A 52,737-nucleotide genomic window follows, 5' to 3' on the forward strand; every position below is an offset into this window, starting at 1 on the left:
GCCTACACACATGGCAGACTCCAAACAATACTCCTAGCAACCAAGACTTCAGTAACCAAGGACCCCGACCTGAACCAAGCTGCATGCTCACCCTGCTCTGAGCACTGGAGTGTGTTCTTCCTTCTCTCAACCACCATCGAACTTAGATTCTACTCAGTCTTGCTCTGCTTATGTCTAGGTATGAAGGCAGGGGGCCAACCGAACCTCGACTGGCTTCTGGATTCACTTTGTCCCTAAGTCAACTCCTGGGGAAAATCCTCTGTTTATCATCTTATGCAACGGGTGTGCATCAAACTGTAATCAGATGCATTATGGAAAGGGACACACCAAGAAAAATGATTATTCCACACAGTCGATCGAAACAGAGACTCGCTCCACCTACGCCCCATTAACCAAGCTTTCCCTTCTTTTGGACCTCACACACGATAACCCTGGGAAAATATTCAGGCCTTTAAATGTTACCACTGTCGGCCTTGACAGTGCAGTGCTGACCCGTGCTATGATTGTGCTTTGAATAAACTTTCCCGGCTACTTTTGCAAGCCTATGTGTAGACTCATTTCAGTTCTTTAATTATGAGGCCAAGAACCTGGAAACAGTTCTGATTCTGACCATTAATAGCAACTCTAAGGATCATACAAAACACTTTATAATTTCCTATTCACACCTTCTTTGCCTCACAACGCGGGCAATCATAACTGGTAATTGGTCCCTAATTTTGACCATCTGGATACTAAGTTGTATATTTCTAATCCTTTTCTTTTTCGAAGGCTTGCCGAAGATAAGTTGCTAAGAGGAGCCATATGTCACCTCTTTGACCCTGTCTAATCCCTTTGGAAACTGGGAAGCAGAAGTGCCCACCTGTGGCACTTGCCATTTTATACGGTGAAATAAAATCACAGTGCCTCTACATCACCGGCATGATGTCACTGAGTAGAAAAGGTGAGAGATGCTTGGTGCATGGTGAGCATGTTGTTCAAGTTGGTCCCAGTACCACACTAGCTTGTTATTGCCTTTTTCCTATTGTCAAATTACTAAAGGAACTATGGGGTATAGGAGCGAGGGCATCCAAATGCCTTGATCGTACTCATTGAGAGCAGATAGGGTGTGAGGTCGTAGGGAACTCAGTTACTTTACTTTACACCTGATGATCACTGACACAAGCATTTCGTGTGTTTGTCTCCTACACATGTTCTCACACTGGCAAGGGCATGGGGGGGGGGGTCCTGCTATACTGTGTCTTCCTAACCTTCCTACTTGAAACTTGAACTTGTAACAGAACGGTGTTGAGAGGTGGGGCCACTGGAAGAAAATTGTTCTGAGGGGTAGCTCTAGGCAAACCAGGAAACAGCAGCAGCGTGCTCTTGAGATCCCAACTTCCTGAACTGTAAGAAATGAACTCCCATTGTTTGTAAGTTCACACACACACACACACACACACACACACACTTACGGTAATTTGTTACAGGAGCTGGCCTGGCTAGTTTTTTGTCCACTTGATACAAGCTAGAGTTATTTGGGGAGAAGAACCTCTAACTGAAAACAACACCTCCACCAGAATGACCTGTAGGCAAATTTTTATCTTGTTTAATGATTGGTGTAACCTACCGTGGGTGGTGCCATCCTTGGTCAGCTGGTCCTTGGAGGTATAAGAAAGGTAGCTAAACATGAGCAACACTCCTCCATGGCCTCAGTCTCATTCCCAGCCTCCAGATCCCTGGCCTGAGTCTTGCCTTGGCTGCCCCCCGCTGATGAACCCAATAAGCCTTTTCTCTCCCAAGATGCTTTTGGTCATTGGGTTTTATCATAGCGACAGAGAGCAAACTAAGACAGTAGCGAGACATACTAAGAATGATGCCTCTAAGCTAAGTAACCTTAAACTACTCCATTGTTAGTTGTTTCAAAAAGTGAACTTTGTAAACAAGCTACATTTTGGTGCTGTTTCATTTTTCACAATTTTTTTAAGGATTTCATCCGTGAGTACTCTATATTATCATGTCTCCCCACCCTCTCCCCCACTTAACTCCTTCCATGCCCCCAACTCCCTCTTAAAATCATGATCTAAACTTTATTGTTTTATGTGTATGTGTGCATATATGTACCTGCTGAGTCCGTTTAGTGTTGCTCGTACGTATATGTGTTTAGAGCTGAACAATTGGGATTGAGTAAGCTACTGGGAACCCGCCCCTGTGGAAGACTGATTCTCCCCGCTTCCACAGTCATTGATTAGCTATAGAAATTTACCTGGGAGTAGGGACTTGTGAGATTTCCCCCATCAACCAGTCCTGTCATCATGTGCATCTTGTTTAGAAGACCTTATTGTTGACTTCATAAGTGCAGCGCCCTTGTCACATGTAGAGGATGCTGTCTCACAGCAGATGACCTGCACGCCTAGCTCTTTCGATTTTTACACCCCCTCTGAGGTGTTCCTTGAGCCTTAGGTACAGGAGTTGAGTTGAAGATGTATCGGCTGGGGATGGGCACCCCATAGGTGGCTGTTCTCTGCAGTTTTGACCAGTTAATTATTCTTGGCATGGTTTCTATTGGCTACAAAAAGACAGTTGCTAATTCTTGAATCACTCATCCTTGATGATTCTGTTTCAGTATTTCTAAATCACCTTTCCAGAATCAAGATGAAAATCACCCTTTTTAAAGGCACATTTTGCCTTAAACATATTCACGCCTCCAGTTTCTCTCCTCAGCCTCATTATAAAGACTTAGTGAATGAACTTTCCAAGTACTCTGGAGGTCTTTCCCTCTTATTCAAGACTACTGGTGCCTTGTTTTAGTGGTTGCTTTGGCAGGGGGGTGGGTGGGGGTGTGTGTTACTGTATTAAGGACTGGCCCCAGAGGACACTGGCTCCACATGACCTCCGCGGCTGCTGGGCCTCCACAGGCCTTGTTTTCATTGGTGGATCACAAAGGGCGGGGCTGCTCATGCGCCCCTGCCTATTCGCGCTGAGAAGAGCGGAGTATAGGGCTTACAGCTTCAACTACAAACAAGGAGCTAGCTAAACAGAGATTTAAAAAAAAAAAAAAAAAAAACAGAATCTCTAAACGGCGTAGCCACTCCCATAAGAATCGAGTCGGTTGGCCTTACATTATTTCATTTCCTTTATTTGGTCTGGACTGGAAGGGAAGTCCTGGTTGTTAGTCGGCAGCTTGGTCAGTCCATATGTCTTTCCAGCCCTGAGTTTACACCGTCTGCGCATCCATATTCCCGCGACAACCAAGAAGATCAGAGACAGGGGTGCCAGTGCAATGCCCCAGGAGAATGTGGAAGAGACTGCAGAAGGAAGAGAGAGCGTTGAGAGGGGACATCTCTTGCCACAGAACAAAGCAGCGCAGGTAGACAGGGAAGAAAAAAAAAATCAGTGTTTGTTTTCATTGATAAATACGCAGTGGTTTCTGGAAAGTTTGTCTCGTACAAATCTATTTGAGGATGGCATCTGTGACAGATGTCACAGATGTGTCAGACAACGAGCAAGGTGGGCAAAATCTGATTAAAGGACATCACAAAGTAAGGAGCAGAAGCCATGGGGCTGTACTCGCTGTGGGCAGGGCATGTAAGACGGCACCTGCCTTTGTCTCTGTCAGCTGTTGGTGAGGTGCCAGGGCACAGGCTGTGCCTTGCCCATGGTCACGGGTCTCATGGGGATTGAATCGGAAATAAAGACAAAGAAAAGAAACTTTTGGGTAAGGACCTTGGATGACAAGGTTATTTCTTGGATCCAGCTATTATGTATTTGATTCCTAGACATCTCTGTTGTGTAAATACAAGAAGAGATTGTGAGTACAACAGTAGAAAGTCTGAGACCAGAGTTATTAGATATCATGTTGATGAGGCCAGACTTGCACTTTCTTTTTTCTAAGATAGGGTCTGGCCACGTAGCCCAGGAAGACCTCAAACTTGATTCCCCCTTGCTTCAGTTCAAGGACTAGGGTATGTAAACTTCCACACATGTGTGTGTGCATGTGTGTCCGTGTGTGTGCACACATGTGTATGTGTATAAGTGCAGTGGTTGTAGGGTGTGTGGGAGTTTAAGCAGGTAAGTATGCATGCGAATAGATGTGTGTCTGTGTGATGGGGGTTTAGGGTCAGTGAAGGTTTGTGTGCATGTGTGTGTGTGTGTGTGTGTGTGTGTGTGTGTGTATGTGCGCGCGCGCACGCACGCATGCGCGCGCTAGACTGGTAGCCAGTGGAAGCCCAGGAGTTCTCCTGTCTCTTCCCAGCGTTATGATTATGGCTACCATTGCCGTCTCTTTACATGGACGCCCGAACCCGAACTCAGGTCCACTTTACCTGTTGAACTTCTCCCCTACATCAGACTACAGATTGTAAGCTAGCATTTGCCATGCTCTGTGCAGGAGCTAAGGGACTCTCAAGCTGGTTCTATGGAATAGTCTCATCATCTTACATGGATGAGGACTATAGAGTGGTAACAAGTTGCATAACCTTCCAATCCTAATGTGCCCTTGGGAAGCAAACACCGGCTTAGTGTGGGACAGACACACAAAGCCAGAGCCCGGTGAGCACACATGTGAAAGGACTCCAGGGCACAGACCACACAAAGTCCAGGTCCCAGATGGAGAAACTGTTTTGTGAGACTCTGATTTCCAAATCTACGCAGTTCCCACCTCACCAGAATCCTCCCAGCTTGACTGGCACTGAGATGACCTCAGACACCACCCCAGGCACACAAGCTTTAGTTGTAAAACTTCAATCAGGAAAAGCCAGGGCTCCTAATTTAAAATACATCCATGGCTGCCTTCCTGGCTATGTGAACAGATATGGACCAAAGGCATTTCGCTGACGGCTACAGCCCTGCTCTAGAGGCTGCATTCAGAGTCCTCCTAGGACCACTGTGGCCTGCAGGTTATCGAATCAGGCCCCATCAACAGAAACTACATTAACTGCATCTCACTTTCCTGCTCAACATTCAAACAACAATGATTTCCTTATGGCTTGGGTTTTTTTTCTTTGTGAAATGTCCTTGTCCACCAACCACATTTATTTCCGTTGTTTGAGGGTTTTGACCTTGCAGGTGCCTGCTGCCCTGAAAGCCTGGTCATCACAAAGCAGGACAGAGATAAAGAGTGATGCATCACCTTCTAGAGACCAGATGGGGTCAACAAATCCTGGTGCTCCAAGGCGGAGCTGCAAGAAGACACAGGGCATTCAGTTCACTGCTGATTTTTATGTATTTGCTAAAAATAATCCCAAATTGGTTTTTTAAAAATCTAAGTATAATTTCCCAGTGCCAACTGTCCACCCTGTTAACAATTCTTTTTAAAAGTAGAGTTTGGGGCCAGTGACATGGGCCTGTACAAACTTGGGGACCAGACTGCAGGCCCCCAGCACCTACATGTGCAAGGTGGGTGTGGCAGCATGCTTATAGTCCCAGCACCCAGGGCATGAAACAGGGAGCCCTGGAGCCAGCTGGGTAGTCTAGACTAGTCTAACCAGTGATCTCTGGGTTAGAGCGAGAGACCCTGCCTACGTGAACAAAGCGGGAGTGACTGAAGAAGACTCACTCGGTCTCTGGCCTTCACACACACACACTCTCTCTCTCATGCATACACTTGCACTCACACAACTCTCACACACACACATACATTCACACACACACACTCTCACACACACTCACACTCTCTCACACACACACATACTCACACACACTCACACAACTCTCACACACATGTACATTCACACACTCCCTCACACACACACACTCACACACACACACACACACACACACACACACAATCTGAGGCTTCCTTTCAGTGCCCCACAAAGAAACATCTAGACACTGTGTAGTTCAGCATCCATAAAGCATTCGACAAGTTGGTTTTCCTTTTAGTGTCCTCCGGATACATACCTTCCTTGACTGTGGTGTGGTGCGACTGAAAACTCCGTGGATTCGTGGCAACACATTTAAAATCTGTATTCAGATCCTCCCTTGTGACCGGATCAAAGATCAGTGGCACTTCCACGTAGTTCTCATCATTCTCTGAGTATTGGCTGGGTGAGAAAACATTCGACTGAGCGTGATGGATGGATGTAGTGCATGATGGATGTGGGCAGAGCATGAGGGATGTGGGTAGAGCATGATATAGGTATGCAGAGCATGACATAGGTATGCAGAGCATGATGGATGGATGCAGAGCATGACATAGGTATGCAGAACATGATGGATGGATGTAGAGCATGATGGATGGATGCAGAGCATGATGGATGGATGCAGAGCATGATGGATGGATGCAGAGCATGACATAGGTATGCAGAGCATGATGGATGGATGCAGAGCATGATGGATGGATGCAGAGCATGAGGGATGGATGCAGAGCATGACATAGGTATGCAGAGCATGATGGATGGATGTAGAGCATGACATATGTATGCAGAGCATGATGGATGGATGCAGAGCATGAGGGATGGATTCAGAGCATGATGGATGGATACAGAGCATGACATATGTATGCAGAGCATGATGGATGGATGCAGAGCATGAGGGATGTATGCAGAGCATGACATAGGTATGCAGAGCATGATGGATGGATGTAGAGCATGACATATGTATGCAGAGCATGATGGATGGATGCAGAGCATGACATATGTATGCAGAGCATGAGGGATGTATGCAGAGCATGACATAGGTATGCAGAGCATGATGCATGGATGTAGAGCATGACATATGTATGCAGAGCATGAGGGATGGATGCAGTGTGTGATGTGTATATGTAGAGCATGGTGTATGGATGTGTAGCATGATGTATAGGTGTAGAGCATGACGGGTGGATGTAGGTCGTGCTGTGCCTATACAGACAATGATGTATGTGTCTATAGTAGACTTGTCTCTTATAGGATAGCAAGGAAGACAGTCTCAAATTAGAACTGCCTGTTGTGTTAAACTGACCGCCATTTCTGTAAAGTTCAGATAAGCTGCCACTGAGGTCAATTCTCATCTGAGAGACTTTCTAGCCTGTTTGGAGGACCATGTGTCCCTGAAGACAGTGCCCTTTGTAACAGGACATTTGTCGCAATGAAAGCACATATTCCCCTCTCGGTTTAGATGGAAAACTTCATTTTGGAGTGAACAAAAATACTTTCAACAATCAAGTAGGAACAGAAAAATCTAGTTTGGGAAATTTGACTTTCTCACCAGTCAGTTATTTCATGGTGATGCAGAGGGAGTTTCCAGGGCCTGGACTCTCAAGGGTGTCCTCCCCAGTGGAGAGACACGCGCAGGTCAGAGCATCGGACAGCCCACGGAAGGCCCTCATCAGGGTGCCTCCCATTTGCAACTTAAGCAGAAGCCAAGGCACCTCACTACTATCCGTTCATGGCAATGAAGGTGTCTCGGAACACACTCACTGGGACTATTAAGTGAGCAGCCTGAGTCCAGCGACACTGGACATTTATTGTGACTAAGTCTTTGGCAACAAGGAACTGAAAGCGACAGATTATGCAACCACGTCATGGTCATCCGCTAGATGTGCCCACAAAGAACACTTTTGTTCATCTTCCCCAAAATGCCAAAGACTGATACGCCCAGGCTAATTCAAAGTACCAAGCAACAACATTAAAAAGTACTTGAAACTTTGAACCCTCTGTCTCCTTTTCTTTCAACTTTCAGAGTGTAAAAATTGATGTAAGAGAGATAGATGCTTATGCCTCTCTCTCTCTCTCTCTCTCTCTCTCTCTCTCTCTCTCTCGCTCCCATCTCCTCTCCTCCCTCTCTCTCTCTTCCTTCTTCTCTCCTCCACTCGCTCCCTCCCTCTCTCGCCCTCTCATCGCCTCTCGCTCCTCCGCCTCCTCCTCCGCCTCCTCTTCTTCTGTTCTTCTCTTTCTCTCTATCTCTCTCTCTCTCCTCTCTCGCTCCGCTCGCTCTCTCCCTCTCTCTCCCTCCATCTCTCTCCCTCCCTCTCTACCCTCTCTCCCTCTCTCTTTCCTCCTCCTCCTACCTCCTCCGCGCTCCTCCTCCTCCTTCTCTTCTACTTCTTGCTTCTTATATTTTCGCTCTACTCTCGCTCCTGCCTCGCTCTCTCTCTCTCTCTCTCTCTCTCTCTCTCTCTCTCTCTCTCCTTTCTCTTTCAGAGACATATCAGACCACAGTTCTAGTACAGATACCGTGTCAAGGTTTTATAATGTTTATGAAACTTATGAAAAATTTTAAGAGGAATGCGTGCGATAGAGTGGTAAGTGGAAACGTTCCAACTCTGAAATATTTAAAGAGTCAACTAGTACACTGCAACTCACACAAGTCTAGAGAACATTTGGTTCTCGAGATAATGTTAAGCAAATTTCCATTTTTAAAGCTTTAAATCCCCAACAGTTTGTAAGTTCTTAAAAAGTTACTTTTACTACAATGTATGTGTGTCATATTAACAGGCCCTGAAGGTAACATCACGTCCAGAAGCAAGTAAGCCCCAGCAGGAAACCCTCGCCCACTTACTGGTGTAGCCCCTCAGTCACACGGCCTCTTGGGTAGGCCGTTGAGATAAAAGTACTGTTAGCCATCCACCACACGATGGTGTTGGAAGGTGTCCCAGTTCCCAGAAACACCTTGCATGGGACTATCAGTCTTGACCCTGGGTATAGGAAGACATAACACAGCAACCATCAGAACCCAGCAGGGAAAGGGGGCTCCTTACCTCGCACCCTGCAGAAAGCTCTCAGCACAGGGCCTTGCTTGTCTTCTCAAGCACCCCTCAGAAGTCAATCGCTTCCTTACAAGGGAATTTAGTTCCCTCAAGTGGTCTACTCAGGTACTTGTTTTCCAAATGTCTCCAGCACGTCCACTGGGCTATGCAGCGGGCAAAAGTCCCAAAGCACATGGTCCTGAATAGCTTCACCAAGGCCACTGAGTACCTATAGAGCATTCGATGCTCAGGGCTGTTTTCTTCCCCAAATAGTGCTAACAACAAAACATTTTGTAGTGTGTGAGTCTTTCTTTGGGCCCACTGCTGGCCTCAGCTCTACTCTTTCCCAATGGTCTCCAGATAAACTTTAACATTTAAACCCAACACCAAACAGACGTATTAATAATGTTTTGTTTTCAAATGAATTCTGAAGCCAGAGCTTGATAAATGAACATCAAAACTATAAAACTGTATTATTAAAAAAAAAAAAAACCAAGCACATAAGAGGGTATGTGTACATCAGCTTTCCAGGCAAACTTGACCCCAAGTGCCAGTGTCTGAAGTGCACTATGTCCCCATGACTCCCCAGTGGCTTCTTGTGGTTAATAATAGAAATAAAACCTTGCTATAGAGTTGGGCTTGGCAGGGGATGGGCTCCCACTGGGCAGAGTAAATGCTCAATAGATGGGCAGCCCTTCTCTATCATACTTCAGAAAGTGTCTGGTGCAGTTCACTCATGGGCCTTCACCCACTAGGGACCATTCAACAGTTTGTTGGTCAGGACATCCTGTATCTGCATGGGCTAGAGATGGAAACCCCTTTTCATCAAACCATTGAATGGATATGCCAGCCACTCTAGTAACATGGAATTGTCTACAGTCCCTGCTGGCTTTGTTTGACAAATAGTCTTCCAGGGATCCCGAGCAGCTGCTAAATACTGAGACCATGGGTTAACATAAATGTACAAAAGATGCCTGCTCCGTGGGCTCTTTCCAACAGTTAATAACTCTTACCAAATTACTCACCCCATTGCATTTAGGTTTTTGTAGGTATAACTTTCAGAAAATAAAGTATCATTGCTCTCAAATAATGGCAATGCTAACAATACTGGGCAAAGACAAAGGTCCCTGCAATGGTGTGCCAGCAAGTACATAGTGTGGTTCTTGGGCTCCAGTCAGGCACTGGGCACCCCAAGGCATGGGGCGGTCAGCAGACACAGGTCCCCAAACCCCTGATGCCTTCAGGCACCACCACTGTCACGTGGGCAGCACAGTCCTTCCTGGTCCTCACCCAGGGATGCTGGTATTGTCTCCAGGGGAGAGATGATGACTGGGATGGACTCTGTGGTTGTTCCTGAGGAGGTTGAAAGGAAAAGAGATTGCATTAGGGCTTCCAGCACACAATCAGATCTCCTTGTTCAGCTAATTAAGTGACCCTGCCCCACGTGACCAGGCATTGTGGGAATCAGCCTTTGTCTGGCAAAGGAAACGGGCTCTCCGTGAAACTGAGCATCTTAAGCCAATGCTTTTCCCGGCAGAAACATTACTGGAAGAGGCCACAGTTACATTCCTCTGGCAGACGGTCTTTGTTATCTGCTCTGTGGTGAACAATTAGCTTGTCCTCTCCCAGGCTTCCTGAATGCGCTCTGATGATATCCACAGGATGGGTTTTGCCTGAAGGTTTTGCCCTCCTCGGATATTAAAAATCCACTCCTTCAAGAGCAGGCACAGGGATTGCAAAGTCAGTCGCCTGTGTATAAGATCTATCCCTCCCTGGGTCCTAAATACAGTGACACTGCTCTGGTCATGGAGGTCTTATTAACTAAGGTGGTAAGCTCCTTAGGGGAGGCTAGCATGGACCTCCAAGGCATTTGAACTGGCATGAAGACACTGGGCACCTGAAGTGGACCAAAAAGGGCAGCTGGGGTGTGAGTGAAGGGTTGGGAGCATCCCTCAACTGGCCTCACGGTGCTTGTTTCTGCTACTAAAAAGCACTTAAATTACCACAAGAAATAAAGACCTGATGAGATGTTGGTGTAGCTTAAGGAACCACCTATAACAGGGCTGGGACAGTCGAGGGGAAAGGCAAGTGTCAAGGATAAGATACTACAGCGGTTCTCCATCAGGAGAGTGCACCTGTATGGTCTTGGGGGTGGGGGGTGGAAAACACAGATTTCAACGCCTCAACTCCCACGCTCCAATTCAGCGGATCTGCATAGGACCTTAGTTAGACTCTCCTGTGAGGGGGCACTGCTCAGAATCTGGGGGCAGGGGATATACTCAGATTCTCCGTGTGAGTAGCACTTGGATTCTCCCTGTGAGATGTACTCAGGACCACCATCCAAGAACCACTCTCTCTCCCCAGTTTCACAACTGAGCTCAATGTGCAAGTCTACCGCCCCCTAGTGTTTCTACGCAGCATCACACAAACAAGGAGTGAAGACCATTCTCAGGCATCACCCTGAAAGGAGCCAGGAGTTATGACTGGGTTCTCACTGGATAGGATAACAAGTATGAGCCAGAGGCTTTGCTTCGTGGGAATGAGGTTATTCCTTGTGATGAACCTCTGGGTCCTGTGAGATACGTTACTTTGCCTTCCCAGAACAGTCTTTTAAGCCCAGTGTTCCCACCGCTCTCGGAGCTTGCGATTTAAAGGCTCCAATTGTGCCTGGTCCTCAGTGTAAAGGCATACTGAGGGTAGAGTCTGGGGCTCACATAGTTCATTCTCCTTTCACCTAGCCTCCTCTCCAGCACACAGGAGCTCGGGGTGGACACTGCACAACTGCTAAATGTCGATCAGCCCCTCCTACCATGGTCTTGTCACATCTAATTGTCCTGGTTATCGGCTGAGCATCACTTTTCCAGGCTTTCAAAATCTAAAATACTCTGAACTCTGAAACTTGTTGAGCACCAACACAATGCTGTGCGTGGAAAATTCCATACAGTAAAACTTTGTTTCAATGCACAGAATTAATTAAAATACTTCTATACCACCCTGGTGACATTGACCTGCCATATCCACATGGAAAGGCTACAATAGGCTCTCTGGTTAGAAGCCGACCTGTAGTCCCTGGACCACAAAGCCATTCTAAGTATAGCTTGAGAGCTTTCTCAAAAAAGAAAGAGAAAGAAAGAAAAAGAAAATTAGAGAAAACACCACATCAAACCATCTTTGGGCTGTATGAGATCTATACATATAAATATATATGTAACAAACTAGCTGTATATATAAACTTGTGACTATCCCCAATATACTCAGCTTGCTGGTGAAAATATGCCAACAAACTTTCAGGCAGCTGTGCTCAACCTCTGTGGTAGGCAAGTAGACATACAACCAGGCAGACAACAACCAGGGCACTTTGTACAGGCCATGCCAAGGCATCGTGCTCTGGTCAAAACTCAAAACAGTAAGACAGTGGTCCTCAACCTTCCTAAGACTGCAACCCTTTAACACAGTTTCTCGTGTTGTGGTGACACACCCCACAACCAGAAAATTATTTCATTGCTCACTTCATGACCATAATATATATATATATATATATATATATATCAGGGTAAGAATATCCCAGCCACCTCTGAGTGTTTGCTTCTTCTGTTCCCCAGGAGGACACCTTGGTTTGACCTCCTCTAGTGGTGAGTTTTAGCCTTGCCACTTTCAAAACACCTACTTTGGTTCCTTGTCTGCCCAAGGATTAATCCTCCTTCCCTCAGAACTGCCAGAATGCTCTTCTCAAGGAACCATTGAACAGTTGAAATGCACATTTATTGTCTTCCTTCCTGAATTTGCCGTCATGTTGCTCCTGGAGCCCGGCGAGGCAGGTGCCTCCATTTAGGTACTCACTTTTGACCCGGAGCTCAATACTCCTGGTGACGTTGTACTCCTTGCCTTTGTGGGTAAACGTCACAACGCATCTGTAGTAGCCGGCATCCTCCATGGATGTGTTGGCTATCAGTAAGCGAGTGGGGTCTCCTGCGCTTAGAAACTTCTGGTTGCCTTTGTCCAAGAGGATAGAGCCCTTGAGGGGAAATGGATCTTAAAGTTACATTCTAGAACAGCATAGCTCTCAAACACTCAGGGTCTTATCATTGGTGTCAATCAACATGGACTCTACAACCCAAGAATTGCCCTGGTGTATGCTCACTTGGACTATTTTGGTTTGGGGGCGCACTTTTAAATTCATTCTTAAGATCTTATCATATTGCCCACACTGACCATAACTTTTTTTTTTTTTTTTTTTTAGTGTAGCCTTGGCTCTTCTGGACTCACTTTGTAGACCAGGCTGGCCTCGAACTCACAGAGATCCACCTGCTGAATTAAAGATGTGCACCACCACGCCCAGCGACCTTAACTCTTGATTCTCTTGCCTTAGTCTCTTGCATTCTAGGCTGACATGGATGTGTCTCTACGTCCGCTTTAGGAAAAGGAATCCGTGAACATCTTGCCTATTTTTTTAAAGATTAACTTATTTTAAACCATTAAAGTACAAATATATTTAAAGTCTAACTGCCTACCTACCGACTAGGAGCGATAGCAAGAAAAATCACCATGAAACAGACATGAAGACATGAAAAACAAGGAAGAGAACAAGTTGCAAGAATTTCTTTAACTTACTACAAGACAGGAACTTTTGTACTCCTATGGACATGGAGTTACATAGCTTCTCTGCAGAACAGAGGCCTTGGAGGTGAGGCCTCCAGCAAAATGGGAGAAGTAGCAAGGATAAGAAAATCCTGAGTGGGGCTGAAGAGATGGCTCAGTGGTTAAGGGCGCCGTCTGCTCTTCCAGAGGTCCTGAGTTCAATTCCCAGCAACCACGTGGTGGCTCACAGCCATCTATAATGTAATCTGATGCCCTTTTCTGCAGATAAAGCACTCATATGCAATTAATAAAATAAATAAATTTTTTTTAAAAAAGAAAATACTGAGCACCCCATGGCCTCAAGTATATTGCTTTCTACATTATGATAGCCTGTGCATGGTATTATGTACCTGGGAAGCTGAGACAGGGGAGTTATGAGTTTGAAGCCAGACTGTGCTACATAGAGAAACGCTTTTGAAAGGATGGGGTGCTGAGAAAGAATGGGAGAGGTGGGAGGAGTAAAACGTGGTCAACGCTAAAGACTGTCAGCAATCAGATACAACCCTGAGTGACGTCATAATCTCACAGCGGGTGGGAGCACACGCAGATCCGAGACAGCAGTTTGTCTTCAAAATATGCTTAATTAAAGGGGGAGATTTCACAGCTCTTAGCTTGAGTAGGCAAATATGAACACGCTACCACAGTTGTTCTACAAACTGAGACTTTGGGTCCATTTCTCCTGTTGCTTTTATCTGTAAAGGGAGAGATGAGCAGTCCCCCCCCAACCCCCCCCCCGCCTTGTTAGACTGTTTGCTGAGGTTAGAGAAGAGCTTCAGCAGAACAGTGGAGGACCACTGTCATTCACGCCTTCGCGCTGGCCCCAGGCACTAAGCATCGTGTGGACACAAGAACTGTGACAGGTGCTTTGTGCGCAGTACTCCATTGCTAACTGTCAGACCAACTAACTGCAGGCAGCCGGAACTGCCAATTCCATTTCACAGCAGAAAGAGGTTCAAGAAGGGAAGTGATTGGTCCTAACTAAAAGAAGGAAGAAGGTTTCTAACCCAGCCAGACACACGGTTTCCAGACCTATGTTCTATCCTCTGCAGGTGACGACACCTTGCATCTGTCCTCTGCACGCTTGTTCTACACCAAGAGAAGGCCCTCCCCAGCTCACCAGGCTTGAACACAAGCACAAACTGCTTTCAGAAAAGCATTTTAAATTTCCCAGTATTGCATCGCATTGCTATGATGTATATAAATGTGTGTGTGTGTGTGTGTGTGTGTGTGTGTGTGTGTATTTTGCCATTTTAATCCCAGTCAACTGGTAAACCTATTTATTAAAGGGCTAATTCTTATCAATGATTACATGAATACTAGACTTCTCGGCATCTCTCTACAGTCTGTATCAGAAGTTGGCAAGTTCTTTGAGATAAGGACTAGATAGGACATATTTTTTTAATTTATGAATTTTTTTATTAATTTATACTTGTTACATCTCAATGGTTATCCCATCCCTTGTATCCTCCCATTCTTCCCTCCCTCCCATTTTCCCCTTATTCCCCTCCCCTATGACTGTTCCTGAGGGGGATTTCCTCCCCCTTTATATGCTCATAGGGTATCAAGTCTCTTCTTGGTAGCCTGCTATCCTTCCTCTGAGTGCCACCAGGTCTCCCCATCCATTTAGTGCCACCATAGTCCTCATGGTCTCTGTCACAACTATGCAGATGCAAACACAGACAATCTGTAAACTGATGGCATGGCTCTGTCCCCACACAAATGTGCCTATGGACCTTGGAGTCTAAGCCTTTAGTCAATGGTCACATGCGCTGAAGTGTTCTAATTTTTTCAAGCATTTAAAAACAGGGAACTCTGCATACTTGATGAGTTACACAGAGGCAAGTGACAGCTCTATATGACTCTAGGCTGTAATTTGTGGCCTATGCTCCACCTAACAATGCCAATGACATCACAAAGAACCCATAAAACACTTGCTATTTACTTAAGAAGACAAAGTGGAAACTGTAACTGTTTACCCCATAACCACATTGTGCTTTACCAGAGACTTTTTAAAAGCATGTATATAAAGAAATGAACAGAGTTTTTTGTTTGTTTGTTTGTTTTCTTGCTTAATTTTAAGCAAGTGACACTCAAAAGCTCTTCAGCAGCCATTTGCTCTGGAATCATCTCCTGTTCTTTCTATGTGACCCTGTCCCAAACCACAGAAGGACCAAATGATAACACTAACCACTACCATTTTCATTTATACTAATATCTCTGAATGTGTAATTACATGTGAAATTCATGTCTACATGAATATATTGTCTCCAAACAGGTTTTGTGTATGAGTCATGCAGCCAGCAAGACATGTTTCAGCGGCACGCGTGTTTGAGGCCAACATGTTTCAGCAGCACGCGTGTTTGAGGCCAACATGTTTCAGCGGCACGCGTGTTTGAGGCCAACATGTTTCAGCGGCACGCGTGTTTGAGGCCAACATGTTTCAGCGGCACGCGTGTTTGAGGCCAACATGTTTCAGCGGCACGCGTGTTTGAGGCCAACATGTTTCAGCGGCACGCGTGTTTGAGGCCAACATGTTTCAGCGGCACGCGTGTTTGAGGCCAACATGTTTCAGCGGCACGCGTGTTTGAGGCGTACCTTGTACCACTGTATCTTTCCATCACTTTTGCTGGGGATGAACTCTCTCAGGTCAGGGCACACTAGCCACCCAGTGGCTGAGACAGCCAAGATTTGCAAGTAGGAGACGAGTGGCAGAGTAGCTTCAGTATCCTCAAAAACCTTGAGTTCCACGGACATTTGCTCACAGTGGGATGCATTTCTAATTGTTTATTAAGAAAGAGGAAAGAGGCAATGAATGGAAAACAAAAACTCAGAACAGCTTCCCAACCCCGTTAAATCCTGTCTGTGTTGCCTTCATGATTGTCGCTTAGCTCCTGTTTTTTAAGTTCTTGGGTACCAAGGCATCACATCTAACCACTCTCTAGAAGCTGTATGTTCTGTGCATTTCATGAAGGACCCCCACAAAAGCTTCATCCGGGACCCAGGACACTAAGAACATCCTCAAGTCTCCTCCTAAGGGATTTGACATTTGAGAGCCCTGAACCCAGGAACCAGGGAACTATAGCCAAAGAGTTCACAAGAATCACTGCGTCCTTAAAGAAAAATGTCCTTTTCTTCTCTTAGGAATGCTTTACCAACTGGTTTCCAGTTTCAGGAAACTGCTGAGAACTTCGTGTTTAGAGTCTAAAAGACAAAACCACACGGCAGGGGGTGAAGGAAAAGAATTAAGTGGGAAAGATGTCTTTAATTGTTTGTTGGCCCACCCATAAGTCTAATAAGTGGTTCTATCAGCTTTTAGAATTGAGAAGAGGACAGAGGCTAAAAATATTGCTGGAAATGTGTGGAGAAGTGGATGAAGGAATAGAAGAGATTAATAAAAAATTAATATTTAAAATAGAAAAACAAGCGATTGGAAAGTAGTAGAGCATGCACTGAGCACAGATAAGGCTCTGCATTTAATCTGCAGCATCCAAAAAATGAAACAAAATAAAATAGAAAAAATATAACTATATCAGCTAAGGCCCTAAGATGAGTAGCTACCTAGAACAAATAACAAGTTCAACTGAGACTATGAGGATCAATTGCAACTATGATATAAAAGTTACTTTTACAAAAAATAAAAACAAAACAAACAAACAAACAAAAAACCTCTAACAATATACATCCAAAAAAGCAACAAAATACAAAAAGAAGTTTGATAATCACTTAACTGGCTGAAAGCTCTGAAAATAAATTAAAAACAAAAAACCAAGAAAAATAAAATTATATGAGAAATTTATGCACAAAGAAAATTAATTTTTTTAAAGTGAGTAATCACACTTGGGATTTGCAGGACATTGAGAAATCAAGCTGGATCTGTGCTGGAAGCTCCTTCCCCACTGGCTAGCTTTCATAGTATTGAAGGATTCTATGCAAACTGCTGGGGCAGAATTAGACTAGGATGCCCCGAGCTGCAGCTTCCTGCCCAGCAGGGTATACCCACTGATGTACTAATGGCATGGCTCTTATGGAGGTAACCAACTGCTCGCTGGTTGGATCTGAGACTTCCTCCACAGGAAGAAACTCATGCTTGCTTCTGTAAACCTGCTCTCCAAGGCTAGAAAGGTCATAGGCCCTAAGGGAAAACTTACTACTATTGTTTTGTTAAATGGGTATGGTGTCAAGCTACCTTGTAAATATTTACATTTAAACCCACAGCCTTTATCAGAGGAGCCGCCATTTTCAGGGATTAGCAATACAGAGACTCTATGCTGTTACAAGCGTACAAGCGTAAAGAGTAAGTGACTCTGGAGTGCTCGGCCTAAACAGGGCAATCATATCACCCACTCGAAGACTCAGAAAGCACTGCAGAAGAGGAGGTGGAAACAGTGCAAGACCCAGAGATTGAGGAGAAAGCCAGGAAATGGCATCTTGTGGACATGATATGGCCACTGTATTCATGGACACAGGGGGGCTGTGGTCCCTTATACAAGACGGGACTTCAGGTACTTAGTGCACAGGGAGGAGCCCCAAGGCCCGCTCCTCACTGAAGGACTGCAGGCAGTTACTGGGTGCCAGGGGAGGAGAGTGTCATCTTTTCAGTTACTTGGCCACTGATAAGTTACCCGTGCTCTAGTAAATAACAGCAAATATGTAGGAAATTGTCAAATCAATAATCACATTACAAATTGAAGGGACCTCATGGTAGCTAGCTGCAGCGAACTGCTCTTCAGTTGAGTAATACATGCACCGGTAGTAAAGACAACTAAAGTAAATTAAATACAAAGTTAAGTGGCCTTCCAAGTCTCTGTAACTACTAAGAGACAAAAATCAAAGTCTCTTTGAAATCCTAGAAACTAGAAGTCTCCAGAAACCAAGCTTGCCAGACACACGGAGAGCCCCAAGCTTGTTCACAATATTGACCTGGCAATTCCCCTTGGACAACACATTGAGATTTAGGGGCTGTTTGTCCTGGCAGGATTATCTTGACTACTCTGAGGGACAGAAAGGTCATGTGAGTTCCCAATGGCAAGAGATAAACATGTGAGGGCGGGAAGTCTCATGCCCTGGAACCATGAATGCCAAAGTGTGTCCTAGAGGTTGCTGGAGATTTCCACTCTGATAGAAGGAAGCCAAGTATTACACAGTTGGAAGAGAAGGGAAGGCAAACACCCTCCAGGCAGAGGACACTTGAACACACTGAGGTGCCACTGCCCCCTCTACCTCACAGCTCCCTTTTTTCCCTGCAAAAATTGGGGCATTGGCTACATTTCTTATTCTAGCATAAAAACTAGCTGCAAGGCCAGCGTGTGTCTGCTTACCTCTCCCTGACATCTGAACCTCTTGGCAGTAGCCCTGCAGGTGTTCCATGCTCATGTCAGCGTAGACCTTGACTCTCCCTACACCAGACCCTTCCCATGTTCTTGTTAGTCCACCCAACCCTCCCAGCAAACCTCCCAACACATCAGGATACAAAGGAGAAGGGTAAAATTCCCATAAATGTCTTTCAGACTCCAAGATCAGGGTTTTTTCTGCTGCTGTTGCTGCTGCTGCTGTTGCTGCTGCTGCTGATGCTGCTACTGCTGCTAGTGGTGGTAGTGGTGGTGGTGATGATTTGGTGGTGGTGGTGGTGGTGATTTGGTGGTGGTGGTGGTGATTTGGTGGTGGTGGTGGTGATTTGGTGGTGGTGGTGGTGATTTGGTGATGGTGGTGGTGGTGTTAGTGATGATGGTGGTGGTGGTGGTGATTTGGTGGTGGTGGTGATGATTTGGTGGTGGTGGTGGTGATTTGGTGGTGGTGATTTGGTGGTGGTGGTGGTGATTTGGTGGTGGTGGTGATGATTTGGTGGTGGTGGTGATGATTTGGTGGTGGTGTGGTGATTTGGTGGTGGTGGTGGTGATTTGGTGGTGGTGGTGGTGATTTGGTGGTGGTGGTGATGATTTGGTGGTGGTGGTGATGATTTGGTGGTGGTGTGGTGATTTGGTGGTGGTGGTGGTGGTGATTTGGTGGTGGTGGTGGTGGTGGTGTTAGTGATGATGGTGGTGGTGGTGATGATGGTGATGATGATGGTGATGGTGATGGTAGTGGTGGTGGTGATAATGGTGGTGTGGAAGTCCTTAATTTCCTTGAGCTGTTCACTTAAAGTAAACATGGTAGGACCTATGTTATATGTGTTTTACATCAATTTTTTTTTTCAAAATCAGCAGGACATAACGTAGGGAGGACTGGTCTAGATTCATGCTGTACCTCTCTTCCTTCCCCCGAAGAACTTTCTGTGCATATTCATTGCCCTCATCCGTGCAGTAAGCATTGGGTTAATCTATTTCTAAAATCTCATCCGGGTCTAAAAGTCCACTGGGGATTTTCCATCTCTGTCTTGTTTCGCTACAGTGTGGAATAACCAGTGAAGAGCAAATTCAAGTCTCTGTCCCTCTGGGGCTCATGTTCTGATGGTTGACATGTATTACATACATGCACACAGAACAGATGTGTGTAGTGGGAGAAATGTTATCAAGAAAAGTAACATCAGGGTAGGAGCAAGGACCGCATGCTAGGTAGCTAACATGGCTAGGGCAGTTCTCTCCAGCGGGATGACACTTGAGGAGAGACCAAATACACCACAGAAGGGAGGGGGCTATCTAAACATCCAGGTGAGGAGCTGTCCTGGTTTGTGTTCTATCACTGAGAAGCACTACGACTAACAGCCACTTGGAGGAGAAAGGGTCTGTTGCAGCTTCCGGCTTCCAGTCCATCATGAAGGACTCAGGGCAGGAACTCAGAGGCAGAAACTGAGGCAGAGGCTGTGGAGAAGCAGTGCTTAAGGACCTGCTCACATATTTGAGTGCTTGGTCAGTAGGAAGTGGTACTGCTGTGAGAGTGATTAGCAATCTGACCTTGTTGGAGTAGCTGCTGACTTGTTGGGGAAAAGGGGATGGACTTTGGAGTCCCCAAAGCCTAAACCAGTCCTGGTGTCTCTCTCTTCCTGGTGCCTGCAGATCTGCGTGTAGACCTCTGAGCTCCTTCCCCAGCACCATGTCTGCCTGTGTGCCACCCTGCTTCCCGCCACGGTGACAATAGACTAAACCTCTGATACTGTAAGGCAGCCCGATTAAATGTTATCTGCTTTAAGAGGAGCTGACATGGTCATGGTGTCTCTTTGTAGCAATAGAACACTGACTACGACTTTGGGCTAGGTCCTTCTACATAAATCATCAATTTAAAATATTCCACATATTTGCCTACAAGTCAGTCTAAGGGAGACAGCTCCTCAACTCAGTTTTCCTCTTCCAAAGGGAAGCTAGCTTATGTCAACTTAACAGAAACACACATGTGCACGTACACACACACACACATACACACATATGTATACACACACACACTAACTAGCACAGGAGCTTTGCAGAGACACCCAGGAAGACACTCTGTGAATTGTCATTGCGCACTTTCTGAAATACAAGTGACACTTAGAGCCCATTATACCTTGGAGCCACGCCGCCCCAGTCCCAGAGGGCTTACCTGAGTGTGCAAAGGTAGGTGCCAGAGTCCTGTGGCACTGCTGGCACAACCCAGAGCACGTCATCCTCCATCCACATCCTCGGCTCATCTCCTGGGATCAGCTGAGAAGAGTCCAGTTTACTCCAGGTCAGAAGTGGGGTGTGGGGACTGGTAGAGGCATCTGAGTGAGGTACCAGGGGACACTTCAGAACCACAGGCTCGCCTTCCAGCCTGAATTCAGACTTGAAATCTCTGCCACGAAATCTGCAGTTGTCTCCAGGCACTGCCGGTCAGAGATAGTAGACATTAGGTCCCAAACCTGCTCACATCACAAACCCACAAGTCCCCAGACTGAGGCCAGTCCTAACCCAAGGATACACAGCACATCTAAGTAGGATTCAGCCAAGTGACCTGCACCAGGGTCCCGTGAGCAGTACCCTCTGTTACTTTAGACTTCCCAAATGATAACCTGGGCCCCATCAATTTCAACTCCTGTCCTGTGAAGGCAATTAAATCAGGTTCACAATGTGATTAAAAAACAAAGATTTTGGGGTTGGAAATTCTTCAGCATCTATACCAGAAGGCTCACAAGCATCTGTAACTCTAGCTACAGGGGATCTAACACTCTCTTCTGGCTCTCCAGGGTACCTCCACACACGCACACACACACACACACACACACACACACACACACATATACACACATATACATACACACATACACATGCATGCACCAAACAAAGACAGACAATAGCAAAATTTTAAATCTTTTCTTAAAGATTTAAAAATATAGTCATGTTTTTCATTTGTTAATATTAAAAGTTGAACTATGTAAGTACAGACAAAGGGGGGTTGGTTGTGACAGACTACATGTTTTCAAATCAAAGGTGTGTTGGCTCAAGAAACTCCATTTTATGATCCTAAGCATCCATCTTAGTACCCACTAGCCATGTGTCTCTGAGTCCAGTCCTTGGGAGATAAGTTTCCAGTAACCCTGACTCCGTGACCCCCACCTGGAAATGTCCAGCCCTGGCCACCTACTTGTTAGGATGTAATTGACTGCTTGTTGGCTTCTGTAACCTTCTCATGCAGACATGCAAGGACTATTTTGAAATTACTTTGACCACCCAGTCCTGACAGAGCAGAAAAAACTCTTGGCTGGCTTGTGCAAATACTCTGTGGTTTTTCACCTTTAAAAACCCTTCCCTCACCCAGCTCAAGCAGCAGTCTCTAATTTGCCTCAGAGAGTGTTGTCCTGCTAACAGCGACAACAGATTTAAGGAATTACAATCCGGATTGAGTCTATGGTCTTTTCCAGGCATCTCAAATTCCAAAACAAGTGTATAAGGCCAAATAAGTGTTCTCCACTCTCTTCCTGCTAGGAAAACACACATCCAGGCTTCAGCAAACGGCCGCCGTGGGTGGGGTGGGGAGTATCTGTTGTCACTTGCCAAGCAGTGAATACGTGTAGTCTGCTGTTTGTTAGCAGAATCCCACAAGAGAACTGTTTCCCCGGGAAAAACTGGGTCCGGCCCTTTCCCCGCTGACATGGTTGCTTCTTACCTGTGTGTTTCTCTGACATAAGGGGAGATTCCGAAGCGCTTTTTGTGAATTCCGTCGGTGGAGTGGTGAAGGCAGAAACCCCAGTTACTAACACACACAAGATGAGCATTGTCCGCACCAACTTCCAGAGGGCACAGGACTCGGGGAGCCTGCAAGAAGAGAAAGGGTTGGAAGGCATCTGCCGTGAGAAGATGGTCCTGGGATGGGGTGCGGAGGGTGGGAGACAGAACAGTGGGAAGATGGTCCTGGGGTGGGATGCGATGGGTGGGAGACAGAACAGTGTCTTGTAACTACAGAACAGAAATGTTTGGTCTATATATTTGCAAATAAGAAAATTCAACCCCTTTGTATTTGTCTCCATGTGGCTGTATTTATGACTAGCAAGAACCGCCCCCACACTCCAGGCACCTCCCACAGACCTGTCTGGAAGGCAAGTGTGAGGTCCTAAGTGTCTCTCAGAAACGCACCTCAGTAGCCCCTGCCCCTCTGCCTGGGCCACCCTGTACCTTCTCATCCTGGCCTGTGACACACACCACTCTCTAAGTGAGAAATTCCTCTCCCCAGCATAAGCCTGCACCACTTTCTGAACCCACCCCTTCCTCCACAGTCTCCTCTCCGGCCCTGTGGTCCTTCATTGAACACATATAAGCGCTATGCAGACGAGTGCTCGCTTCATTGAATTCCTGAAGAAATCAACAAATCACTAGAAGCCAAAAGATCCTCCGATTTCACTTGCCAGGGAGCTTCTCCTGGTCCCACTTAAGCAGATTAAATGATGATGGATGAAAACAATAACAAAAACAACAAAAAACCGAACTCTTTTCGTTTTTACCCATCAGCACTTTCTGTTACCTGTTTGCCTGCTGGGGGTGGGACCACAACTCACAGGAAGCAAGTGCACCTCCTCGGCCTCGGGTTCTTCGGCTCAGTTCAAGGTAGAAACAAAGCAAGCAACCCCATACAGTGAGGCTACCATAGGGATTTTGCCCAGGCATAAGGGATGGGAGCCTAGGATCCCCGGCCAAGCTGAAGGGGCGAGAAGGGAAGCCTACACATCCAGAGATGCTCGCTTTGGACACCCGGGACTGCTCAGACCCGAAGTCCCTCTGTGAGGGCAAATGGCTTAAATAGCACGGTCCTGCAAAGCCTGTTTCTCATTAGAGATAGAAAGAGGGTTGGGAAATCAACACTTTGTTCATCCATCTCGTCCCACCCTCCACCCTCAAGATTATTATCTTCCTCAACTTTGACAGGTCACAAGCAACATTATCTGTTTCTGCCTGCTAAGACTAGAGGCATAGAAATCTCTCCTTAACTGCTCTAGTGATGTGTGTGGGGTCTTGGGTCCTTTCCTGAGGGTATATGTTTAGGAGACTCTATATGTTAGAAGCTGATAGCTCACAATGCTCTTGGAGCACAGAATTGTCCTCTGAATCTTAAGAAATGGCGCGTATCTCTGTTTGTAGCCCTTTCTTATGCAATATTCTTAGCACTTTGGCCAAAACATTGCCAAAAAGGTGAATGTAAAAGCAACTTTTTTGCCTGAAATAATTGTCATTTCCAAGGCTAACTGCCTCTGTCTGCTAACCTAAGCCTTGTCCTGGAAGCTTCTTGCCTCCGTACAATCTAATCTAGGCCTAGAATGTTTTAGCCTCTGAGACTCCTTGCTGAATAAACATACCCTTTCTTGTTCTGTCCGAGCTCTGGGCTGACCGGTTCAACTCAGCTGTTCTGACTCAAATCCTCTCCTAGCTGATTGATCCAATCTGGCTTCTCTCTCACCTGGAATTGCTCTGCTTGGCTTCAAACTAACGCAGCAGTCTGCTCTGATCTCCTGTCTTCTTCTAATTTTTGGTTCATTGAGCAGTCACCTGAATTCTCTCTCTGCATCCATCCTGTATCCCTATTACGGTACCAGGAAAACTGCCTCTCCTTGCTCTCTCTCTTTCTCTCTCTCCCTCTCTCATTTTCTCCCTCCCTCTCTCTCTCTCATTCTCTCTCTTTCCCTCTCTCTCTCTCTCTCTCTCTCTCTCTCTCTCTCTCTCTCTCTCTCTCTCTCCCCGTTGCCCATTAAGTAGCCTCCCTTCCACCCGCTCCCCTTCCTGCAGCCCTGTGGGAGTTGGATATATCCTAATCTGTCAAATCCTCTCTGATTCATTACCTTTTCTTCCATTCAATTAGAGATCACTTTCTTTTTTATTTTATTAATTTATTCAGATTACAACTCAATTGTTATCCCATCACTTGTATCCTCCTATTCCTCTCTCCCGCTTTCCCCCTATTCCCTCCCATAGGTCCATGACCGAGGGGGACCTCCTCCCCCACTATGTGGTCATAGACTATCAAGTCTCATCGTGGTAGCCTGCTTATTCTTTCTTTGAGTGCCATCAGGCCTCCCCACCAAGAGTGGTCAAATATGGTCAGCTATTTAGACTGATCTGGGCAGGAACCTGTCTGCAGGCCACAGTGGTCTGGGCCTGGACAATTGAGCAGATAAAGCCACAGTCTCCATGGCCCGGCAGGGATTCTCACACTTGTGGGAGAAGCTGGACTGCCCTGAGGGGTTGGGAAGAGGGTCTGAATTGTGGCCACAACTCAGTGCGACTGAACCACCAAAGGTGCGCAGTCTAGACTGGTCCGCTATCTAGACATCACTTTCAAACATGGGTGCTTCCTTCTACAAACTATCTTTACCTTCATTTGGGATTAAAAGCATGTGCCACCATGCCTGGGCCTAAGCTTTTCTTTACCTGATACTTGCCCTGTACCAGGCTGACCTTGAACTCAGATCCGCTTGCCACTGTCTCCTGGATTAAAGGCATGTTTGTATTCCAGCCAGATCACACAGACCTAGAAGGTCTTTGGATGTGAACTCTTGCCAGAGCAGCCGTATTCTGAATGAAATTCCATCTACAGAGGGAGGCTGTCCCTACCCCAGGGAAGCACAGTAGCTATCCCACCATGATAGAGCACACAGGACTGTGGCTCTGAGGAGATTAAAATTTTAGATAAATATTGGGTCCCAGGATCTGAGAGGGTACTCTCCTTGATCTTCCTTTATAGATAAGGGCAGGGTCTAAGGACTCCGTGCCCAAGAAATCTTACTCGCAGCACCAGAGCCAAGCTTTGTTTTCATAGACTGTCTGCTAGAAATAGATATAAGTTCAGAATGGAACCATCAAAGACAGACAGATAACGAAGGCTTTCTGGCTCCCCGGGAACCTATCTGTTCTCTCTAAAGAGAAACAGAAACAGGTGTGAACTGGGAGGAAAATAAAACTCCTTACTTTAGGCCACCCACTTATATCCATCACTGTGCACTTGCGGCCCAGAGGCTGAATCATCTAATAAAACTGTTTCCCTGTTGCCAGTCAGTCAGCGGTTTCCTCATTCAAGATAGTGACTCTGGGAGGGAGATGACAGAGTTGGAAGGGTCCTCAAGCCTCTGCAGGCCTGTGGTAACTTTCCCCATAGGGGACCAGACCCAAGTTTGGGCTTAGAGTGGGATGTTTAATGCATCTTTTCTAAGTTGGTCCTGGTCAAGTACGTGGCAACAGTTTGCAGAGACGATAGCCCTCCACTCCTCACCCTTCAGAGGGCTTCAGAGGGCCTCTAAGCAGGGCTTGGCGTGCGTAATTGACTTCCTCAGCTCCTATTAAGTTAGGAGGCTGTGAGGCCCCAGATTCTGATTACCGTGTGTCCTCTCAGGAAGTCCCCGCTTGGATTCGTGTTTCTCAGCATTGCTGTGCACCAGACTCACCTGGAGGCTTTCAAAAAGTACCTAACACCCTGTGAAATTGCAGAAGATAGGGATCCCCAAATCAGTCATCATTATTTCCCCCAGATGACTCCAACCTTCAGTCAGCATGTGAGGAGATCACAGCGTACACCGTAAGAGACATGCTTAAAGACATGTGAATGGAACTTCTATCTATATGGGGTTTTTTTTTTTTTTCTAAATTCCAACAGAAAAGTGGAGGGAGAGGTGAAAAATACACACCTCTACTTCATCCCCAAATACAGCCTTCTGTACTGGGGGGTGGAAGTGTCTAAAGAGGGGACAAGACTGTGGTGAGGTCCCAGATTGAAGGGAGTCAGCTTGTCTGAGTTTGGAGGTTGTAGGCCTAGGGGCCTTGGAGACTTGCATCCATGTACAGAAACTTTCTCACTATAGAGTTCTGATAGCATTTCATAAAGGCCCAAACTAGGGAGTTTTATTCCCATTTCCCCTCCTTTTCACAGAATAGTATTATATCTGAAAGACCTATTTTCTAAGACTACTTGTTAAAGTCAGAAAACATGCTTGGGACACTTGGCCTTTTCTCAATATCTCTGCCATACATACATACATACACAGACACCATTCTTGTCACTTTGCCTTAAGCCAGACATTACAGCAATGACACATCTAACATTCCCTTTGTGTTTGACCCAACATGATCCAAAGTATAGAGGCGGCTTATACAGCTCATGGACTGTAGGGGCCTTGAGCATCCTAAGTCCTCAGTACCTAGAGGATCCTTAAGTCAATGACCCATAGACACGGAGGGACAAGTGAGTGAATTCTCCAGAAGAGTTCCTCCCCTAAGATTAATCTATCAACTGCTCTTCTAAATCTCCCCCATAGCCCTTCTCATGCCATATCACACAACTGTTGGTTATGCAAGCCAACCATCACCACACCAACGCCGCTCAGCCAACCACCCCCAATGTTGATGGCATAAAGCAATCATTCGCACTTGCTTACAAGTCTTTGTGTCATATAGAGCCTAACTAGGCAAGACCAGGCAGAGCTGAGGACGCCTCCAAGACACAGGCAGAGCCCAAGCCCGCTCTATGTTTCCTCAGCTTCCTTAGAGCAGTAGACACCCTGTCTCTGGAATGACCGAGCAGTGCAGGCAGAAGCGAGTGATGCTATGTTTGGAACAAGCCCTTCTTCCTTGGCCACATTCCTCTGGCATCAGCAAGTCATGGGGTCAAGGAAAGAGTTACACCACCAGAGCTAATGGACGAGTTCGTGTTCCCTGCTGGGCTTCCTCTTCACCTGGTTCTGCATGCGTGGTAACAACTTTCAGGCCAGCAGCTGCACCATGTTTACAGGCCTCTTGGCCCCACAGTGTCCAATCATAGAAAGTACCAGGGAGTGTTTAGTACTGAAATTCTACCTGAGATGTAATCTGAAACACCTCCTTCCCTTGTAAACAACTTAAAGTGGTCCAGGTGTGCATGCACTGTTACCACAGGGAAAGCACTAGGAATATTCCAGTAATCCTCCCTCAAGAGCAGGGAGCCTGGAGTCCAAGAACTCAGACCTGCAGCCTTGGAGCTTACTTGAGGTGATGGAAGAGTGGAGAGTTCTCCTTTAGGATTTATCTGGAAAAGCACTCCTCCCCCACCAAGCTCCTCTTGATTCCACAGGTTTCTCTCACTGGCATAGTCCTCAAACACAAATGTGTCTTAAATCTCACTTTCATCCTGTCCTCAGATTCGGTAACACAAAACCCACACGGACATTAGGCAAATGGATTCATCTTCTTTAGCCACTCCTCCGCGTATCACGCCCCAAGCTACACCAGCTCTATCCACACTTACTGATTCTCTAGTTGGGGTATGAAAGAAGTGAAAATTACATCATGTCTAGATTATTCCATGCCTTTGAATGAGAAAGTGAACCCAAATGTGCAAGTGTATGGGTTAATGTAATAGCCACAGTGACTGTGACAAACACTGAAGATATGTTCCCTCATTTATCCCTAAGAGGTGAATATCATACCATTTTATACAAGATATATAAGAATGAAACAAAGAGAGAAAGGGTTGAACCATGAGAGTACAGCTACTAAGAACCGAGTCAAAATCCAACTGCTCACTTCACAGCCCCTGCCCTTCAAAACCTATGCCTATAGCTATACCTACCCACCAAGTTTTCCCCCAATAATAATATAAATAATATAATAATATAATGTATATGTTATATGTGTGTGTGTGTGTGTGTGTGTGTGTGTGTGTGTGTGTGTGTGTGTGTGTGTAACAGGGTCCACAGCCCTCACACATCCTCTGTAATTAGGAATGTCCATGTCATAAAATTTGGGTGGATGGAATGTAACTAAAATGTATAATCCTCCTGGGGGAGGTCCCTTAAAGTAATACTTATGAACCTCAGAGCCTCACTATTAGGTATATATCCAAAGGAAATGAAATTGGTATGTCAAAGAAACCCTCATGTTTATTCACAATAAACAAGATTTGGAGTCAATTTAATATCCAAATGTGGATCGATGAAGGATATGTTGGCATATGTATACATAATGGGATACTACTTGTTGTTTTATTATTATTATTATTATTATTATTATTATTATTATTATTATTATTATTATTATTATAAATTCTTCCACTTGCGTCAACATAGAAAAAAGAAATATTGTGACAAGCAAAAGAAGCTGGACATTGACAATTACTGTCAAATCTCCCATGTATGTGGAAGTTGAAAACGTTGATGACATAGAAGTTATAGGCAGAATAGTGGTCTCCAGAGCTAGAGGGTGGGAGCAGAGAAGATGCGAAATATTGGTCACGTGGTGTCAAGTGAGAAGCAGAGGGGAAGCACGCACACGACTCTTCTACCTGTGCAGTAAGGTGACTATGGTCAAGGAGGATTTACTGCGTATTCCCGCATAGCTAGGGGACTTTCAAGTGAGATCTAAACCCAGTGACTGATATGCTAATCGCACATAGTTGTTCAGTATATAATATATACCTGCCACATCATCGCACTGTATCCCATAAGCATGCTCCATTATCAGTTAGAAAAATAGCATCACCAGCAAAGTCTCTACTAACCATCCTTCCTTTTCTCCTCAGGGTGCATACTCATGGGAAGCATTGGAACAATGAAAAGAGGGTCTACTCCTAGGCCATAATATGCAGCCAAACCTGATGCGTGGCCTGTCTGGAGTTTATTAAATGCATAAAAAAAAAATAGCAGGGGAAGGAAGCCCAAAGGAGCCATCAGGGGTTTGGTGCCCACAGCCCTCCTTCTGACACTGACTTGTTCCAGATCAGCACTTTGCTATGGTTGATTCTGAAAGATCGTCTTCACTCAAATGTTGCCTTGCAGCCTCTACTGAAATGAAAGCAGTGCCCACCAAGGCTCCTGCTGTTCCTGAGCCTGGCTTTCCTTGCATTTGTATAAAGGCCTATAAACATGAATACAATTACTCTGACACCAAAATATTAGGTCATACCTACTCAGGAGTGGTCTCTAGCTGTGGGGTCAGGAAAGTGTGGTTTAGATGGGAAGTGTTCCAGGCTCGTGTGTTTGAACAGTTGGTCTTCAGCTTTCAACACTGTTCTGGAAGGCCTGTGGAAGGCTGTGGAACCTTTAGAGATGGACCCTTGCTGGAAGAAGTGGGTCACAGGGGCGGGTCTTGAGGTTTTATGGCCCAGCCTCACTTCCTGTTCCCTCTTTGCTTCTTGACTGCAGATGCACTGTGATTATCCCTGTTGTCATATCTTCTTACCGTGATAGACTATGCCCCTTAAAACTGTAAGCCAAAAATAATTGGCTTTAAATTGCTTCTTGTCAGGTATTCTGTTCCAGCAGCAAGAAAAGTAACTAATATAAGAATTCTATCCCAATATCTTCCTTGAGCAGGAAACCAAAGAGAATTTAAAGTTGGCTGTTCTTTCCAACTTGTCTATCTGGCCAAGGAAGAAGATAACTGTTTCCCGGAGGAAAGGAAATCCTCAAGTGCTGTCCTCTGCTAGCCCCTGCCCATGCCCCAGGCTGCCCCAGGCTGCCCCAGGCTGCCCCCAGCCAAGGAGTTGTCTTGGCCTCTCTCTGGACTTCAGCGAAGCGACTGCCTCAATGTGACTCCCCCAGGAAGTGGCTTCAGGCATGCAAACCACAAGCACATAGAAGTGACAGTTTTCAATAACCAAAGCCTCACTGAAGGCTGAGACTAAAATGTTGTAGTGTGGGAACAGTGAGTCCTTGATGGCCCAGAGAGGGGAAGAAATCATCTGCTGAGGCTCCCAGGCAAATACACTCCCTGTTCTACTTTCTTTAAACACGTCTTCAGATCACAGGCAACTTGATTTTTCTCCTTCAGTCTGAGTTGACCTTATTACCAGGAGGAAACTTCAAGGGCAGCTCATCCCAAGCATCTTGAATTATAATGTGATCTCTATTCCTTTTCTAGACAAAGAATCTTGTTTCCTACCTCCCACCCCGTGTAAGAAAACAGAGATGGCTGGAAAGTGGGGCAGGAGACACAGGCATCATGAGCACATGTGAAGACATGGCAAAAGGGCAAAAAATGCAGTAAAGTCAAAGGCTCAAATGGCCCAGGCCTGAGCATGTTGGGGACAATAGGCCATATGGCCAATGTTCAGCCATCTTGTCAGAGTCTGCACCTTTAATTCTCTGTTTTTCCCAGAGCTTGACCCCCTGTTGTGGGTCAGCAGTTAGACTAAAGACAGATAGGGATGGAGCGACCCTTTTGTGGTTTAGCAGCTAGACTAAAGCTAGATGAGGACAGAGCCAGATACCCTGTGTGGCAGGACATTGTGACCCTGCCTGGGATTCCCTGTGTTTTGAGAAAAGCCTGCAGCTAGGTTGCTATAGCAATATGCTTCCCTGCCTTCTGCCTTATAAAAGCTGCTGCCTGACTAATAAACTTTGAAAGCTTGATCAATCAGACTTGCTCTCCTTCTTTGTGTCTTGCATTTTATTTTCATATGGGTGAATCTCCTCCCGAGCTTTAGTTGAACCCCCGCAGGTGGGGGCATGAGCAGACAGGCATCTCTTCCCTTGGTTCTCAGCCAGGCCTGGGAGACTGGCCGCCTATTTGGTCAGCTGTTTGTCTCCTGACCTCTGTACATGGACAATGCAAACAGCTAAGAGCTTGTAGATAACCTAACTTTTATAAGGTACAAAAAGTGAAAAAAAAAAAAAAAAGGTGTGGGGCACTTCAGAGTATATGTCACCTAGACTCATAATGCTTCTCTCTCTCTCTCTCTCTCTCTCTCTCTCTCTCTCTCTCTCTCTCTCTCTCTCTCTCTCTCTCACACACACACACACACACACACACACACACTCCCTCTCTCTCACACATACACGCTCCCTCTGTATATATAGTAAAATTCTTTATACAGAAAACTACAACAACTAAAAATTACAGGTATCATCAAACTTCCAAATTTTTCAGAATACATATAGGAATAAATGCATTTTAACAGATTAAGAAGAAATGAGTATAAATAATAATAATAATAATAATAATAATAATAATAATAATAATAATAATAATAATAATAATAATAATAATACAGGCGCAGGGACCATCTTGAAAGGAGAGAAGGAGAGATTGTAAGAGCCTGAGGTCACTGAAGCCTGCTGCTTGTGTCTTCCGGACACAGCCAGACCAATATGGCTCATGAACTCAGCAGCATCTGAGGCTGCCTGCAAGAGACCTGCGGAGGACCAATAGGAGGCGAAGAGATTCATGAAGCCCCGCCCCTAGCTGAAAAGCCACTGGCAGCTATTGGCTGCTAAGAGACGGGGCTGATAGACTGCCCGCCCTCCAGTGGCTGGCTCCACACTGGGCTCACGCAGCACAAATTAGACTCAGTGGGTTATAAAAACAGGGCCAGAAGTTGAAGAGGGATGTAGAGGTCCTGAGAGTGGAATCGGAGGTGAGTATACGTACAAAACTTCTTTTAAAAATCAATTAAATGCTTTTTAATTCTATCTTAGCTGTATGTGAACTAGTCCGGGAGGAGACGCTTCAGTTTGTTATTAGCCTCATATTGATGCCTGGAGGTTTTGGGCAGCTCTCCCATCTCTGAGTCAGACAGAACAGTCACAGAAAGAACAGAACAAGGTGGCAGCAGCGTTGAATATTAATCAAATTGATTAGCTAGCCGCTCAAGCATCCGTGGCTTAGTCACATCCAGTGTGGTAAACAAAATCCTAAAACCCCACGCATGTCTCATGTACATCATACAAAACACTCAACGATTGGTAATAGAACAAATATTCACATCAAAAACATCTCAGCCAGGAAGCCTCAGAACTTTAGAACAGGGAGGATAGGAAGGGCGAGTACAGAGCAGCGGGTGAAGGAACTGCAGCAGCTTTTATTGGCAAATGCGAGAAATTCTGCCTCCAATGGTGCTGCTGCTGATTGCATAACTGTGTCGGGATGAAAGTTGTCTACTCCTTAAACAGCCACATGCACACAGGTGCACACACACACTCACACATGTACATGCACACACACAGATGCACATACACAGGCACACGCACACACACACACCCTCTAGAGAAGACTAGGAAGCTGGTAATGCTTTCTAGATGATTCCTTCCATTAGTATCACCTGTCAAGCTTGACCCATTAAACATGAGCATTTCCCATCTTGAGACAAATCCATAATCTGAAACTTTTCTGTCAGCCCAGAGCCCAAATTTGCCTTCCTCTGAATGCCAGTCATTGGTCAGATTTTGCTGCCGAGCATTGTCCCCAGCAAGCTTGTTCACATCAGTCAGTAGCCCCGGACCTCAGTGAGACGTCAGTCAGTCAATAGCCCTGGACCTCAGTGAGACATCAGTCAGTAGCCCTGGACCTCAGTGAGACATCAGTCAGTAGCCCTGGACCTCAGTGAGACGTCAGTCAGTCAATAGCCCTGGACCTCAGTGAGACATCAGTCAGTAGCCCTGGACCTCAGTGAGACGTCAGTCAGTCAATAGCCCTGGACCTCAGTGAGACATCAGTCAGTAGCCCTGGACCTCAGTGAGACGTCAGTCAGTAGCCCCGGACCTCACTGAGACATCAGTCAGTAGCCCTGGACCTCAGTGAGACGTCAGTAGCCCAGACCTCACTGAGACATCAGTCAGTAGCCCTGGACCTCACTGAGACATCAGTCAGTCAATAGCCCTGGACCTCAGTGAGACATCAGTCAGTCAGTAGCCCTGGACCTCAGTGAGACGTCAGTCAGTAGCCCTGGACCTCACTGAGACATCAGTCAGTAGCCCTGGACTTCAGTGAGATGTCAGTCAGTAGCCCTGGACCTCAGTGAGACGTCAGTCAGTAGCCCTGGACCTCACTGAGACATCAGTCAGTAGCTCTGGACCTCAGTGAGACATCAGTCAGTCAATAGCCCCGGACCTCAGTGAGACATCAGTCAGTAGCCCTGGACCTCAGTGAGACATCAGTCAGTAGCCCTGGACCTCAGTGAGACGTCAGTCAGTAACCCTGGACCTCACTGAGACATCAGTCAGTAGCCCTGGACCTCAGTGAGACATCAGTCAGTAGCCCTGGACCTCAGTGAGACATCAGTCAGTCAGTAGCCCTGGACCTCAGTGAGACATCAGTCAGTAGCCCTGGACCTCACTGAGACATCAGTCAGTAGCCCTGGACTTCAGTGAGACATCAGTCAGTAGCCCTGGACCTCAGTGAGACATCAGTCAGTAGCCCTGGACCTCAGTGAGACGTCAGTCAGTAGCCCTGGACCTCACTGAGACATCAGTCAGTAGCTCTGGACCTCAGTGAGACATCAGTCAGTCAATAGCCCTGGACCTCAGTGAGACATCAGTCAGTAGCCCTGGACCTCAGTGAGACATCAGTCAGTAGCCCTGGACCTCAGTGAGACATCAGTCAGTAGCCCTGGACTTCAGTGAGACGTCAGTCAGTAGCCCTGCACCTCAGTGAGACATCAGTCAGTAGCCCTGCACCTCAGTGAGACATTTTAGAAAACACAGGGAAAAGCACATGGGGACAGAAGGTGGGAACACGAGTCACGCAAAGGCAAGGCCGAGGGCCACAAAGAGCACACACACGAAGTTCATTCTCCATCTGGAAAAGGGACCCAACCTGGCAGAGATTTCAGGATGACAGAGATGTCACATGCAGAATGCAGCACAATGCTAAAAAGAGAAAATGGTCAACACAGGGCAGGGCTCACTGGCGTTTTACCGGCTGGTGGTTGAGGCCGTCAGTAAGTAACATGACAAGGACATGAGGCTGCCAGACCCGAGTGAGGGTCACAGAGTCCGCCTCTGCATTCTGCCTGCTTCCTGCTTTGGTTCCACTGCAGAGCCTGGGGCTTTCTGGTATCAGAGTCAGTAACTGAGCTAACACCATTTACCATGCTAAAAACATGTATGGAGTGTTGCCTACTGAATCAGTAAACTCAAAAGCACAAATCCAAGTTGTAGAATATGTGTCACATACAAACATGAGTTTAAGTTCACAGAGAAAGATATGCACTGGTTCATAAAACCTGTCAGGAGTTCTAAGCTTTCTGGTACCCTAAGTGACGGAGCTCTTCGGCGCAGACAATGGACATCTGAACTGGGCTCTGTCGTCATGGTGCCATTTATTAGCTATGTGATCTTGGGCAACCGCAAAGTCAATTACACAATCTGAGTCACAGTTTCCTCATCTCTAAGATACAAAGTCTATGCTGGGGGAAACCTCACTACCAAGTATAAATCTCCAGGATTTCACAGTTAACCTGGACTTGAGCACAGGTCTTGATCCCAGCTCACAACTTCCATTTCTAAAGACTCGAGTCAAAGTAGGAGGGCTTCATCAGACAAAGTGTTCCAAGTCATCTCCTCTGCCATAGTCCCCTTAGCCAGCCATGAATAGAAGCAACTCCCAGGACCAGCTAGTTCTCCTGAGCACTGGAGTTCTGCCCCAGTTGGACCACTTGTAGGCAGTCGTAACCAGTGACTTGGTATTCTACTGCCACTGGGGCTGAAGTCTGGCTGCTAGAACACACACAGCGCCCCCCAGACCAAACGTGGGCTCCCAACTCCTGAAACCGGAATATAGGGAACTACATAAACATTCAAATAACCAGTTACCCTGAAAACTTGCCCATCTAAAATAGAGCAATAGAACCAACAAGGACAGAAAGATTGGAGGAGTAGTTGAAGGAGCTGTAGGCTCTCCGCTGTGTATTTACTCACAGTGGCTTCTGGTACTCTCTCTCTGTGAACACGGCTACTTTTGTAGAGTAGGTTAGGCTTTACAGGTGTCCATGATCATGTCTTCCATCCCTCACAGTCTCCTATAGCAGCCTGCCACAAAGAGGTGGAGTCCGGCTCACCTCCCTTGAATGTGGACAGGCTAGTAATTCACGTGTGGCCAAAAGAATGCAGCACAAGTGAGTTCACTGTGTGCAAATTCTGCAGCCATGTCAGAGAGATCTAAGCAGTTTCCTCCCAGGTTCCTCATGGAAAACCAGCCATCTTAGAAGCAGCCTACCTGCCTCCAGGGAGGCCATGTGGAAGCGGTCCACCCCATGTGAGGTAAGCCATCTTAGACTCCACAGACATGCCCATCCATTAACTGGTAGCCACTGTTGGAACTCACTCGAAATGCAGAGCACTGACTTGTCCAGCTTTTCTCCGGTCTATGGCCTATGCAATGTATGAGTTATAACAAAATGGCGGCTGTGGCAAGGGACTACCTTTTAGTGTGGTTTTTCATGGAGTGAAGGGGAGGGTGCTCACTCTCAAACAGATGCAAGGGCTGCTAGCATTAGGGTGGAGCACATGCTGAACATGTCTGAGCTCCTGGAGGACAGAAGCGGGCATTGATCTGCAGTAGAAAATTAGACGGGTGACAGGAGGCCACAGGTAGATCCCCGCAACAAAGGAAACAGGGAAAGAACTGACTAAGACTATTGCAAAGAAAAAGCAAGCAAGCAAATAGCATCTGGGGGCCTGGAAGAGCAGACACAGCATTGCCTTCCATGTTAGTGCGCCCCAACAAGGACACTAGCATGTGAGAGCATAAAATAGTTAAGATTTTCAGAGATGGCCTTAGGTCACAAAGGTCAACTCTGGTTCAAGCTTTTTTCTGTAAGATGGACCTAGGTAGGTTTCTAGTGACGGCAACAGTGCCTTCCCTTCCCAGAGTGCTTTTCCTGCTATTCTTGACTGTTGTATAAGATAGTCCAAGGATTAGAGACACAACACACCCCTCAGAAGGAAGGGAAGGGTGTAGGGAAGACATGAAGGAAACTCCCTCCCAGTAGGAAGACAAGCAGAAGAGAAAGGTCTTTCAGGGTCTGAGGAAAACAAGAAAGAGAGGTACCAAGTGAAAGAGATAGATAAACCTAATTTGTGTTTGAAACCTGAAAGCCAAACAGAAAAGAATTTTGATTTTTTTTTTTTAAGAAGCTGAAAGCAGAACTTTTGTCCATTACAAATGGGTCTATAGCTTGGCACAGTGGTGTACACCTGTGATCCTAGCCCTCTGGGAGGCAGAGGCAGGCGGTCTTTGTGAGTTCGAGGCCAGCCTGATCTACAAAGTGAGTCCAGGACAGCCAAGGCTACACAGAGAAACCCTGTCTTGAAAAACCAAACCAAACAGAGCAAAACAAAAAGAAAGAAAGAAAGGATCTGTATAGGAAGTTCACCTTGGTCTGCCTAGGTGTTCTTAGAAGGGTGGGGACAGCAGGAGACAAGGCAATAATGATGCAAGGACACAGACAGGAAAGGCAATAATGATGCGATGCCTCAGCAGAGTGACACTAAGTTTGCTAGTCTCATTCCCAGGTCAACAGAGAGTGTTAGACCTTCCCCTGAATTTGCGGTGAGTCAGGAGGCTCACTGAGGGCTGGGGCCACCATGGTGGAAGGACTGACCTAGTTGAGGGTGCAGCAGGAAAGGAATGGAGTATCCAGAGAAGAAACCAGGGCGTGTCTACTTTGCCAAGGTCTTCAACTCTACCCTCTGCTGCTCCAGCTTTCTTGGTGCTCTCCTATATCCCCACAGTCCAGCAACAGACGGGGTAGGATCCGTTTAGATTGTTTGGGGTGGGCCCCCTACTGGTTGCTCATTACTTTGACTGTCGTCTGTACATTCTGAACCGGGGGGCGGGGGGTGTGTTGAAACACATGTTTGTCCAAATACAGAGGACTGGTACAGTCAGTGAGGAGCACAGAGGACAGACTGGCCAGAACATTGGGATGTCACATACCTTAGGCATTAGACTATGTTTTTTTTTCCCTGCCACAGTTACAAATAGTGGTGACTTTATGACCAGGAAGATACGCACATAGCTCTGAGGAAGCCCACAAGGAAGCCCAGGTCAGCACATGCTCATCGGGGACACTTCCTACCATCCTTTGGGAATGTAGCCTAGAAGAAGGCTAGCGGGGAGAGATGGGAAACCAGAGTGAGCATCCAGCCAGAGGAACCTGATGTACCCAGGAAGGATGAGTGTAGGCATCTGACACAGAGACGACACAGCAGTGGGCTCCAGAAAGGGGACCACAACAGTGACTAAAGCTTCATGGATGGCAATGGTCTGCAGTAGCGTAAAGGGTTTTAATACCAGAGTTGTATATGGTAGAAATACTTTCTTCTAGAACATTTAAGCTGTCGGGATAGATAGGACCTTTCCCACCGGCACACACAAACACATACTCAAAGACACATAGACACAGAGACACACACAGACAGACACAGACACACAGATACAGAGACACACAATCACACACACATACACACAGAGAGAAACAGACACAGAGACACACAAACACATAGAGACACATACATACTCAGACATACATGCACATGTGCACACAGACACATACACACACACAAACACACAGAAAGAGAGACAGAGACAGAAACTTGGAATCCAAGAACGTTGTATGTACACTTTGGGAAACTCCCTTGCCATAATTAAAGGCATTTTTGGACATGAAAATATCTCAGACTCACTGTGTTTTCCATGGGCCCCAAAATTCCTGGCTCTGCCCAAAGGACTGCAGTCCCACACTGAGCCCTCTGGCTTCTCCCATCTGTAAGACACCATCACCAGCATGCTTCTGGTCATGAGACACCCCTAGGAAGCTTGCAGTCTGAACCCCTATGTCCAGCATTTCCATCCCGGCCACTCCAGGTAACATAAGTGAGCGACAGGACACGGCAGGTGCAGTATGCCCAAGTTCATCAACAGCTGACACTCCCTTACTTTGTGGTTCACAGACACTTTCTTTTCTCTGCATCTCTGCTTAGGCCTGGCGCACCACTGGTAGGAGCACTTGGAGTTCTAGGCCTGCCCATTCCACAGCTGCTGTTCTCTCCTCCAGACCTCTGTTTTCTGGCCATAGAAAGTGATGAGAAGCCGTGAGTGCTGCCAGCATAGCACAGCTGGTCACCCTGACATATGAGGTCTCAACTCCAGCTGTTAGTCCACACATTTGTTCCTGCTTTTTTGTTTCAGTAGGTATGAGTGGAGACACAAGTATTTACATTTCTAGTAAGTTCCCAAATAATACTGAGGCCACTAGTCCAGGGACTACACTTTGAAAACCACTTCCTTAGACATAGAGGAAGTTTCGTGTCCTGGATATCCTTAAGCAAGCCTGTGGGCTAATACACACACACACACAAAGAAAGAGAGAGAGAGACAGAAAGAGATAGAGAAAGACAGAGACAGAGAGACAGACACAGACAGAGATAGACACAGACAGACACAGAGAGAGAAACAAAGAGAGAAACAGAGAGACGCAGAGACAGAGACCCAGAGACAGACACAGACACAGAGACACAGACAGAGACAGAGAGACAGAGAGACAGAGACAGAAAGAAAAAGAGACAGAGAGGAGGGAGAGACAGAGAGTGAACATCAAAACAAAGTTAACTGAGTAGACGTTCACTGCAAATCCTGTTCTGAAGACAGCCTTTGAGGCCAAGAGAAGCTATGAGGTGTCATCAAGGTCTGGCACCATTGACTGAAGATGGCCTCGCAGGAGCAAGAAATGACTGGCACTATGTTAAGCGACAGGGTGTTTAGGTACCACTGCATTGTACCTTGGGTTAGTACATGCATCAAAGAGAAAGGTTAGTCTCCTATCACTGTGAAACCAATGCCATACACTCAGCAGTTTAGCCCCATCTGCTGTTGGTCCAGTGTCTAGGCTCAATAAATCTTTCCCAGTTAAAGCTAAGGTCACTTGGGCTAGGTTCTTTTTTTTTTTTTTTTTTTTTTTTTGAGCCTGCAGCATTCTTTCAAGTTTACGTGATGGTTATGATTGGGCTGCTGAAGTCCCTGCTTTTCATCAGCTGAGGGCCAGGACCCACAGACTGAGTCCCTAGCCTTATGCGTCTCTTCACAGCCACCTGCTGCTGATGCTTCAGATCTGCTTGCCTCTGACCTCCGGAAGCACTTATAAAGAGTGAGACTCCTATGTGGGATTCCCAGCCTGCTCTTCTTCTTTTTGTTTGGCTGACTGAGCGCCTGAACTGCACCCACAAAGTCCCTCAGCCTTACTATATAAGGTAGTACAAACCATGTATGTCAGTGAGAAGCCATCTGTCTGTACGTCCCAGCCCCACTCAGTGAGAGGGGATTATGCAGGGCATGAGTCAGTGGGTCTCCTTCTACAGCTCTGCCTGTTACACATGGGTAAAGCATCCTGGTGACTGTTGACCCACCCAATGTTTCGCATTTACTTCCTCACTCTCAGGGAAGGTCTCTTCCCAAATTCCTTAAAGCTTCCTTACTCACGCGACATGATCAACACGCGTGACGAATGCAGATGTTCATGCCCTGCACCAACTCTCAGGGAGAAAACCGCCCGTGTGTTTACAAGACTCCCTGGAGATACAAGAAACAGTGATCTCACAAGTCCCTTGTCCCCAAATAACTCCCTCCCTCCCGGGCTCACTAATGAGCGCAAGTCTCATCTTATCTCCTAAGAAAATAGTCCTCAAAGTGGCCTTCCCAGACAAGCAGTTCCAGTGCGTGTGGCAAGTCCTCAGGGTACACACCCACACCTACTGGATCTGAAAATCTGTGTGGGCCAAGCCACGTGTGTTGAGGGCAGAGCTGATAAAGGCAAGGTTTGGGGACCTGATAAACAGAGGCACGACAACGATGAAGTGCCTTCTCATGAAAAGCTCCGTGCGCGCATGAGCACCACTTACTGTACCTCAGCCCCACTGTGGCTGGAGGCTGGTCCTGCTAACCTGGTATATGGGGGTGGAGGGGGTGGGGGAAGTGGGACATAATCCTGCCACCGCTCCATTCTAGGTGTCAACCAGTTGGAACTGGAGGGCAAGCTGGGAGTGAGGAGCTGGAGGCCAACCCGCAGGGCGTGAGGGAGGGTTCCTCCTCACAGTACTCCCAGACCTACAGCTCCTGGGGAAACCAAACAAGCTAGGAGAAGGAGAAGAACGCACTGAGACAGGCCATGTCGAGAGGGGCCTCTGAGGAGGACATTCTTCTGCGCTTATGCCTGTAGGAACAAGACACTGGTCCCAGAAAGCAAAGCCTCTTGGAAAGGCAGCACTAGAAGAGCACCGGTGAGGCAGTGGGGAGTGATGTGGAGAGCAGAGAGAAGCCATCAACATCCCAATGCAAGCAGAGCCCAAGGCAGGACTGGGAAAGACAGGTCAGCCCTCTGCCTCTGTTTGTGCAATAGGAAACCCAGGAGAGACATTCTGGCCAAGAGCACCCTGTGTACGGAGGCTGTGGTCAGGGACTGATAAGCTAGGGCTTAGAGAGAGGAAAAAAAAAAAAAAACATCCAAGGGAGAAAAGAAACTTTAAATAGCAAAGGTGGAAAAGGGACCAATTTGTCTGGTGCTATGTGCACAAGGCATGTCCCAGAGAGCTGCCCCATCAGCCAGGGAGCTACGGTTCCTGAGAGGCTTCAGGTATAGTAAAGAAAACAAACACTACATTGTAGGAAAGTCCCTGGAACCTTCCACAGACATGCTCTGCTCTCTGTCCCACATGCTCAGCCTCCTACCTCCTGGTGGATCCTAGGTGCCTGGAATTGTGCATTTTCCTTAGAAGTTCTCTGAGCCAGTCCCCCCCCCCCCTTTTAAAATCAGGGAAACTGAAATGGGAAAAGGCCAAGGAATGCTTAAAGTGACCCTAAGAGAGCTGGCCCAGTCAGGAGGAGCACAGATTTCCCCGAGGCCCCATTACAAATGGAGCTGCTGTTCCACCTCCCTGCCTCTCTCCAGCATTCCTACCTGCAGCTCCGCATTCCCGCACCTTGCTGCTTCTCGTCTGGGGGAGGCTGCCAGGCCAGACTTTCACCTTCTGTGATGTCTCAGCAGCCCCCACGGGGATTTATAGGCCCCTGCCTGCTGGGATTTCCTAACTGTGTTGTGTCACGCACTCTGGTTGGATGGCGGTGGACACACCTTTCCCCTCTTCACAGGGAGCACACGGCTCAGGGTGCTTTGTGCGTACATGCTGGCAAGATGGGGAAGTGGCCTCGGAAACTCTGAGTTTCCCTGGTGTGTGTGTGTGTGTGTGTGTGTGTGTGTGTGTGTGTATGTGTGTTTATGTGACTTGCTAAAATGATGTAATTCCAGCTGAGGGTACATTTTAAAGTGATGCTGGTTGTACATCAAACAGTTGTAAACGGTTTCACAGGTGGGATTTCACCCCATCAGCTGGAGACCAGCTGAAACCCAACCTTGGTCGCATTGAAGACAAAAGGAGGTTTTTAATGAGTGAGAGAAAAGGTCCCCACTGCAACCGCAAGGAACTCTTCTTGCATCTAAGGAGGGTTACACTTATGGGTGTGCTTTAGGGCCTTTGATTTGGCTTTTTGGCCTTTTTAGTTTTGTGTTTGTTTGTTTTGTTTTTTACATTCTGTGAATTGTTTCAAAGACAGGTGATGTCAAGGGTTGATTTTCTAATTCTTTTTTCCGGTTTGTGAAATTATTCTAATAGTAGCTTCTGTTCTTACAGAAATGTCTCATTAACTCCCGAAAAGGCCCAAAAGATACCATCACTTTCTTCTTCTCACTCACAAATCACCTACACACAGTGAGAGGGACACAGCTCCCACAAGACCTCAAAGACACTATGGGCCATCATTGGGAGCTGGTTAGGGAGCAATGTGAGAGAGAGTGATGCCTGGGCTCTGGCCTCTTCAGAGCCCAGCACCAGGTCTTGACCCCTGCTGGTCTTCCAGCCTATGCAGTCCCGACAGTCCTTGACTGTGTAGATGCTGGACGGTGCCACACAGTATATATAGGCAGGTATATTTAGAGGCCCCTCTTTTGGGGGATGGAAAATGATGCTTTCCCAAAATGTAGTTTAAAACCCAGCACTGCAAATAGTAATCACAAACAAGATATCAATGATGGAAGAAGCTAACAGCTCATGTTATTAATCCCGATGATATTTTCTACCTTGTTTATAGCAGCTCTGCGTTCCTACAGGTGAAAAGGGGGCCGTAGAAACAGTCAAAGAAAAGCGTTGAGACTTCCATACGCACAAAAAGAAAGTCTCAAGGTCAGGGCTGGAGAGATGACTCTGTGGTTAAGAGTACATTTGGCTCTTGTTGAGGTCCCAAGTTCGGTTCCCACCACCCAGGTCAAGGTGGTTCACAACTGCCTGTACCTCCAGCTCCAGGGGATCCAACTCCCACTCTTGCCTCGGGGGACACCGTATTTACACGCACTTTACACGCACACATACACAGAACTTTAAAAAGTGAAACAAAATATTTTTTTCAAATCTCAAGGTCAAGTTAAAACTTTTGTTAAGAAAAAAAAGGTAATTCTTAGAATTCAAATTTTGGGATGAGTAAATAGTATCTAATAAAAATAGAGTGTGAGACTTAGATGAAAATCCAGACATAATCAGATCACCCTTCAGTTAAAAAAGATCAAACCGGAGTCCAGGCGGTTGTGGGGCCATGTTTGATCTGGCTATGTTGATTTAATCATATATAATTGTATACCACATGTCTTAGTTATGGATTCAATTTGTGTAATAAAACTCCATAACCAAAAGCAACTCAGGGAGGAAAGGGTTTGCTTCCTCTTCATGCGCAGGTCCCACTCCATCATCAGGGAAGTCAGGGCAGGAACCTAGAAGCAGGAACTGAAACGGAGGCCAAAACGCATGCTCCCCACAGCTCACTTGGCCTGTTCCCTTATACTCTCTGCTACCACCTGCCCAAGGGTGGCATGACCTACAATGGTCTGGGCCCTCCCACACCAAACATTAGTCAAGAAAATTCCTCACAGTCATGCCAACAGGCCGATCTCAGAGATGTGTTTTCTTAATTAAGATTCCCTCTTCTCTGATATATCTAGGCTTGTGTCAAGTTGACAAAAACCAACAAGCACACTGGGTAAGGGCCTTATGAAGCTATAAGTACCCAAAAATGAACTTGTAAGGCAAAGGGTAAGTGTTAAACTATATCCATGTTTATTCCTTTCCCAGTACTCCTGACGGTAGATTATTTGCTTTTGTTTTTTAATTCTGATATGGTAAGGCTGAAGGGTAAGCTGTGAATTTTGAGTCAAAGAAGTATCAAAGGCAAAAATTCACCCCAACAAGAAGGCTTCCCTAAGTGCCATGACCACCCCAACATAAAGGCCATGCAAAGAGCTAGCTCGTTCATGCTCTCCACTCCAGCTGATCTGCCTAGCTCAGGATCCTGGGCACTCAACAACGAAGGCAACACACAGCTTAGAGTAGCCTCAGAGGAGAGCCAAGACCGTGACAGATGCCTCTGTCTACACTCAAGAGGAACTGTGGACCTTGTGACCTGTGAGGAGGAATTTACTCAATCTCATTTTCTGTCTATGGAAAAACTTGATCATTGTGCTGGTTGGTATTTGTTGACACAAGCTAGACATGTCTGAGAGGGGCTTTTAACTGAGAACATGTCTTCATCAGATTGGCCTATAAACAAGTCTATGGGGGATCTTTCTTGATTACTGATGGGTATGGGATGGCCCATCTCAATAGGCAGGGGACAGGCTACCACCCCTGGAGGGTGGTCTTGTATAGTATAAGATTGCAGGTAGAACAATCCTAAAAGACCAACCCAGTAAGCATGATCTCTCCATGGTCTCTGCTGCAGGTCCTGACTCCAGGTTCTGCCCTGAGATCCTTTCATGGAGGATTGTAAACTGTAATTTGAAACAAGCTTTTTCCTCCCCAAGTTGCCGTTGGGGCAACTTTATCACAGTATTGGAGCTCAACTAACACAACCATAGAGCCTAATAGTCCTTTCAAGTACTAACGCTCAGGGCCTGCTTTGGGAATGCCAATGATCCCAGCAACTTGGGAGACAGAGGAGGTGGATCACTGTAAGCTCAAGGCCAGCCTGGCAAGACTCTAACAAGAAAGAGGAGGAGGAAGAGGGGCGGTGGAGAAGAGGAAGAAGAAGAAAGAAAAGAGGAGGAGGAAGAGGAAGAGGAGGAGGAAGAGGAAGAATTGTGGTTGCTGCTGATGCTGATGCTGATGCTGCTGCTGATGCTTCTGCTGCTGATGCTGATGCTGATGCTGATGCTGATGCTGATGCTGCTATTACTAAAGTTCAAACCTAGTAGTTGAAGGTGCTAAATCCCCAAGCCTCTGCAGGGCCCACAGAACAATGGCTGCTTCTCCTGTATCCCTCCATCTTCCGTTCACAGCCCACCAGCAACAGAACATTCAGTTCAGCTTCCCCACCAGCTGATGGGAAATGAACAAGTTCTCCTGAGGTTCAAGATGCCAGTTAGCCAAGCTGCTTCTTGCAGAGGCTGGAGCAGCAACTCCTCCTCTGTTAGACCCAGAGAAGCTTCTCTAACTTGCTTTTGGTTCAAAAACCAGCAGCCACCCCTGAAACCCCTGTGTCAAGGTCCTTTTTGTGATGTGCAGGACAGAGGGTGCAGGAAGGTGAGCCGAAGGCAGTACATGTGGGCCACTAACCTGATGAATCTGTCCCCAGTTTGAGGGGGACAGTATTAACCCTGAATACTGTGGCAAATTGCCCTCATCATTCATTTGTTCTTATCAGATCCAAATTCTGTAGTTTTGATGGAAGAAAATATGGTCACCAAACACCTAGGATAATATTCACAGTGAGGCATCAGACAGTAAAAAAAAAAATTCTAAACCCGACTCTGGTTAGCTGGGCAACAAAAAACTCTTTTCATAAAGACATGGGGAAAAACTATTCATGAATTAAGGACAAGAGGAGGAAACATGGGCTTCAGGCTCCTGTTTGGGGGGAAGATCAAATGAAGGCAAGGGTAAATGCATTCTGTGTTCGTTCCCTGTTACTTCATCATTATGGAGGCCAGAGGTCTGCATGGTCTCAGTGGGCTAACGTGAATTGTGGTCAGTACTGGGTCCCTGCAGCCACAGGGGCAGTGTCTCCATGGCCTGGTCTTTTCCCAGCCTCTGTGGCATTCTTGCTCAATGACTATAGACCTGCACACAGGATCTCTTTCTCCTTTGGTCATCTTACCATTCTTCCCTTAAGCACCTAACCCAGGCCTTCACCCACCCGGAAGTCCTTCATTTATCTACACAAGTTCTTCCGCGTCAGGTAGCTTGTTCCCAGCTTCAAAGACCCTCATGCAGGCATCTTTCCACTCAGTTACTCAGCCTACCATAGGCTCAACACTTCCGTCCAGCGTTCTCAATCTGTGCTTTACAGTTCTAGATAGAAGCTGAGCGGGTGGTACGCCCACCCGTATGCCCATATGCACCTGGAATCCCAACACTCAGAATCTGAGTCCGCCCAGCACGAGACTCTGTCTCTTAACAACAATGACAATGACACAAGTGCTGAGCGATTACTCACTGGAATTCCACAGAAACTAGAAACAAAACACACCCGGAGGCTTAGGGATCACCAGGGTATTTCACTTTGCTGTTCAACTCCAAGGAAACCCAGGCTCACTGTGGAAGGATTTGTTATTTTTGTTTGGTTTTTTTTTTGTTGTTGTTGTTTTTTGAGACAAGGTTTCTCTGTCCTGGAGTTCACTCTGTAGACCAGGCTGGCCTCGAACTCACAGAGATCCACCTGCCTCTGCCTCCTGAGTGCTGGGATTAAAGGTGTGCACCACCACGCCAGGTTTATGGAAGGATTTCTTTTTATTTTCTTGTTCCTGTCTTTTCTTATTTCCACCTTAAGTTTCCGGGCAAACTGAGGAAGAATGGGAATTTCAGAGGGACTAGCCTTAATCCTGACCACTCCTCATCTCTCTCACAGCAGCTCGCCTTCGCTCAGGACCCAGGACTTGATGAAAGGGCAGCTGCAACTGGATCTCATCTTAATGCCACCTGACCTCCCCCAAGAACGCCCAGGCCCAGTCCAGCACCCAGGACCCTGAGTGCTCCTCCTGAGTGCTCCTCCATCAATTCCACCAAGTGTTTCCTACAACCCTGGGGCTCCAAGGACACGAAGTCACCCCCTACCCTTATCTGAGCCCACCGTCTCCTTTATGTGACTCACAGAGATTCTCCAGTGAATTTATTTGAGAATGAACATGAGGGTAGGAATGCAGCATAGTAAATAATGTGGAAATTTAAGGAAGTTGAGTCAAGGGGCAATTTTCAAGGAAATGGGGGAGGCTTGCAGAAGCTATTTTGAAACAATAATGCCTGGCCACAGGATCAATAACACGCAAGGCTTCACTCAGACTAAACAGGAAGTTGGTGGGCAGAAACTTTTTGTGTGTGTAAGGCTGTGGTAGCCTTTGGGCAAAGTGTTAGTTGCAGAGGCATCTTTTGGGCCGGTTCTAGCAGAGGATTTCATGCCTGAGACCCCTGCCTTCACACCTCTCCCACTTTATTACCGTTTGTGTTGCCAGCATTTTACAGGAGTGACCTTACACACAGAGTGCTAACGGCTGCCCTTCTGCCTTGCCAGGAATAGTTTCCCAGGAGAGCTGGTGGGCCTATCCAGGAAGTAAGCCCCAGAAACTGACCTCCAGGAGGCCACTCGCTGCAGTGGGCTCCATAGTCTCTGTTCTGGAGGGGAGAGAAAATGTTCCAATCCCTTAGTGTCAGAAAGCAGAGATCGGCTCTCGTGGTGGAGAGTCTAACTGACATCTCCTTGGTTCCACTTACCTTCTAAAAGAAGTGAAAATTACTAAAGAACAGAGTTGATGTGACTCCCAGTGAGGTGGGCACACACACACACACACAGACACACACATATGCACTCACACATGCACACACATACACGCACATGTACACACACATACATACACACACTCATGTACACACACACAGACACACACATGCACACACATACATATACACACTCATCGTGTGCGCGCGCACACTCATGTACACACACGCACACACGCGCGCGCGCATGCACACATATGATGGATGAAGCAGGACAAGCTCCAACAAGCAAGTTCCAACAAGTTTCGACAACATCTCACATACACATGCAAACAGACAGACATATGCACTTTCATACATTGGGTAGATGGACTAAACTCTAACAAGCAAGCTCCAACAACTTTTTTTCCCGTCCCATAGCTTAAATATTCCAGCAAAATCTTTCAGGCAGTGCAAAGATCACAATGTGGTAACAGCATATCTTTAAGTTAATGATTATAATAAGTATGTGTAAGAAAAACATATTCCCCATCCCCTCACATGATCAAGTGTTTTATGTATTATGGGTGAAAAACAGATTATTTCTCAAAAATCACATACATTTCTAAGTGAGCAACTTGTTATAGATTAACAAAGTGTAAGCAAGCAAGGTGATTTTCTCAGCCAGTTTCTTTTTACAGACAGGCTGCAATTTATGGTTTTAAGGAAAAATAATCAACTATCTTAAAAAGTAATCTTATAAAAATCTTAAAAGAACCACAAGCATGAACTTGTGTATAAATAACAAGCAGCCATTTCTACTTTAAATCCTCAAGGTGCTCATCTACTCATTAATAATTTTTATTAAATCTTATCAGGAAGCTGAGGGCAAAAAATACGAGAAATTAATCATCACCAGCACAGCTTCAGTGAAAGAGTCACATAAGCCAGTGCTAACTGGGGTGTTCTTGCTCCCTAACCTCAAAAAGTCCCCAGCTCAACTGTTGAAAGTGTGCCTTTCTGGGCTTCAAATTGTTCCTCAAGACTTTCTACATCAGAGCCACAGACAAAAACATCTTAACCTAACCTACTAAAATTATTTAAATCAAATCAGGAACTCTGTAAAATCATTAATTCATCTAAACAATATTATTTTATAAAAGTTAATCTTCATATTGATCTGCAGGAAAATTGCTCAAATGAGTAGGCTGTCACCCAGGTAACAATCACACCAGATTATAGGCAGTGGTCTCCCCATGCCCCATCACACCATGCCAGATACATGAGGAGTACAGCCATGACAACCGTGACAAGAAACAATCTGAAGACAAAGTCCCTGGGGCCATGTGTCTCCAGGGAACAGCCACTGCAGCCATGCAAAATGGTGGACCGTCTCCAGGAAGCTTGCCTGCCCACTCCAGCTCCTCCTGCAGGGTGTGTGTCTCAGCCCTTGCACACATCTTTAATCCAAGAGCTTTCGGTAAACAGGGTTAAATAAAGTTAACTCTAGGTCTAGAAGCACAGCAAGCAAGCAGTTGATAAGATGTGAACGGGGGGGGGGGGGGGGGGGGGCGGGGGGGGAACATAGTGAGAGGAAGTCCAGAGAACCGATAGAGAGGTACACAGGAAGTAGAAAGGAGGGGCATACAATTTGAAGGGTTTTAAAGACAGCTTGGAGAAGAAGCCCTTTTTTCTGTCAGGGACATCGGCTGAGGAGGAAGATCAGCTGGGTGCTTTCTCTGCCTCTCTCAGCTAGCAGGCTTTCACCCCTGCATCTGGCTTCTGAGTCTTTATTGGTAAAATTGAGTGCTTGGGTTTTTGTTTAAAAACAACACTCTAGATGTGTGGACAGGGTGTTACGTGTCTGTGGATTTTTTTTTTCCTGTATGAATGAATTACAGCCCTTCATTCCTGGGGCCCATGACTCCCCAGAGCCATGTTCAGTCTCCCCACCACCGCATTCCACCCCACCTCCCCTTAACCAGTCACTGCCACTTCCTGACAGGGATGCCAACAGGTTAGAAGAGAAAATGGAGCCTATCACGCTTGTGAAGCTGTTGGTATATTAAAAATCCAAGGCCCACGCTGAAACAGAGCAACATGCATCAGAAACTGCTGGACGACTTCAAAAGACCCGCCCAATATATAGAACTCACTCAAGACGAATGCGTCTTAGGTCTGTGGCTTCGCCCGCCATACCTCCAACCCCTCAACTGCCCGTCTCTTCAATGCCCCTCACTTCCATACTATCTCCTCCTCGCTGCCAAGCCTTTTGTTTCTCTGGACTCATGCTTCTGACTGATGATACGACAGAACGATTGCTCTGCTCAGCTACTGCCAACACCTGTGCTTCTGGAACGCCAACATTCAAAAAAGCCCAAGAGCTCCTGGTGCCTTCTTCCCTTGCCTCATGTTATATCCATAGCAATCTCCCACAAGCCCCTTTATGCACTGTAGCATGCTAGTGTGGCTCCCTCCACATGTATACTTTATGCAGGCCCTGACTCAGATCTGTCATCTTCAAAACCCCTTCTGTCCCCAGGGCACACTGGCATGCGTGGGCTCCAGGAAGACTTGGGAAGAGGGTTGTAGGTTCTCCCTGCACCCTGTCATGCCTGATCTCATAGAAAATGACACTGTTGATAAATAGATGTACACTCCATCTACCTCTTCTCCAACAACAAACCGAGATACAATTCCACCAGCTTCGCTGCTGGTCTCCTTACTGGAGTGTGGGCACTCCCACCAAAAGCCACGTTAGAACAGCTTTACCAGCAGAACTGATTACTCTCCCAATGCCTGTATAGATGGAGCCCCTCCCTTAGTCTTTCTCAATGCAGTTAGGGCAGAGCTGTGTACACTTGGAGGTTAGTTTTCTTCACTGGATCTCCTTAAGGGTCGCCTTAAGTGCAGATCATTTGAGGTCAGAAGACTGCCTAAATCTGAGCCATGTCTTCTGGTGGCATAAAAAGCCACAAGGAAGGAAGCTTTTGCTATTTGCCTGCCTGCTCTCGCTCTCACTCTGGCAAGACCTTTCCTTCACTGGCATTAGAGCCTACTTGCTTAGTATTCTGACACATACTGAAGACCACTTCCAGCCTTGTGGACTGAACTGGATTCTTAGACTTTCTGTTGGGAGACAGCCATTGTTGGACAAGCCACATCTCAGCCTATAATCTACTCTAATAAATTCTAGATAGATAGAAAGATAGATAGATAGATAAGATTAATAGATGATAGGTAGATTAGATTAATAGCTGATAGATAAGATTAATAGATAGATGATAGATTAATAGAGAGAGAGATATCCATACATACATACAAATACACAGACAAGAGAAACACAGAGAGAGAGAGAGAGAGAGAGAGAGAGAGAGAGAGAGAGAGAGAGAGATTTATTCTCTCTGTTCTGTTTCTCTGGAGAACCCTGAGTAATGCCCTGCCTTTAAGAGAACGATGTTATTAGCCTCATCATGCCTGGGATTCCCTATGCAATCTGCTTTTACAACCTGAACTAATATACAGCTTTAACCTTAAATTATGTACCCTCCCATTCCCCACCCAGAATAATACCTGTGTGCTGTCATAGTCATTTCTGAATGCAGCCAGCGGACTGGAAGCAACCGTAAGCAGCTAGGATCCCCCAGCATGCCGATGTGGATTGAGAGCATTGGCCTACACTGTTGAGTGCTGTTCAGAAGACTCCGTGGGGGTCAGTAAGAAAGCCCCCACCCTTGTAAACCCTGTTAATAATTCCTGTAAGGAATCTTGTATCCCTTTCCCTTGCCATGTTTCTGTGCTGTTCAATAAACAAAGAGAACCAATTGACGATACAAGAAGTGGAGATTCAACTCCGGGCTCACTCTTGGTCAAAAGACTCCCAGCTAAGTCCTATCAGGGTCCTGGAAGGTGACAGAGACACACAAAGAGTGAATCCCAGGGTGAGTACAAGAGAGGTCCTAGCAGCCTTCTACCCTCCCCAGCTGTTTCCAGGACCCCTGGTCCCCTGGGACCACATTCTGGTCCTCTCTGAAGCCACATGACAGGTTCAAACACTCCATGACTTCATGTCTGTGCCCTCAGCCCCCTTGTTAGGTAGACCACCTCCCCCTCAGGTAAAACACCTCTTGAAACACTTACTGTGGTCTGAATATGCACCCCAAAGTTCACAGCTTTTAAAATCATCAGATGTGGGGCTTACTAGGATTAGGGAGGATCGTGAAGATGGGGACTGAGGTGGCACTGTTGATTTCCTAGAAGGGATGAAAACAATGGCTGAGCTGTCACGTTTGCACTGCCTCCTTGTAGGGTACCCTCTGCCATAGGATGAGGCAGCACAAGGCCTTCCCAGGTATGAGGTCGTGCTCTTAGCCTCTGGTACTGAGAGCCAAATAAACGTATATGCTTCATAACCCACACAGTCTCAGATATTCTGCTATAAGGAAGGGACAGAAGAAGAGTCATGGATGGCATTCCAATCTCCTTTGGGCTGATAAAGAGACTAACTTCTTTTTACACCCTGTTGGGACAGCCTAACACTCACCAAAGGGCAAACCAAAATAGAGAAGCAATGAAGTAAACAGAGAAAGAGAAGAGAGGCAGGACAGTGGGGACAGAAAATAGGGGACACCTTGGCTTGAGATGCCCTAGAGCTACCGTACCTACAGCAGTCCAAAGCGTTGCACAAACTAACAGTGGGACACATCTGGGGTTCCCCCAGAAATGCAGATTTTTCAGACTCCTGAGTCAGAAGCCTGGGTGAGGCCTGACACCCTTTTCTGCACAGGCCCCAGATGGCCCTGATATTCAGCAAACACTGTGGGAAGCCTTACTCCAGATGCTACCTGCCAAGTGCAATTCACTAGAATATGAGGGATGGGGAACACGGCTGGGCTGCCCCATGCTTTACAGAGCCCCGTGTCCTAATTTGCTTTCTATCGCAGTCATGAACACCATGACCAAAGGCAGCTTAGGAACGAAGCTGTTTATAGTCCATCCTGGAGGAAAGATAAGTCAGGGCAGAAACTCAAGGTGGGAACTGCAGCAGAGACCACGGAGTAACACTCTTCACTGGCTTGCTCACCACGGCTTGCTCGCTGAGGCTTGCTTTCTAACCATCCAGATGTTTTCTTCCATCTGTGGGGAAGGCAGAATACAATCTGGGGCCTAGAAGCACTTGGTCTGCCCGTCACACTTTGTCCTCGCATCCGTAGATACCTCCAACACAGACTGCGTGGTCGGAAGGGCTTTGGAACAACTAGGCCAAATACTGACTTTGTCATTGAAGAGGTCTGGAAAGCAGGTTTTCATCCATGTTAAAGGGTGGAGCTAAAGTCATCACTGTTCTCCCATATGAAACAGTTGGAAAAACACTACTTTCCAGAGGCGGCTCCATGGGGCTTGTGTCTGAGGCACAATGTTGCTCCGGGGGAAGCCTGTCCCAGAGCTTGGTCTTAGCCCAGGCGGGCTTGCATTCCTAATCCATCTTTGAATCCCTCAGTGAGCACTTTGGCTTCCCTGGAGCCTGCATTTGTACAAGTGCAATATCGCTCACAGGGGG

At 46.6% G+C, this 52,737-nt stretch overlaps 1 protein-coding gene and 1 long non-coding RNA gene across 3 annotated transcripts; both read right to left on the bottom strand.

Moving 5' to 3' along the window:
• Positions 1–3,085: 3,085 nt before the first annotated feature.
• Positions 3,086–22,479, bottom strand: Il1r2 (interleukin 1 receptor type 2). 2 transcript variants are annotated; one of them, XM_051152735.1, is made up of 8 exons: positions 22,334–22,479; positions 20,792–21,053; positions 15,875–16,055; positions 12,482–12,656; positions 9,932–9,994; positions 8,455–8,590; positions 5,878–6,020; positions 3,086–3,284 (listed from the first exon to the last, which is right to left on the bottom strand). In XM_051152735.1, the coding sequence occupies exons 1-8, from the start codon at positions 22,440–22,442 to the stop codon at positions 3,100–3,102; spliced, it is 1,254 nt and encodes a 417-aa protein (XP_051008692.1). In that variant the 5' UTR covers positions 22,443–22,479; the 3' UTR covers positions 3,086–3,099. The 2 variants fall into 2 exon arrangements, with proteins under 2 accessions (XP_051008692.1, XP_051008693.1); XM_051152736.1 differs by lacking the exons at positions 3,086–3,284; positions 5,878–6,020 and having other exon boundaries at positions 8,451–8,590; positions 20,792–21,043; positions 22,366–22,479.
• A 10,795-nt stretch (positions 22,480–33,274) lies between these two features.
• On the bottom strand, positions 33,275–33,873 carry LOC127195376 (uncharacterized). Its single transcript, XR_007831379.1, has 3 exons — positions 33,788–33,873; positions 33,505–33,566; positions 33,275–33,407 (listed from the first exon to the last, which is right to left on the bottom strand). It is a non-coding gene; the product is annotated as an uncharacterized LOC127195376 (long non-coding RNA).
• Positions 33,874–52,737: the final 18,864 nt, after the last annotated feature.

The sequence above is a fragment of the Acomys russatus genome, chromosome 11 (assembly GCF_903995435.1).
Source record: "Acomys russatus chromosome 11, mAcoRus1.1, whole genome shotgun sequence".
Classification (NCBI taxonomy): domain Eukaryota; kingdom Metazoa; phylum Chordata; class Mammalia; order Rodentia; family Muridae; genus Acomys; species Acomys russatus.

Excerpts from the sequence above, each read along its gene's own strand:
- Il1r2 (XM_051152735.1), bottom strand. The coding sequence starts at position 22,442 with ATGCTCATCTTGTGTGTGTTAGTAACTGGGGTTTCTGCCTTCACCACT. Across the intron at positions 9,995-12,481 it reads TATTGAGCTCCGGGTCAAAA|GAACAACCACAGAGTCCATC; the intron begins GTGAGTACCTAA and ends CAACCTCCTCAG. Across the intron at positions 8,591-9,931 it reads GACAATACCAGCATCCCTGG|GGTCAAGACTGATAGTCCCA; the intron begins GTGAGGACCAGG and ends TCCTATACCCAG.